At 52.6% G+C, this 60,948-nt stretch overlaps 10 non-coding genes across 10 annotated transcripts; 1 reads left to right on the top strand and 9 right to left on the bottom strand.

Annotated features, from left to right (window-relative positions):
* Nucleotides 1-3,458: 3,458 nt before the first annotated feature.
* TRNAG-CCC (transfer RNA glycine (anticodon CCC)) lies at nt 3,459-3,529 on the top strand. Its single transcript has one exon. It is a non-coding gene; the product is annotated as a tRNA-Gly (tRNA).
* A 5,658-nt stretch (nt 3,530-9,187) lies between these two features.
* TRNAK-CUU (transfer RNA lysine (anticodon CUU)) lies at nt 9,188-9,260 on the bottom strand. The gene has a single exon. It is a non-coding gene; the product is annotated as a tRNA-Lys (tRNA).
* Nucleotides 9,261-22,089: 12,829 nt separating this feature from the next.
* TRNAN-GUU (transfer RNA asparagine (anticodon GUU)) lies at nt 22,090-22,163 on the bottom strand. Its single transcript has one exon. It is a non-coding gene; the product is annotated as a tRNA-Asn (tRNA).
* Nucleotides 22,164-25,811: 3,648 nt separating this feature from the next.
* On the bottom strand, nt 25,812-25,975 carry LOC131479672 (U1 spliceosomal RNA). The gene has a single exon (XR_009245030.1). It is a non-coding gene; the product is annotated as a U1 spliceosomal RNA (small nuclear RNA).
* Nucleotides 25,976-31,019: 5,044 nt separating this feature from the next.
* Nucleotides 31,020-31,183, bottom strand: LOC131479671 (U1 spliceosomal RNA). Its single transcript, XR_009245029.1, has one exon. It is a non-coding gene; the product is annotated as a U1 spliceosomal RNA (small nuclear RNA).
* A 5,070-nt stretch (nt 31,184-36,253) lies between these two features.
* On the bottom strand, nt 36,254-36,417 carry LOC131479670 (U1 spliceosomal RNA). The gene has a single exon (XR_009245028.1). It is a non-coding gene; the product is annotated as a U1 spliceosomal RNA (small nuclear RNA).
* Nucleotides 36,418-41,467: 5,050 nt separating this feature from the next.
* LOC131479669 (U1 spliceosomal RNA) lies at nt 41,468-41,631 on the bottom strand. Its single transcript, XR_009245027.1, has one exon. It is a non-coding gene; the product is annotated as a U1 spliceosomal RNA (small nuclear RNA).
* Nucleotides 41,632-46,675: 5,044 nt separating this feature from the next.
* Nucleotides 46,676-46,839, bottom strand: LOC131479668 (U1 spliceosomal RNA). Its single transcript, XR_009245026.1, has one exon. It is a non-coding gene; the product is annotated as a U1 spliceosomal RNA (small nuclear RNA).
* Nucleotides 46,840-51,883: 5,044 nt separating this feature from the next.
* On the bottom strand, nt 51,884-52,047 carry LOC131479689 (U1 spliceosomal RNA). The gene has a single exon (XR_009245047.1). It is a non-coding gene; the product is annotated as a U1 spliceosomal RNA (small nuclear RNA).
* A 5,032-nt stretch (nt 52,048-57,079) lies between these two features.
* Nucleotides 57,080-57,243, bottom strand: LOC131479688 (U1 spliceosomal RNA). The gene has a single exon (XR_009245046.1). It is a non-coding gene; the product is annotated as a U1 spliceosomal RNA (small nuclear RNA).
* Between the last annotated feature and the right edge of the window lie 3,705 nt (nt 57,244-60,948).

Genomic DNA, 60,948 nt, shown 5'->3' with positions numbered 1-60,948 from the left:
GTTCCCTCTACTCTGACAGTGCTGTGTTTACTGTAATTCTTTCCAATTTTGTCCATGCTGATGGACTTGTCTGTTTAGGGGCCAATGACTTTTCAGGATGTGGAGACACAGCCACTGGCACTGACTACAATTTCTCCAGCTGGTGAAATGGATCCATTAAGTGGATGGGTAGAACTTGACAGCTCTGGTTATACAAGGCTAACGTGTCCAGTCAGTAGGAGGTAGTCACAGAAGATGGAAGGAACCTGCATCCTTCAACAGCTCTTAAGAAGAAGGATCAGAAATCCATGAGGGAGGGATGAAATGGGACAGGCAGGCAGCAAGCTTAGAGTCACAAATTAGAAGTCAGCTCCCCACCCAAACTGCTGCTGTGTAGCTCCTGGTCAATCAGATACCCCTTTCCCCATGGCATGGGGAGGGGGATTCTCGTGGGTACTATCCTGTTACCACCTCTGCCGGAGTCCAGCTCCAGCCGAGAGTTCGGAGCTCGGGAAGGGTGCGTGAGATAGGCGTAGAAAGAAGAAGAGAGAAAGAAAAGAGAGACGGACCACTAGGATTCCTTGATGATTGTGGACATTGCAAGAAAGCTGTCCGCTTTATTTATACAGAAGCAGTACAAAGTTTTCTTTTAGGGGCATTTTGACATAGTTTCAGGGGGGCACAATTTACAGCTTCTTGAGAAATGATTGAGGAAGGATCCCACATTCCTTGCTTATCTTGGTTTGCCAGTCTTCATCCGCTCTCCTCAGGTCTGGGCTCTAACCTTGGCGCCACCTGTGACAACCAGGCCCCTACCTTGAATTATGTATGGGTTAGTAAATCCGGGGTCTTGGTGTATGGGGATTACGGGCCATTGGCACTAAAGGCCCTTAGGTCAGCAAGCTCACACAGTTTGTTATCTGAACAAGTAAAGCAAGAGTTATAACGGCGGAAAGAATTGTAATTAGCAATGAGCCAAGTTTACTCCATTTAAGTTTCAATTCTGCAATTGACAAGTGAGTGTTTCCAAAGACAATTCTACAAATTGTTTCACCTCAAGACAGGGCATTATCCATTCCAACGTTGCAGCCAAAAATTTATCAGTAGGCAACACATCGTATTCAGTAATACACTCTTACTACAATTCTTATTCTACAACTTATCCATTACTTAATGGGAGAAATACATCAAAAGAGAAAAAACAAAGATCTAAGACAAAAGGTTCCAAACATTAAGTTCCTCTACAACTGCAGGTTCTACAATCTCATAAGTGATTAAACAATAATCAAAAGTATATCTTTGTGATGTTAGTGAAATCAGCTTATATTTCCTCTAGTTAGAAATTATGAAAGCAGCTGAAGCAACTACAGTTTCTATGTTCTAAAGAGTTGCAAGGACAGGCTAACCCTTAAGGTCACAGTAACTATATTTTTTGCTTTAGCAGGATAGCCTTTAGGGTCCCAGTAACACGATAGCTTTTAGGGTCCCAGTAGCTATATTTTTTGTCATGGCAGTTTTAACCCATACTCCCATCATTTCCATTAGTTTGTAAAATTCTTATCAAGCCATTTCCCAGAAAGCATGCTAAATGTCCAGGCCAGATTTTATGGCAATGGGTAGGTACACAATAAGGTGTCTGGAAACAGCATGGGCTTGATTGTACTCCTGTGTGCAGTTAAAGGCCCACTCACCAGGACATTATCAGTAACATTAACTCTCAAGCTGATATTATTTGCCAAAGCCATCTCACAGGGGCAAACAATGCCTCAATAGATTACAGGATTCTTAGTGGGGTGCTTGAGTGTCCATGCAAAAGGGTGGTGAGACTGCATCAAGGTGGTCAGAGAGAAATCCGCCGGGCCCTGCCAAACAGCTGGAAGCTCCCCCGGGCCCTGCCAAGCAGGGGAGCTGTTCTCTTCACACCTTCGTGCCATCTACACCTACTGCACGGACCCTGGCACACCTCCATTCCCAGGCACAGGAAAAGGCAGTCTGGAGGGCACCCTCTCTCTTCCTGGGTTTCCCTCTTTCCCCACTCTGTCCCTACTTGTGACCCACATGTGTGATTTCCTCTGCTTTCAAATAAACTTTACTCAGAAACGAGATCTCTGGGCTGCACAGTGAGGCAGAGGGCTGGACGTGGGCGGGGCGTGAGTGACGTCACAGAGGGGGCGTGTTCATGTAGATAAGGCAGCACAGAAGCTGCTGTTCCCGCATCTGCTGCAGAAACATGACAGGATTTCCCGTGCTGGGGGAGAAACTGCAGAGAATTGCTCGTGAATCATGTGCTGTATGTGTGTGAAGGCAAAGAGGGACAGGCATGGTTGGAACAAAGCGAGTATCTGTGAAAGTGTAGGGTGCGTGTGACTGTGTTAGGGTGGAAAGCAGCAAATTCTTATTTGCCTGGCAGGGGAGATCCCATGATCACGATAGGGCATCAGAGTGAGGCTCATTTATGGCTCTTGGGATGTGCTTTCCCCGCCTGTGGGAAACTCTACTGCAAAATTTGTGGTAGAGTAGTGGTGAACTGTGCAGCAGACCCTGATGAAACCCCTTGAATTTACCCTCGTCTAGCTTGGCTGTTGAGTTGGCAGATGGATAATCTCTGTCTCTCGCTCTCCTCGAAGTATGCCTTTCAAACCAATCAATGAAGTTTTAAAGAAAAGAAAGGAAAAAGAAAAACGAGAAAGAAAGAATGGCTCACCTCTGTGGATTTGGGAGGGTGTGGGATAATGGATTGATCTCAGAGTGGCATTCTTGCATATTCTCCATTGTGTGGATTTTTAAGGCAGGAGAATTGAAAGTCAAGTCATTTCAATCCTTGGATTTTTTTTTGGGAAGTCCAAAGAAGCACCTGAGGAGAAAGCCTTGGGGCTCTGGAGCCCTGCGGGGATTCGCCTGGCTTAGAGGTTAGCCTGTACCCATGCCATTGGGATCAAAATCATAAACGGATGAAAATGTCAATACCTGAGTGTTTGTCAAAGGTGAAGGGCAAACACACTTTATGCAGGACAGAGGGAAAAGGAGTAATCGTCATGCAGACCTTCTGTGGTCACCTGGGCATGTGGCCAGTCATCCAGACACTGTGTTTGTCTCAAGGTAGGGAGGAAAGTGTTTGGGAGGCTGCCAGCAAGTGGAGGGCAGAAAGATTGCATTATCAGTGAGCCAACGAGCTCTCCAGATTTGTACAGGTCTAGAAGAGTTTCTGCTGGGTTTCTCTAGAGGGTCACTATGCAGTGGCACGGGGCCTGTGTCAGAATTATGTTCTTTGAACTCCAACAGCATTGTGATTTGAATGCCAAATAGTTTGGCGGCCTGATTAACAGCTGCCTGTGTAAGCTTTTGCAACTTTTTGCCTGAGTTGTATTTTGCCTGTGCTGTGTCTGAAAGAGGCTGAAGGAGTCTGTTTCACCACGGTCTTTCCACAGGTCTCCCTTCGGCTTTTCTGCAGTAGGTGTCCACAAAGACATTGTGTTGTTGCATTGGTGGTTCAGTGGTAGAATTCTCGCCTCCCACGCGGGAGACCCGGGTTCGATTCCCGGCCAATGCATATGCTCTGTGTTGTGAGCTTCGTTTTCCTTTACTCTATTATATTTTTAAGTTCTCTTCGCCCCTTCCTTTTGTCCGAAACTCAGTTAGTGTTTACCACAAGCCTGATACTGCCGGCCCTTGGTATTAATTTCTTCATAGTTAGTTGCTTTCTATCTTGTTACACTGCCATCACTGGGATTTCTTTTACTCTCGATCAGATCACAGAACATTTGGACACATCATCATCAGTAGTGATTCCAAGTAGATTGAGGATTCGCAGCAATATGCATTGTTTCCAAAGTTTTTCCTTTGCTTTTCCGATTGTATACGGAGGGAGCGGAGCGAGAGCGGCGCCCGAGGCCACAGAGGCACCTGCCCAGCGGGAAGCGCCCGCACCCGCGGCCACCAGCGCTCAGCTCCCTTGGGGCCAGGCGCCTCCAGCGGTGAGGGACGCGCCCTCGGCCATCCCCGGGGCCTGGCCTCCCAGGCAGGGGACAGGCAAGGCGGCGAGGTCGGCCCGCTGCCCTCGGAAGCTGGGGTTACCCTGAGCGGTGGCTCCGCCTAGCACTACTGCACCCTCGTACACTTTAATTAGGGACCTGAAGATGTGACTTCTGTGGCGGTACCTCTATGCCCTTAACTGAGAGGTCTGTGATCGGAGCCAAGTCGTCTCCACATAGCTCGTTTTGGAGCTGTGGTGGTCGCGGTTCTCTAGCCAGCCCGTCATTTCACGCCAACGGAGAAGGACGCTTTCTTCGGGTTCCTGCAGGCCCGGTAAGGCGGGACCCTCTGGGATCCTCCGTGAACACCCAGGAGGGCTGGGAGAATCCGTCCCTCTGCAGAAAGGAATCTTTCATCTGTGGTAACCTTGGAGGGTTTTTTGTTTTTGTTTTTTCCTACTTCTTCTTGTGCCTGTGTTTTCTTCCCTCGACCCTTATTCATACACTGGAAGTTAAATCGGCTCTGGGATTTCTAGAATGACCTGCCATGCTGGAATCAAGGTTCTCGGCGTGGTTCTCTGGCTGCTCACGTTAGTGTTCCTAGGCAGTCTTCCTGGCGCACGATCATTCTCGTCAGTTTACCTGAGGTATATTGATGGTCTTTCCGTTCTGTCTCCCTGACTGTCGGTTGTTTAGTACAACCATTTCTCTCCTCAAGTGAGTGAAAGTTCCAGCCCTATGACATAGCAGCATCTACATGGCCTGTCCGGGTCTGCATTCCAGTGATGCTATCCCTCCCACCCTGGCCTTTACGCTATGGTGGTGGGGCCCATTTGTCTCTCTCACCTGCAGCATTACCCCACAACCCCTTGTCATTGCTCTAGTTTAAGGGATCAAGTGGTTTTTCAGCAGATTTCGATAGCAGGAGGATCCCAAACCCCACCCAGCTCCAGTTCTTCAGTCCTACGTATGGATCTTAACTTCCCCTTGATTCCTCTGTCCTTCACCTGCAGAAGTCCCTGGATGCTCTGCTGTGGGCAGCCTCTGACGAATCTGGTTGTGTGTGTCTTCAGCAGTCCTAGTGTGCTTACATTTCTGAGAGATTTGGTGGTGGGAGAGTGGTATACGATGACCAAATTAATGTGGATTTCCTTTCCTGTGTCCCGTAAGGATGTTTCTTTGCTGTCTTTTCACTCATGTGCCTCTTGGCAGAGTGTTGGGAAAAGAGCAAGACATCTGATGGGATCCTCATCTTTGTCCTGGCGTTTGTGCCATGACTCCTTCCTGTGGCCACTTTGCAGGTGTTTGCTTTGACTGCGATGGGTCTAGGCATCATCTCCTTCATGTTTCTGTGCTTTGGATGCATTCGCTGCTTGGATTTCTGCATTTACTCCTTGCTTTATGAGTAGCAATTTTTCAGCCATTGTTTCTTCTACAGGTTTCCCCACTCCACATCTCTGCCAATACACACATTTCCAGAGACTTGAATTTCTTAGCTATTGGGCATCCTGAGTGACCCACTCCCTAGTCATTAATGAGGTGCTAATTTTCTTACATTTTCCCTGTCAATATTCTACATTCTCCAGGTCTTTGTTGTCATTAATCATTGTTTCTGAGAATGTTCATCTGCTGATAGTCTTGTTCTGTGATGTTGAATACGCTTGGTCTTTTCTGCTGTTGTATATGTCATCGCAAGGTTTTCATTGGGATCACTGTTACATGCTCCAGATCTCTGTTTAGTTCTTGGGACATATGGGATACAGTCATACAAATTGTGTCACAGTCCTTTCTGCTGATTTGAACATTGTGCCACTTCCCACTCAGTTTCCAGTGTGTCTTTCTCACTGAATAGTCCATGTAGGGTGGTCTTTTTGCACGTGGCAAGCCTGGTGTTGATTGGAGGTTGCGCATTGTGACTTTTATAGCTTGTGAATAAGCTATTTCATTATCCCTACAAACAATGATTCTTTCTCTCCCCTAGCAAATCAGTGCATTACCTTGGATTTCCTCTGATCCATGTAGGTGTTACTTTGTTCCATTTCTGTTTGTTCCAAATCTGTTTTCATTTGCACTACAGAGGCGAGACATTCCTTCTTTTTATTTTCTTTACATGTTTATTTGTTCATTTGAAAGGCAGAGTTAAAGAGTGGGAGAGGGAGAGATTCAACAACCAAGGGTAGATGAGGCCAAAATCAGGAGACTGGAGCTTCAGTCTGGCTGGCTTCCAGGTTTCTAGAGCCAGAGGCTCTCAGGGTCTCCGACCTGGGCTTGTCCTTTGGCGTGGGCTTACCACCACTTCATCTTGGGGAACCAGAGCCCAGAAAACTAACGAGTCACCCCACCCTTGGCTTAACAACTTTGTGCCAGCTCAAACAACACCTCCAGAAAAACCTTTACAACAAGTACCACTCTGCCACAGTAGAGTTTTCCACATGCAAGGAAATCACAGAGGCCAGCACATCCCAAGTGCATTAGATCAGCCTCACCCTGATCCCCTTCATGATCAAGGGATACCCTGACAGGTAATAAGAATATGTTGCTTTCCACCCAAGCACACTCACACACACCCTACACTTTCACACATGCTTGCGTTGCTCCAAGCACACTACAGCACTTACAGGTAAATGAGGGGCCGAGACTGGTGGCTTAGAAGAGGGAAACTGGAGGATTTGGGAGGGGGGTGCTAAACCAGTATAGCTGCTTATGTGGGAGACCAGAACTGGGCTTATTTGGTATCAACCAGTGCTTATCAGAGCATGGGAAAGCCCTGGGTGGAGGGGCCTGTTTGGCAGGGCTTAATACAGTATCCAACGGTGAATGTTAAGGCAGGGTGTGGAGCCTGTTAGGCTGGGCCATGATACTACACAGCATGTGAGAGAACTGGGTCCTGCCGGAGCAGACTCTGTAGGGGATGGTGGGCTCACCGTGTGGGAGTGCTGTGCACCTGGTTTGCTGCAGGGCTGCAGGTGTTGACAGGCTGAGCTAGGCATGACCACAGAACTCACCAACACTCATAGGGTGATGGGGCAAAATTCAATTCCCCTGCTCCCTGGGCTCAGAGCAGTGATAAGTCAGAGTGCTGGGATGCCTACCCATCACTCCTCACACTCACTCTGCATCCAGTCAGCAGGAATTGGTGTTTCCTTGTCACTGGGTCATGGATGGTCTGTCCTGTGGGCCTTCCCTTTCTGGGAACGGAATGGAAGCAGGCATCCCTGCAGATGATTGCAAGGGGACCCTAGAGAGAGAGTGCAGGGGCAGCGAGAGAGTGCATGGTTCCTCAGAGCTCGGGGCCCCTCCCGTGCCTATAGGATAGAGAGTACCCGCCTCCCTGCTATCCAGCCAGGAACCTGACATGCTTAAGGCAGAAAGGCACGGGTGGACTTCTCCTGTCAGAGTGAGTGGACATGACCAAGATGGAGGACTAGGGCTGGAGACATCATGATGTAATTGATTCTTTTGTTTTATTTCACACATCAAGGTATCATTTAAATGAAGTAAACAAATTATAATGGAGCCCTGATTTGCACTGTAACTAGCTGTTAGAAGACACTGCACATTCTCCTGAAGACACACCATCACGTCCCAGATGTAAGGTTACTCTCCAGTTTCCCACCGTTCTAGTGGCAAGTCCACTGCACGTGCAGGAGCTCTGAAATATGATCAGCATGTTAAGCTCAGTGTGAGGGCCAGTGGCTGAAATCCTGGCCTTGGGTTCTCCATGGGGGAATTCCACGTGGGCACCAGTTTGTGTCATGGCTGCTCTATTCTCATACAGCTTCCTGCTTGAGGCCTGGGAAAGCAGTGGAGGATGGCCCAAAGCCTTGGGACCCTGCACTTGTGTCGGAGATCCAGAAGAAGTTTCTGTCTCCTTGCTTCTGATCAGCTTTTTAAACCATTTTGGGAGTCAACCAGTGGATGGAAGATTTTACTCTGTGTTTTTCCTTGTCTCTATAAGTTTACCTTTCCAATAAAAATAAATAAATCTTGAGAAAAAAACCTCAGCATAAATCACAAGTGGACATGATTTCCCGGCAGTCTTTCTCACAAACTGGGCAGGATCGAAATACTATCAAAATACTGTCCAACTGAATCTTATTGTTATAGTAGTACATTAGTATCATTGCTTTCATGTCATGAGGAGAATTATACTCCATGATTCTGCTTCTTTTTAGAAGGAGTAAGGAATTTGGACCAACACTATAACCTGATTTAACCAACCCACTCATCAAAGAAACAAAGTACTGCTGAGGTCAAAAAAGATGCAATAATTCCCTTCAGATGGCAGTAAGAATTTAATTTCACTCCAACAGAACTGAAGACCTAGATTTATTCTGGGCCATGATAGTGCCTTTACAGAATCTCTGGTTTACTTCTATCAAAGAGATCACAAGACATCCCCTTTCAGCAAGATCCTGACCTAAACTTATTTGCTTAACTTACACAACAAGAAGATAACGTTACGTGGAGAAGCTTCCATGTGTGGCTCTGAACTAAGTTCCATGGGGCATCCTTCAAAAGCTGCAGTTAAGGACCCACCCAGCTTCTCTGCACTGTGCCCGACTGAGGTCTTCTGGCGCATGGGCCTGACATGCAGGTTTTATCCCTTGCAATTTCTTTTGATTGCATCCTTGGAATCTGCAGAGCTCATTTCACTTTTCAGAGGTTCTGGTTCTGATGCCCACCAAAAGGAATATCAGTTCTTCTTTTCTGGATTCCTTGGTTTCAAATCTGGCATAAGTTCTGAGAAGCAAGTGCGGCAGAAGTCCCCGCAGGTTTCATTGACTAAAATCGGGTTCAGGAACTTGCAGCAATAACAGGTGAAACGGAAATTGTGCTTGGAGAAGAAACTCAAGACAAGATGGAGCTCCTGTGTCCACACAACTCGAATGTACTCTTCTGTGGCTTGGCGGGGTGGGGGTTGTGGGGTTACAGAAACCCTCGTGTTTAGCCCTCAGCCTCGTGGGCAAGTTCCCACAACTTCAAAATGGGCCTTAGAAAGCAGGAGAGAGATGGGTGTTTACAGCCAGCCAATCGCTCTCACATCTTCCACAAGGGGAGAGGCTCACTGAGGAGTCGGACGGGATGCCCACGGGCAGGAAAGTCAGCAGTGAGGAGTACCACGGTTGGCAAGAATACCACAATGGTTTCACAGGAGGGATGGTCCCACTTCCTAGGGTGGTGGTTGTGATTCTAGAGCTGAGACAGTTCTGCCTGTGGTGGCAAAAGTTAGCATGCGCCCAACGTGGGGCTCGAACCCACGACCCTGAGATTAAGAGTCTCATGCCCTACCGACTGAGCTAGCCAGGCCACAACAGTAAGATACCCTTACCACTTCCATGTCATGACCTGCGCAAAGCAATACCTTCTTAGTGCAATTTATCATCAGGTACCATGAAGACATTGCCTAAAATGGGGCAGGAAAACACAGCTTTTCAATGGCAGCTTTCAGCCCTACCTACCCCGCGTTGGTGCAGGGACAGCCAGGCTTGCCAGCAGCAGGCATCACCTGTTACAAAACCTCCGCCTTTCCACAAATTCCCACTAAACTGGGTCGGTCACTCTGGACCCCCACTGCGAGGAGAAGGTGAAAGTGTGCCAGAGGACATGGATGGGAGTGCCGGCTTGCAGAGCAGAGGATGGCTCATGGAAAGAGAGGACTCACCATTCCTCGGAGGCCTAACTGGATTTTTCAATAGTAGTTCGTATTGCTTTTAAGTGTACAGCCATGTTCACTTTTCAGGGCTCAAGGTGTCCCCAGTTGTACGCTCACCAGGATTCTGAGCCCAGACCCATGCAGCATTCCCAGTCCACTGTCAGTCCACAGCCAACGCTGCTCCCCTATACACAGGTGAGGACCTTGGTGTCCTTTCCCCAGGGTGCAATGAAGGACCCCAATGCCCTTCAGTGTGGGCTGTCTGGGTTAGCCTTGATGTTCACATAGTAAACATGGCTCCATTGAGTGTGTATTCATGAGAAAGAGAGAAATCTGATCCCTGGGCAAGTTTTTCCCATTGGGTACATTAGAATTGCTAAAACCATTTATTGTGCAAACTGGATGAATTTAAGTTTTTCCCAAGTGAGCGTATGAATGAATTGGGAGATGTATGAAAAAAAAAACAATAATAATAAGATGAGTCTTGATGGGGAGAGGCTGGAAAAGAAAAGTTTAAAATGGAACAACAGTTTAGAGTGTATCTGACTGTGGTCAGTTTGCAGCATGCTGCTGAGAACATTCCTGAGATTCTAGTGCAGTTATCCCCTCTGGGAGGATCTGTTATACAAACAGAGCAGAGACCCAAGAGCTGAAAGCACTTCCCAGGCAAAGCAGGACGAGATCACCAACGTGATCTTGGAATACCCGAGAGACACCTGCTGCCCTTGTTGTTGACATCCAGACAACAAAGCCAGGAGCTTGGAAAGCTTAGTGCTTCAGAAATGAATGGTGGGGTAGATCTGGAACTGTGGCTCACCAGGCCAACATTCCCCACTCAGCCGGAACCCCAGGGCTCTGTGCTGAGCTCCTGAGCCAAGTCACCTTGGTGCTTCTAATCTGACCCATAACTCAGAGCGAGTTCTCTCCACGTGGCACCTCTCGAGTTCTGTGTGTGCCCAGAGGTCTCCCTCAGTGCCCCCAACCTCTCATGGGCTCAGCTGGATGCCAGTGCTCAGCCTTGAGGAGCTGACACTGCCAGAACCTCGAGGCAGGGCCTGCAGGAGCCTTTTCTCTGTGATCCCAAGTCATTGAAAAACCAAACAAACACAGCAAGCTACATTCCTCGTGTTATGACCCAGATTAGAATCCAGTTTCTGGAACTGAGACTCCAGGTTGCCCAGCGAATGGCAGTAGCTGAAACACCTTAGGTCAGGTTTTTTAATCTGTTTTTCAGGTTCTCCTGATCATTCCAAAGTGTGTACCCAGGTTCCCTCTCTGCAGCTGAGGTGCTTGGCTCAATGTCCTTGTCTTATTCCCTTCCCATCGCTTCTACAAATCCAGAAAACAAGTGTGTTTTGTTTTATTTCTGACAGTGACCTTCAAAAAGATGAAAAAGGAACTACCACAGTACCAGTTCCGATCACAGCCAACCCATGTAGCTCTCCCCTGTGACTGACAGAACGAGTGTTAGGACAAGGTTGTGCAGGTTCTTCTCACAGCTTAGCACAGAAATCAAAAGTCAGGATTCAATTGCCGACTGAGAAGTTTAATTGCAAAGTGAACAGATGAGTGTGAAAAGAAGAATGAAGGAGAAAGCACCTCCAGGAGGCATCTAGAAGATGGGGTGCCTCTTGAAAACAGAGAGGGAGACACATTGGGGTTCTAGGAAAAGTCCTGGGTTTTTAAGACCTTCCCTATTCTTCTTCAGGCAGGCACCTGCAGGGAAGGCATTCCCCATTGGTGCTCTCAACCAATCAGGAAATGGCTGGGTCTTTCCTGTGCCACCCGCTTGAAAGTCACATCCCCACTCCCACTGGTCACTAGCCCCGGAGACCCCAGGAGCTCAGCCTGTGCCAGAAGAAGGAGGAGAACAGGATTCCTCCCTGAGCTCAGTGTCTTAGAACGCCACCTGCAGCTGAGGGCTTGACTGCTGCCTTGCAGGCTGAACTAAGCCAAGCCCTAGCAGAGCTTGTTTCCAGTTCAGCATCATCTCCCTCGGCTTCTCAGACTGTTGATGTCTACCCTGGACCCTCTCTGGCAATTGCAGAAGTGAGGACCTCTGCAGAAATGAGTTGTGCTTCTTTCTTATTTTGGCAAGAATACAATTGTAATACTGTATAAGAACCCATATTTCTCTTTCCATCCTGCTAGCAGCTAGCATAAGATGGAATACTCGTAGTTGCACAAAGTGGAATGATACTCCGAAGCAATGGGAAAAGAATGGTATTCTTAACGTAGCAGAGACTTCTGTCCTCTTTCGACGTAAGGGTTTGGTGTATGTTCCTTGAAGAGGAAAGTGTGGTGAACTGGAGAGGTGGCAGCTCAGTTAGACGGACTGAGGGCTACAACTGTTTGCAGTCTTCATTCCTGTCTGAGTCTTTAAACTCTGAAGGATTTTCATTCACAGAGATAAGGACAGCTGATTCCCAACCAACATTGGATCTCGGGTCGTGGTGGTGAAAGCCCTGGCTCCTGACTGCCAGTCCTCGAGTGAAGCAATTGTTTGTTTCCACAGCACGTGGGTGCTTGCTTTGGAAAAGCACATCTGAGAAGCAGTCATCGCCAACACTGATATTCACTTCTTTAAAAAAGATGTCTTTGAAAACCAGAATTACATGAACAGAGGGAGAGATGGATCTTGCAAAGGTTGGTTCCCTCCACAAATGGCCAGAGTGGTCAGTTTGGGGCCCGGTCGAACCAGAAGCTTTTTCCAGGTCTCCTACATGGATGCAGTCATCCCTCCTGCTAGCGAAGTCTCCCCTTCAGGGAAGTTCTACAAGGCCATCCCCTCCAGATGTTCTCAGAGCAGTGGAAAACCTGAATGCTGGTACACCAGCGCCTCACTCTGGACCACTAATGGGAATTGGTGTATTCTGTACTGCAGCACTGATGTTCTGGCCACAATCCTTCCCTTCCTATGGAGAAAATAAAAGCAATAAAGGTGCACCTGAGCAAGGTGAGGAGACCCTGAAGATAGCGTGTTCAGGGGGGCTTTCATTGTATAGCAGTTAAGACATTCTCCTAGGGCCCGGCGGCGTGGCCTAGCGGCTAAAGTCCTCGCCTTGAAAGCCCCGGGATCCCATGTGGGCGCCAGTTCTGGTCCCGGCGGCTCCACTTCCCATCCAGCTCCCTGCTTGTGGCCTGGGAAGGTGGTCGAGGACGGCCCAAACCTTTGGGACCCTGCACCCGCGTGGGAGACCCAGAGGAGGTTCCTGGTTCCCGGCGGCGTCGGATCGGCGCACACCGGTCCGTTGCGGTTCACTTGGGGAGTGAAAACATCGGATGGAGGATCTTCCTTTCTGTCTCTCCTCCTCTCTGTATATCCGGCTTTCCAATAATAATAATAAAAATCTTAAGAAACAAAAAAAGACATTCTCCTAATGCCTCAAAGGTCCCCAAAACATGGAGCCCAGTGAGGTAGCCTAGTGGCTGAAGTCCTTGTCTTGAATGGACCAGGTTTCCATATGGGCGTCAGTTCCTATGCTGGTGGTCCTACTTCCTATCCAGTTCCCTGCTTGTGGCCTGGGAAAGCAGTCAAGGATGGCCCAAAGCCTTGGGACTCTGCACCTGCATGGGAGACCCAGACGAGGCTCCTGGCTCCTGGCTCCTGACTTTGGATCAGCTGAGCTCCAGCTGTTGTGGCCCCTTGAGGAGTGAATGTCTCTCCTCTTTCTGTATATCTGACTCTCCAATGAAAATTTTAAAAGGCCCCGCAAACAAAATGAGGTGAAAGTACAGTCCTTTTCCTGATGGAAGAAATGCATGGGCATGGTGTGTGAGAGCAGGAAAACAAGACAAAGCTTAGACTGCGACTAGGAGAACCTTCAGTTTCCTCATACGGGTCTGTTCCACAGACCTCAACCCTCCAACTGCTTTCTGTCTCTCATGCCTCAAGTCCCTTGAACATATAGACTGCCTAGAGAAAATGAATCTTGGCATTGTGGCAGCAAGGTCAGGCTGCTACCTGCCACCAATTCACCATGTGTCTAAGGCAGAGGCCGGAACAGGTGAGGGGCTGAGCCAAGCTGAGTCAAAACAACCATTGGCATGCGCGTGATCTATGGCTGGGAGCAGGCGCGGTCGGGGAGCTAAGGGGACACCCTAACTGGGTTGAGGTTCCCACCAAGGGGCGTGTGGGCTGGAATGGGGGCTGTGTTCTGATCAGGAAACGATTGTAGTCTCCCTTGGCACAAGTGTGGACTGGGACTGGACGCTCCAAGCTGGGACAGACCCCAACACTGTCTGGTGTCCTGGAGGACCAGGGTAGCAGTGGGATGGATTAGGCTAGGTCTCAACCCCCTACTGAGCCATGTGTGTACCATATGTGGGTATGGACGAGCCGTGGCTAGACTGAAACATCCAACAAGAACCAGTGTGTGGGCCTGGCAGCGGGGCCTAGTGGCTAAAGTCCTCATCTTGAAAGCCCCAGGATCCCATGTAGGCACTGGTTCTAAACCCGGCAGCTCCACTTCCCATCCAGCTCCCTGCTTGTGGCCTGGGAAGGCGATCGAGGATGGCCCAATGCATTGGGACACTGCACCCATGTGGGAGACCCGGAGGGGGTTCCAGTTTCCCGGCTTCGGATCGGCGCGCATCGGCCCATTGCGGCTCGCTTGGGGAGTGAATCATCGGACGGAGGGTTTTCCTCTCTGTCTCTCCTCCTCTGTGTATATCTGGCTGTAATGAAATGAATAAATCTTAAAAAAAAAAAAAAAAAAGAACCAGTTTGTGTTGAAGGCCAGTCAAGAAAAGCCACTGTCCCTGCTAGGACAGGAGGTGAACTGAGTAGGGCTGACACATGGACCCACTGGTATGTGCAAAATCTGGTATTGGGAGAGGTTCTGATGGAGGAGCCTGGGCAACTCCTCTGGCAGGACACAGTCCCTGCAGGTAAGCACAAGAAACATGATAGGAAACAGCCCAGAGCAGGCCAGGGAAAGTTTCCCACTGGCATACATTTGGCATGGGTCGGGGGCAGACCAGACTGAATCAGTTCATGTCATCCACTGGCAAATCTGAGTACCAGAACAGAGTGTGGGTCGAGCCAAGTACAGTCGTGACAAAAACCAGTGCACAATACGGAATGCCAAGGTGAGGTTGCGTGTACCAGATGTGACTGCAGCACCCAACCAGCACGTGTGAGAACCAGGAAGGGAGGGGGCAGAGCCGGCAGGGGGAATAAGGGGGGGTTCCCTTGCTGGACAGCTACTCCCACTGGAGAGCGTGAGCTGGGATGGGGGCAGACCAGACTAAGCAGGGCTACAACACCTGTGTGCCTCATGTGGACTAGATCAGGGAAAAGCCAGGCTGGGCTGAGTATTCCTACTGGTGCAAACAAAATTAGAGTGGGTGAGGGTTGTTTGGGCTTAGCCGCAGCATCAGCTGGCAGAAGCTGGCACTGGGGGCTAATTTTGTCAAGTCAAACCACAGAACCACCTGGAGAGTGCATAATCTGGGAGTGAGAGAGACCTGGGAGGGAAATAGTGGGTTCCTCCCTCTTGGGTTACCACTCTCACGGAGGTCACGAAAACTAGGATAGGGGCTGGGTGGCTAGCCAGAGAGGCGCTCAACAACATTCGTGAGGCCTGGATAGTTGAGCTGGGTAGATGAAACTAAGCTTCAATACCCATTGACATGTATGAGAGCAGAAGGGGATGTGGGACAGACTGGACTAGTCTGCTACACATACTGGCAAAGCAGGGTAGGGGGCGGGCATGGTGGGGTTATTGTGGGTCGCTCTGATTAGGCTGCAGTTCCCACTGGTTTATGCGAGGGTCAAGTATGTGCTGGGCAGAACCAGGCTGGACTGCAACACCCATTGGTTCCAGTGTAAGTCGGGGCTGAGAATAGAATCAACCCAGCAATTGCAACCACCAGCTGATCAGGGCGATGGACTGTGCCTGGCCCTGTGCTTGCTAGTACATACAAGAAGCTGGTCTGATAACACCTCAAAGTTTCCTTAGGGATCTCCCCAATCGAAATGCCGGACTCAGAACCCTAACCAAGAAAAGACAGAAGACAGAACAAGTCAATCAACCACCTCAGCTACATGTTGGAGCGAAATACTGGGCAAACAGATACTCAGGACTACGTTAATCAGTGGATTCTTCAATGACTTCATAGTACTTGGAGTGGCGAGATTGGCAGCGATTCATAACTGGTGAACTATCAAAACCACTTGAGCAAGAACCTTGGAGCATGCCCCACATCTGGGACCTGGGGTGGGTGGGAAACTGGGTGGGCCTTCTCCCTCAATATCCCCTTTACCACAGACACATGAAGGAAACAATATGGAAATAATCGTCTTACCCACTTTCCTATAGCGCTTGAACCTTTTTACCCTAATTAAGTATGTAAAGATTGTCAAAAATATAATAAAAAAACCTCTGAGTTTCAACTAAAGAAATCCTTCTGAAAAATGATTCTGAGTCTGGAGCCAGATGCAAAGCATATGTCCTCACTATGCCTGTCCACACCAATTAAGCATGTTTGTTAACACACTCCTCTCCTAATTAATCCTCAAAAAATCATCTGACCCCAACCAGCCCAGAAACTGAAGCTGATCTCCCAGGTTGGAAGGTAAAATGCTGCCACTGAACTGCCATGAGTGCAACGCTGCCCAGTGCTTCCAGCAGACTGTATTTTCTTATAGAATTTCTGTACTGATGAGACAATAGTCCAAGACCGCATCCCCACACCCACTGATCCATAACCCCAAGGTATCATCACGCACAAGGCGAGGGAGGAGGAGAACAGGAGTCCTCCGTGAGCACACAACCCAAGGTGCCCCTCAGAAGAACCATGTGGACACACCTATGGAGGCGCGGTTACTCTCCCTGCCTTTTTCGCTGCGGACTGTCATGTTTCTGACGCCTGACTTGCAGATGTCTTTGTTCCTTTACCCCTGCAGGAGAGCTCACCCCAAGACTGTGGGCTACTGCAGCAGCCCCATTTGCCTTGTGGCGCTTTGCAACCGCCAGCAGGCGTTGGTCAGGGCGTCTAACCAGATCAGCAGACTGCAGCTGACCCACACGTGAACTGTCCCATTACGGAGCTGGCAGGACCTCAGGGTGCTCACCCTCTCAGGAAGTCGTGGTGCGCGGGGGCTTTTCAGCAATGTGAGTGGAGGAGTAAGCACGGCTTTCTGGATGAAGTCTGTGATACAGGACAACAAAATCATGCTGATAACTTCAGAGTTTTGGAAGAAAAATGGTGTCTGCCGTTTGCATTCTTTAGATTCTTGAATTAAGTACCTGAACTGAGCTTTCCATTGTACTCGATAACAATGATTCAGAAATTTTTCCTTTGGTCAGGAAAAGTGAATATGAACATTTCCATTACATTAGATGTAGATAGGTCAAAATATGGGAAGTCAAGTTAGCTGATAGGAAGTTCCCTGGCCGGGAATTGAACCCAGGTCGCGGGGGTGAAAGGGACAAATCCTAGCCACTAGACCACCAGGCAAACACAAAGCGGATACCACATGTAATTCACCAATCACAATTACTTCACCAACTTCAAAGAAGGCTGCACTCTTGTGTGTGAACACAACCAGAGTCATTGCTTATGTCCCTGCAACTCACAAAGACACACAATGGGCAACACACCACAACAAGACTTGGCCACGACCAACCGAGCAGCTTGGCAGAGTCCCCGGCGCTCAGACCGCGCTGCAGCCCGCGCAGGGCCGGAGTGCGAGCGCAGCCCTCGGGAGGGAATGTGTGTGCCAGAGTCCTTCAGGCTGGGCCAGGTCTGGGCAGGCCGGAGCCGTGGAGTGGGCGCGAGGAGCTGCCGAAGGGCCTGCAGCTAAATCCCAAGCCGGCGCTGCGTGTTTCTAAGTAGAAAGTGGGGGAAATGATTCATGAAGGAAAATGAACCTTTCCTACACTCACTGTGGTGACTCTCACTGGAACCAACTCGGACTGGTTACAACTAACCGCTGTAACTTCAAGGCTCAACGATTACCCAATCGGACCCCCTCTCTCTTTTGGAACGCCTGGACAGGCACTCGGCTCAGTCCCTTCTCGCTAGTGCTCATGAACATCCGTGGATCATTCAGTCTTTGTGTCTCCAACGCACGCCCTACTTCGCCAGGACACCCTGAAAAGCCCGCGATCAGACCAACACCGCTCTTCATTTGCCACTGGGTCAGGACACCGTATCTTGGGAGTTGAATTCCCGGGAGGTGTCCCTGTCTTTGCCTCGCCTTGCCTAGCCTAGCCTCCTTTCCTCTCTGTGCCCCACCGGCTCTGCCTGGCACCCGAGCACCCCTGGCGCGCTCAGCTCCCTCGGGGCCAGGCGCTTCTAGAGCAGAGGAAAGCGCGCTCCGCCGCCTCCAGCTTTGGGCTTCCAAAGCAGACTGCAGCAGGTCTGGTCCTCTGCCCTCGAAAGCTGGGTTTTCCTGAGCGTGGTTGTTTGCGGTCTGGTGCCCGCGCTGAGAGAATTCCTCCCCAGCAAATAAACAGTTTCTCCACGCTTTGGAGCCAGCTATGCGGCTGGTGCAAGGCTGTGGCTCGCCTAGCGCTAGTGCCCTCTTGACACTTTAACTAGCCTGTCCTCTTACTTGCTTCCTTGCAAAGCCTGCAAGTCTTCAGTTCCGTGTCTAAGGGGTAGGTGGTCCGAGCCCAGTCTCCATCCTTTACTGCATTTTAGAGCTGTCATGGTGTTTAAAATCCCACGCGAAATTCCATTCCTAAAGGGAACAGCACTCCCTTCAAGTTGTGATTGCCCAGAAAGGCATGAGCCTGGTTATCCTCCCTGAGTATCTATGATGGGGTTGGAAGCCCTGCCTTTCCTCAAAAAAGCTACTCAGAGTGGCCTTTTAACCACGTGACTTGTGCATAGATTCAAAACCACATAGGTTCTGTGATGTTTTTATGAAGTATAATTTCTGTATATGTCTTTCAGAAAATGTAGGTCACAGAAGAAATTTGTCACTTATAGTTAGGTTCTGTTGTTTTTATGATGCCCCCTAACCCTGCAGGCATCATTCTGTGTTCAGAGACATCCCAACATGTAAACGTTCACACATGACTTGCCACCTCCTCCGTGGCTTTTCCATTCTGGGATTTCCTTGACTTCCCAAGTGTTGTGGTTGCCTAGATTGTGTTCCCTGATCCTTTTGTCGAGAAGCAACAAATGGCCTAGGAATAGGTTTTGCACTAAGCCACAGATTTGCAAATCCTTAGTGGTGGCTCCATGCTTCCACCAGTCTGCCTGTTTGTGTTCAGTCTCCTGACAACCTCAGATCATTTTTGAAGACAGATAATTCCTTACAGTTACAGCTGTCAACCTTGAGAGAATTAACCCTAAAAACGTGAGAAGTCTTTACTAGAAACAGAGCCATTTCCTGCAATAATGGCTATATAGCGAACAGATGAAGAGGACGGTATGTGTGACGCTGCATAGCTGTGTAACAGTGAGCTAGTGTTGGCATCTACAAAGATGTGGAATTCCCAACACCCAGAGGGGATCCAACAATCATCTGAGTTTTTACCACTGCACGACAGTTCCAGAATACCAACGCTCCAGAAGATTTAAATGTGCGATTTCACAAAATCAAATCAGGCCGTGGCGAAGAAAGCAGAACCTGAACCCTAGTCAGTAGCCCACCAGGAAGACAAGAAGCTGCTGGTTCTTTGCCCCCACACATGCACGATTCCAGTGCAAAAGGACATCTGGGGAAAACCCGCACACTTGACCACAACCGGGCCTGGCTCCCCTTCCTGGCAGGTCTGGAACGCCGCCCCCTGCACACTCCCCAACTGTCGAACCCGCACCGGGCCTATCCACGAGCCCCGCCCCTCAGGTCGCATGCCCGCCAGAGAACACAGCTGTGCACCGTGCAGCCAATCGCCTCGTCCAGGCAACTAGCAAGAACCTGCAGCCTTAGGAGAAGACCGCCGAGCCCCGGAGAGAGGTTGCCCGGCGCCGGGGCAGGGCGGGAGGCTGCGGGCACGACCGAGACCAGGAGGCAGCCCGGAGAGGAGGAGCTGAGAGCTGAGGCGCCGGCAGCTCCCGCAGCACAGCTCCCGGGCACGGCGCCCACGGCCCGCGGGAGTCGCTCTGCAGCGCGGCCTTTAGCTCCTCGGGAAGGCGGCAGCGTCTCCCGCCCGCAGCCTGTGGCGGCTGCAAGGACTTGGCGTGGGGCGGGACTCGGGTGCCCTCTTCCCCATTCAGCATCCTGTCCAGGAGAATCAGTACCCCCCCCCCGTGGGGCACGGATGGTCTGTTCCACGTTCCTTCCCTCCCAGAGGACAGAGTAGAAGGAGGTGGCATCATGAGGACAGTGAGGAGACCCTTGGGAGAATGCCTTCTAAGACAGTTTCTGTAGTGGCTATACTTAGAACCAAGTGTAAAACGTGGAAAAGTAGCAGTGATAACGGGCATAGTACATTAGTGAGCAATGGTTCTAAATTTTCACAACTATTCATGCTTGATATGGTTTACAGTGGTTATTCACACTTAGCAGAATAATTTAAAAAGTTCATATACAAGGGCTGCTGTTATGGCAAAATGGGTCAAGCTGTCATCTGCAACAAACACAGGGCACCAAATACAGGCATCAGTTAGAGTCCCAGCCGCTCCACTTCTGATCCAGTTCCCTGCCAATGTGCCTGGGACAGGAGTGAAGGTCTTGGGAAAGCTGACTAGGTCACCACAGATAAGAGCTGCGGTTATTGGAGGACTTCAAGACAGCCTAGACTTCAGCACGTGAACAGGGTGCAACAGAATCTGTGTGTGCAGTGCTCACAAAAGGGAGAGGAACCCTGTTGAGCTCATCCAGGAAGTTTTTTATTTTCTTAGGATAACAAATTTCTGTACTGACCTTGGCAAGTGTCTGAGGTCACATCGCATTCCCACTGCTAAAGCGCCCCTGAGAGCCCAGGAGCTCAGCCTGCACCAGAGGGAGGAGAACAGGAGGTGGGAGGCTTGAGCACACAAGCTCCCTGAGCTCAGAGTCTTAGAGCGCCACCTACAGCTGCAGCTGAGGCCTTGACTGCTGCCTTGCAGGCAGAATGCCCTAGAACAGTTTGTTCCCAGAACTCTCAGCTCAGAACTGTCTCCCTCCTTCTCAGACTGCTGATGTCTACCCGGATGGTCTCTGGCACTCTCAGAGGCAGCACACAGCTTTCAGTCCAGGACACACACAGAAATGTGAGGATTACTCTCCCAGACCCAACAAGGGATGAACAGAAATGATTATGGCACCAGAACTGGGTTCTGCCACAGGCAGCTTGCAAACACCGCCTTGCCTTGCTAAAGAAGAGCAGGGCAGACTGTGTCTGCAATCTTGAGCTCACACAGACTGCTGGAGATGCAGACCAAGGTCAAAGTCTGTGGGTGATGGTCCAGAGGTGGGCTGAGCGTGAGACCAAGGCCGAGGCTTGGAGGTGCGGCTCCGCAGCTGGGATACGGTCCTAGGCCACAGAACCAGCTGTGCACTTTCAGGACAGCTTTGATACCTACTGACTTCTGTCTTTGGGTCGTGTTGTGGTTTTCTGATCATCAAGCACTGGCTGGTTAACGTGGATATGGAAGGTCTGGGTATTAAAGTGTGTGCCACATCAATTGCTGAAATTTTACTCCCTGAGCAGCTCAATGTAAAGTTGATGCAGCTTGTCTGCAAGGCCTTCCTTCCTTCCTTCCTTCCTTCCTTTACAGAAGGAGGCTTCTCTCTGGACATCTGCCTTTAGGAACTGTATGTTGTATAGGTCTCATGTCTTATTTTCCTAGTTGTGTGTGGCCTCCCTCTCCAGCCCTTTTCACCATGCGCCCTGTGTGGTAGGTTCCTCCATGGGTGTGTTTCAGGACTCCTGAGCTACAGGGACAGAAGCAGATGTGGGGTGGAAGGAAGGATTCAGGTCACGGTGGTGGCTTTTGTAGGGACAACAGACAAGAGCCTCTGTGACCTGAAGCTGGGTCCAGCCCCGACCCTCACAACCTCAAGGAGGAAAGACGCTCTCTTCCCAGATCCCTGACTCACAATTATCTGTCTGCATGTATTAGAAGTGCTGGCTGTGCAAAAGTGTGCAAAGAGAACCTTGTAGTTCCCTAGGCAACCCAGCTTTTCACTCCAAATATATGGGAGGGGACCAGGAATGCTGCTCCTGAAAAGTAAAGAATTGTATAAATTCTACCCAAATACACTTCCTTATCAACCCCAAACCACCTGCACTCCCTCCATGTCTCTCCCTATTGTGTTCATGATTGAACGGAGGAGTGAGGTGGTGGCAGAGTGGGCATGGGGAAGCATTTTCCTGAAGTCCAGATTCTCACTGGGGAACTGGATCATGCCACATCTCCACAGAAAAGTGCTTTCCGTTCCTAAATGAGGTTCCTGCATGTTTGCTTTACTGGCCTCTTGTTTCCTTTCTTTCTTCTTCTGTCTTTACTAAGCTGCTGAGGAAAGAACACATACAGAGTGTCCAGTTAACACTAGAGTTGGCAGAGCAGCTCCACAATAAAAAGAACACCACCAACCGTCCCTGGGTGGGCTCGAACCACCAACCTTTCGGTTAACAGCCGAACGCGCTAACCGATTGCGCCACAGAGACGTGGCTGACTCCACTCCAATGTCCCGAGAGCATGCGCACTCCTCGCCCGCTGGCGCCAGGCGCCGGGCCAGGGCAGGGATGGGCCGGTGGGTCCGGACCGAGATCAGGACCCCGCCGAGAAGAAAGACGAGGTGGGCGTGGCCTTGGCGCCCGCCGCAGCGCAGCTGGAATCCCAGAAGGAGAAAGGCTCATGATGGCGCAGGAGGAGAGACAGCAAGACGGTAGGAGGGAAGCGCCCGCTGCTGTGCCGCTCGCACGCTCACAGGAGAGCAGGGCGGCGTGCGGGGGAAATGTGGGAAGAAGGGTGCCCCCGGGAAGGGTCCGCGCCTGCGGCTCCGCACGGGGCGGATCGCGGCGTGCCAGGCGCGGGCGAGGTGCCGGCTGGGCTGAGGGCTTGAGTCTGGGTGTTTGTGTTTTACCCTCTTCTTGAGATCTTTGGAGACCTTTGGGTGCGGGGTTGGAAGCGGCGGAACGGAAGGCAGCCAGGCCTGGGTTGCTGGGGCGGACGTGAGCCCCACCTGTCCGTCCTCGCCAGCGTCCCCCTGGGCGGCGGGTTCGGTCCCCCGGTTTGACCCAAAGAGAAGTCAGCCGAGCATTCTTCACATCTCAGATTTGTTGACCTACAGGATACTTCGATACTCGTGTTTTTGTAGGATATATGAAGAATTTCCTTCATGCTGGTTGGAATTTGGCATGCTTAATTTAGGGTCTTGGCCAACAAAAGTACACTCTGCAGCTGAAAGATGTAATGAGTACGAAGCCCAGAAACATACGTCTCAGATTGGACCACAGGAATTGCACACTTCTCAAGAGATTTTGAAGTTATCCCTAAATTACACATTCTAGTGATGGTGGATGAAGTTGTTCATTGTTTGGCACCACAGAAAGGACAGCTGCCTGTGACCACAGCATCACACACACTTACCTGTTTGAGCCCTGACTGCTTCTCCTCCAGTGCACCTGCTAACGTATCTGGAAAAGCGGCGGAATTGTCCGAGTGTCTGGACGTCTACCACCCTTCAACCTGACCCACGTGTGGTGGTCGCGACCATCTGAAGAGTGAAACCGTGGTTACATCTCGCTCTTTCTCTCTTTCTCTACCACTCTGACTCTCAAATAAATAAGATTAAATCTCTCTCACACACACAAGAAAGGATAGTGTAGGATAATGGAACTTGAGAAAACATGTTGTATGATTGATCTTTCAAGTATTCTTTTGATAATAAATTACTTTTCCAATTATGTATCTACTTCGCATTAATCAGTTAAGATAACCATAATTTAATACACTTAGGAAGCTCATGAAACTACATGAGCAGTGTCTAGATGAATTAATTAGTTTTGAATCATTCATGCAGAACTTTTTATGAAAAAGCAAATGATTAATTACTGAGAAGTAAGTAATAAGAAACATCAGAACTCTGTGAGGTATGATAGTTACCTAAAAATAACAAACAGAAAATTATTAAATTCATTAAACACTTGCTAATTAAAAATCAATTGGCAACTTAGAATTCGAGAGGCTGTGTTGACTAAAGAAGGCAAGTTATAAAATAATCACATTGATTAGATTCATTCTGAGATTTTATTGATACAAGCTGAATTGTGAGCATGTATCTTAAGTTATGTTTCTGCAGATTATTAGCATTTTTGAAAAAGTATCAATCAGAAAATATTGACCCAAAAAGATTAGATTATACATTAGCATAGCTAATAGCCATTTAAAGCATGTCAAGCAGAAGTTTTCATTTTCTTTTCTTTCATTTCATCTCTTCAGAACGCTTTGTTTCTGGTTAAACTCTCCACTGACTCCTAGATCATACGGTAGCATCATTTTCTTCAAGAAAGCTCTTGATTTTCATTTCTTCAGGGACACATTGGTCATTCAGTGGCATGCTCTTTCACTTCGCGGTCGTTTTTCATTTCTGTCCTTCCTGTCGTTGGTATTGTATGGCGGCCTTTCATTTAAGGGGATGTGCTGTGGTGACTGTCATGGAGACTGTCACATCCAGATGTGAGAACACGATGCAGTCTGTATGAGCGTCTCTACTTCCGGAGCAAAGATGGGATCCCCGTGAAAGTGCTAACTGTGTCTCGGCAATAGAATGGACATGTGAGAGTTTAGGAAGAACTATACCCAGTGGGGGTGTGGGTGTGGGTGTGGGGAGGGCAGCTGTGGGGCGGGGGGTTATGGAAATCACAGGGGCTATGGAACTATATCGTAAGCTGATAACAAGGAATAAGAAAAGGAAAAGAGTTCAAAGGCAAAGGACCGCAGCAACAAGAGGACTCCGCAGCTTGTACCCTACCAAGCAGCCTCAGCTGCTGCAAGCTGTAGCGGTCGTGGCTAGCGCTCCAGGGTTCTGCTTGCTTTCTTGGAGATTGGAGAGTTGCAAGAAGACAGGTGTTTCCCAGTTAGAACAGATAGACAGAGAACACCAAGGAAAGCGTAGAACCAGACAGGAAATGGTCAGCGTATGGACACACACATACCTTACTAGGTAGGATACAACGATTAGCTACTCCTCACTAAGGTATGTATTGAAGATTTCTCTGCACACCCCTCCTAAAACTGTTCTGCACTTCATCTGTTGATATATGCCTTGTTAGAGTTATAAGCCAGTTCCGACTATCCTAAAAGCTGCCAGATTCAGCAGAATGATGCTTCAACGCTGTAAACTGCTAAATACTAAAATGAAGATAGACACGAGGCAGCTGAATAGTACCCTATCATAGCCATTTTAAGGTGTATAGAAGCCGGTTGTATATGAACTAAAACTGAAATGTCGATGAAGTAGTCAGAGGATGTGGTTAAGAACTTGCATTTTCTAACATATTGGTTACTCAATGCCATGTCAAAGAATTCCACAATGTTGTAACTTGTTGTTGATGTTGCGTTGTGGCTTTTGATTGGTCGGGATGCTATTGTGCCAGCTCTGCCTTCAGACCAGAGATGGTCTCCGCAAGAAACCATCGAACTAATCTGGACGACAAGATGCTGGACTCTAGGCTTGGTATATGCTTGCAATGAAAGGCTCTTGACTGAGTTTGAAGTGTCATACTGCACCAAATTGGAGGAATCCCCACCATGGGGGGAGGGTACGGGAAGGGGTGTGGGCAATGCCAGAGCCGATGAAACTGCGTCACATAACGCAATGCAATTACTCTTCAAAAAAAAAACAAATCCAAGAAAAGCAGCAGCAGCAGCAGCAGCAGCAGCCAGGTGTGTGTTTGTGCATTGGAGACTTGCTTGCAGGAAAGGAAAAGAAAGGAAGGGTTTCAGTGTGGGGTGCAGGAGTGGTTTTGTCGGTTGTGAGAGACTGTAGCCAAGTGTCCTGTGGCTCCCTGTGGCTGGGGTGGTTGGGAGTGGCAGTGACGGGGCGGTGTGGAATGGAGTGGAGTGGAGTGGGGTGTGAGCGTGGCATGTAGGGCTTTGTGTGTGTCTGTGCGTGCGCGCTGGGCTGCAAGTCCGTGGCCCTGTGGAGGCCAGCGAGACGTGGGATGCAGGGCAGGTGAGCAGGGCAAGTAGCAGTCCTCGGGGCAGAGGACTGAAGCAAGAATGAGTGGTGGAGTGTGCAGTGGGTGATGCAGTAGCACAGTGGGTGTGGGAAGCACTGCCACAGGTCTGCCCTTGGGACACAACGATGTCAGGGGAGAGCGCGAACGCAGTCCCCCACTACCACAAATTATGCAGTCGAGTTTCCCACATTTGGGGAAATCGCAGGGGTCAGCACCTCCCAAGTGCAATGGAGGAGCCTCACCCTGGGAAAACCACCTGCTTGATCATGGTATCTCCCCTGCCAGGTAAGTATGAGCCGCCGCCGCAACGCCACTACACAGACACACACCACCGACACTTCACACACACGCTCACTGACGCACGCGCGCTCCAGCCCCTCTGCGCCCTCACACGTACAAAAGCGTGCCCATTCATTCGCAACACACCGTCTCACACTTGCTCACACACTACGGGAACTCGGCTCGTTTTCCTGCAGCAGCCGCTGGCCCAGCAGCCCCCGCGCTTCCACATCTGCATACTTATACACGCCCTCTCCGGGACCTCTCTGGCCCAGACCCGCCCCGCCCCGCCCCGCCCCGCCCCGCCCCCACATCCCACCCCACCCCCGCCCACCCCCGCTCAGCCAGAGTGGAGGGACGTGCCTGTCTGTCCCATGGCCCCACTTGGTCCCCGCCTAGCCCCTATCCAGCCCGTCCGCCTCCCTCGGGCTTTGCCCCGGGCCCCAGCCCTCGTCCCTCCCAGCTGTCCTGGGCCTTGGCCCATCTCATGCCGCGACCCTGGTGGGGGGAATTGGGGAACTCTTTGAGGGCGCTGCATCTCCTGCTGGTGAGCAGGCAGGGCTGGTGTCAGGGCTGGGTGTTGGTTGGGCTGGGCAGGGCTGTGTCGCTCACCAGCAGGTGTGTGGGTTGAGCCGAGGCAGAGGGGCAGCGGGACGGGGACAGGCGGCTGGCTCCGCGCCAAACCCAGGCACAACCACAAGCACAGGAGTCAGGCTGACTTGTGGACCATGACAGGCCAGGTTATCACATCGACAGGGTTGCATGAGAGCCAGGGATGGAGGCAGGCAGAGCAGGGCTAGGCTGCGGCACCCCCCGCTGGCAAGAGTTGGGACTGCGGGTGGGCCTGGCCAGGTCAGGCTGCAGCATCCAAAGGCAAGGGCTAAGACAAGACGGGGGATAGGCCACGCCACAGTGGGCCAAGTAGGGGCACCCACTGCTGCACATGAGAGCCAGGTCTGGGGGTAGACGAGGCAGAGCTGAGCGGTAGTACCCGATCCGAGAGAGCCGGAATAGGTGTGGGCTGGTCTTCAAGGTTGCGGTGCCCAACAGCGAAGGTCAGGACTGGAGGTGGGCCAAGTCAGGCCGAGCCCAATGCCGAGGTGAGACGGGGCACCAGGCTGGGAGTGATCGAGCATAGGAGGAGTTGTGGCAGGGGTGGGAGGAAGGCTGCTGAGCCACTGCTCCCACTCACTCCACTGAGGAGCGTAAGAGCTGGGATTGGGGGGTGGGATTGGGATTGGGGCTGGTGAAGGCCTGGCAGGGCTGCAACGACCACAGCACGAAGTGCTGGAAAGCGCAAGACCTGGTGCTTGGCCTAGTGGGGAAACTTGGCTGCAGCTTCCACTGGCGCAAGGACGCAGGTCAGGGTGGATGAGGAAGCGCCATCGGCAGCCAGAGTGGTCGACCCAAGTAGACCCGCGGCTGACTTGGCCCTACCAACTCCTGGATTGCTGTGTGACAGAAGAGTGCGGCTTCGGGGATTCAAGGGTCAGGATGTGTTCAAACAGACGGAGAAACATCAGCCCGTGTGAAGCAGAGATGGGCACATTCCCAGGAAATAGGAGAGGACAGAAAGGCAGCACACAGCGGGGCACCTGGAGACTGACAGACACAGGAAAGCAGAGGAGACAACGGTGTTGGTGTGGCACTGACCGATACCCCAGTGGCCTTCAGCAGGCGGCAGTCTGAATTGCACCGGCAGCCAGAGCTCCAGCAGCAGCAAGGTGGCAAGGGACATTCACCGGCAGCTCAGGAGGCGAACCCAGGCAAAGAACTGCCCGTGCTGCTGGTCTGTTGGACTTGACCAGGAGCAGAGGCAGAGCGGCAGGTCCCAGATGGCGGTGTGGGAGCAGGGTAGATTTCACAGCCCCGTCTGCCCCCTAGAGCCGACTTGGGCACCATTTTCTGCAGGAGGACAAAGGCTATATGGGACAGTACTGCACATGCACTGAGCTGAGAACGAACTCATTTCCGGCTCAGGGACCTGCAGCAACGTGACAACCCTCAGCTGTCACCCGAGATAGGTCCGAGTTAGCCCTCAGACCTGGCGGCCGGCAGATCAAGAGCTCTGCTAGAGGCACGTCAGGTGCCATTTTGTACGGTGTGGAAAAACGAAGACTGCAGGGACAGCAGTGAGCTGCGCATACGCTGGGCTGGGAGCAAACTCACCGAGCTCAGTGCATCGCACTGGTCCCGCAGGGAAAATAATATCGCCTTTGGCATCTTACGACTCAAAAGGTGGAGAGTGGTGAGCCAGGAGCCAGGAGCCAGGAGCTGGGGCTGCCATGGTGGAAGCCTAACATAACAACTGCCGACCTGGAACTCGCTGGAGGGGGTGGCACAAGCGACTGCAAACCAAGAGCCGTTTGCCAACCACAATAAGTAAACGCACACTGTAGACCTGTGGGTGACACAGCTTAGAAACCTGCCCCAAGGAGAAGAATCTGATGACCAGCAGCGCAATGACCAAGAGCAAAAGAGGAGACAAAGGCACGACGGATGGTACTCCAGAGTCCCTGGAAAAGAGCAGAGGCCTCGGCCAACCTCAGAGGTAACTGGGGAATACGTGGAGAAATGGAGGATACAGAATCCAAAACACTTGGTACACAGCTGCCTATCAACGACGAGAAGCACGTCAAGCAGAAGGTCAGGAAATTGAAGGAACGTGTCACGCAGGGGATGATCCAAATGAGAGCTGAAATATCAGAACTGCAGAATACAGCACAGTCAATTAAAACTATAGTGGAGAGTCTCGAACACAGCACAAGGCTGTCGGCCCAGGATGACGTAGCCAGCAAAGCTTTGCTTTGTCTTTGAAAATGAAATAAAACTCTCCCGCGGTCAAGAAAAGCTGAAAGCATATGCCTCTTCCAAACCTGCCCTACACAGGATACTTTAGCTGTTCTCTTGGCAGAGAAGAGGAATAGCACCCACCAAAACCAAAGGCAAATGGGAAGAACATCCCAGGAGACTAAAGGCTAAATCAGTGAACAACCCATTGCTGAAAGGACACGAACCAATTACCACCTGAATGGAAATGACTTACGTTCACCAAACATCATAGATTAGCAGACTGGATGGAAACACAAAACAAAACGAAACCAAACCCATCTCTTTATCGCCTGCAGAAGACATAGCTCACCAACAAAGATAAGCGGAAACTGCATCTTCTCACGGGTTTTCGTTTTCTTTTCTTTCACTTCATCTCTTCAGAACGCTTTGTTTCTGGTTAAACTCTCCACTGACTCCTAGATCATACGGTAGCATCATTTTCTTCAAGAAAGCTCTTGATTTTCATTTCTTCAGGGACACATTGGTCATTCAGTGGCATGCTCTTTCACTTCGCGGTCGTTTTTCATTTCTGTCCTTCCTGTCGTTGGTATTGTATGGCGGCCTTTCATTTAAGGGGATGTGCTGTGGTGACTGTCATGGAGACTGTCACATCCAGATGTGAGAACACGATGCAGTCTGTATGAGCGTCTCTACTTCCGGAGCAAAGATGGGATCCCCGTGAAAGTGCTAACTGTGTCTCGGCAATAGAATGGACATGTGAGAGTTTAGGAAGAACTATACCCAGTGGGGGTGTGGGTGTGGGTGTGGGGAGGGCAGCTGTGGGGCGGGGGGTTATGGAAATCACAGGGGCTATGGAACTATATCGTAAGCTGATAACAAGGAATAAGAAAAGGAAAAGAGTTCAAAGGCAAAGGACCGCAGCAACAAGAGGACTCCGCAGCTTGTACCCTACCAAGCAGCCTCAGCTGCTGCAAGCTGTAGCGGTTCTGCTTGCTTTCTTGGAGATTGGAGAGTTGCAAGAAGACAGGTGTTTCCCAGTTAGAACAGATAGACAGAGAACACCAAGGAAAGCGTAGAACCAGACAGGAAACGGTCAGCGTATGGACACACACATACCTTACTAGGTAGGATACAACGATTAGCTACTCCTCACTAAGGTATGTATTGAAGATTTCTCTGCACACCCCTCCTAAAACTGTTCTGCACTTCATCTGTTGATATATGCCTTGTTAGAGTTATCAGCCAGTTCCGACTATCCTAAAAGCTGCCAGATTCAGCAAAATGATGCTTCAACGCTGTAAACTGCTAAATACTAAAATGAAAATAGACACGAGGCAGCTGAATAGTACCCTATCATAGCCATTTTAAGGTGTATAGAAGCCGGTTGTATATGAACTAAAATTGAAATGTCGATGAAGTAGTCAGAGGATGTGGTTAAGAACTTGCATTTTCTAACATATTGGTTACTCAATGCCATGTCAAAGAATTCCACAATGTTGTAACTTGTTGTTGATGTTGCGTTGTGGCTTTTGATTGGTCGGGATGCTATTGTGCCAGCTCTGCCTTCAGACCAGAGATGGTCTCCGCAAGAAACCATCGAACTAATCTGGACGACAAGATGCTGGACTCTAGGCTTGGTATATGCTTGCAATGAAAGGCTCTTGACTGAGTTTGAAGTGTCATACTGCACCAAATTGGAGGAATCCCCACCATGGGGGGAGGGTACGGGAAGGGGTGTGGGCAATGCCAGAGCCGATGAAACTGCGTCACATAACGCAATGCAATTACTCTTCAAAAAAAAAACAAATCCAAGAAAAGCAGCAGCAGCAGCAGCAGCCAGGTGTGTGTTTGTGCATTGGAGACTTGCTTGCAGGAAAGGAAAAGAAAGGAAGGGTTTCAGTGTGGGGTGCAGGAGTGGTTTTGTCGGTTGTGAGAGACTGTAGCCAAGTGTCCTGTGGCTCCCTGTGGCTGGGGTGGTTGGGAGTGGCAGTGACGGGGCGGTGTGGAATGGAGTGGAGTGGAGTGGGGTGTGAGCGTGGCATGTAGGGCTTTGTGTGTGTCTGTGCGTGCGCGCTGGGCTGCAAGTCCGTGGCCCTGTGGAGGCCAGCGAGACGTGGGATGCAGGGCAGGTGAGCAGGGCAAGTAGCAGTCCTCGGGGCAGAGGACTGAAGCAAGAATGAGTGGTGGAGTGTGCAGTGGGTGATGCAGTAGCACAGTGGGTGTGGGAAGCACTGCCACAGGTCTGCCCTTGGGACACAACGATGTCAGGGGAGAGCGCGAACGCAGTCCCCCACTACCACAAATTATGCAGTCGAGTTTCCCACATTTGGGGAAATCGCAGGGGTCAGCACCTCCCAAGTGCAATGGAGGAGCCTCACCCTGGGAAAACCACCTGCTTGATCATGGTATCTCCCCTGCCAGGTAAGTATGAGCCGCCGCCGCAACGCCACTACACAGACACACACCACCGACACTTCACACACACGCTCACTGACGCACGCGCGCTCCAGCCCCTCTGCGCCCTCACACGTACAAAAGCGTGCCCATTCATTCGCAACACACCGTCTCACACTTGCTCACACACTACGGGAACTCGGCTCGTTTTCCTGCAGCAGCCGCTGGCCCAGCAGCCCCCGCGCTTCCACATCTGCATACTTATACACGCCCTCTCCGGGACCTCTCTGGCCCAGACCCGCCCCGCCCCGCCCCGCCCCGCCCCGCCCCCACATCCCACCCCACCCCCGCCCACCCCCGCTCAGCCAGAGTGGAGGGACGTGCCTGTCTGTCCCATGGCCCCACTTGGTCCCCGCCTAGCCCCTATCCAGCCCGTCCGCCTCCCTCGGGCTTTGCCCCGGGCCCCAGCCCTCGTCCCTCCCAGCTGTCCTGGGCCTTGGCCCATCTCATGCCGCGACCCTGGTGGGGGGAATTGGGGAACTCTTTGAGGGCGCTGCATCTCCTGCTGGTGAGCAGGCAGGGCTGGTGTCAGGGCTGGGTGTTGGTTGGGCTGGGCAGGGCTGTGTCGCTCACCAGCAGGTGTGTGGGTTGAGCCGAGGCAGAGGGGCAGCGGGACGGGGACAGGCGGCTGGCTCCGCGCCAAACCCAGGCACAACCACAAGCACAGGAGTCAGGCTGACTTGTGGACCATGACAGGCCAGGTTATCACATCGACAGGGTTGCATGAGAGCCAGGGATGGAGGCAGGCAGAGCAGGGCTAGGCTGCGGCACCCCCCGCTGGCAAGAGTTGGGACTGCGGGTGGGCCTGGCCAGGTCAGGCTGCAGCATCCAAAGGCAAGGGCTAAGACAAGACGGGGGATAGGCCACGCCACAGTGGGCCAAGTAGGGGCACCCACTGCTGCACATGAGAGCCAGGTCTGGGGGTAGACGAGGCAGAGCTGAGCGGTAGTACCCGATCCGAGAGAGCCGGAATAGGTGTGGGCTGGTCTTCAAGGTTGCGGTGCCCAACAGCGAAGGTCAGGACTGGAGGTGGGCCAAGTCAGGCCGAGCCCAATGCCGAGGTGAGACGGGGCACCAGGCTGGGAGTGATCGAGCATAGGAGGAGTTGTGGCAGGGGTGGGAGGAAGGCTGCTGAGCCACTGCTCCCACTCACTCCACTGAGGAGCGTAAGAGCTGGGATTGGGGGGTGGGATTGGGATTGGGGCTGGTGAAGGCCTGGCAGGGCTGCAACGACCACAGCACGAAGTGCTGGAAAGCGCAAGACCTGGTGCTTGGCCTAGTGGGGAAACTTGGCTGCAGCTTCCACTGGCGCAAGGACGCAGGTCAGGGTGGATGAGGAAGCGCCATCGGCAGCCAGAGTGGTCGACCCAAGTAGACCCGCGGCTGACTTGGCCCTACCAACTCCTGGATTGCTGTGTGACAGAAGAGTGCGGCTTCGGGGATTCAAGGGTCAGGATGTGTTCAAACAGACGGAGAAACATCAGCCCGTGTGAAGCAGAGATGGGCACATTCCCAGGAAATAGGAGAGGACAGAAAGGCAGCACACAGCGGGGCACCTGGAGACTGACAGACACAGGAAAGCAGAGGAGACAACGGTGTTGGTGTGGCACTGACCGATACCCCAGTGGCCTTCAGCAGGCGGCAGTCTGAATTGCACCGGCAGCCAGAGCTCCAGCAGCAGCAAGGTGGCAAGGGACATTCACCGGCAGCTCAGGAGGCGAACCCAGGCAAAGAACTGCCCGTGCTGCTGGTCTGTTGGACTTGACCAGGAGCAGAGGCAGAGCGGCAGGTCCCAGATGGCGGTGTGGGAGCAGGGTAGATTTCACAGCCCCGTCTGCCCCCTAGAGCCGACTTGGGCACCATTTTCTGCAGGAGGACAAAGGCTATATGGGACAGTACTGCACATGCACTGAGCTGAGAACGAACTCATTTCCGGCTCAGGGACCTGCAGCAACGTGACAACCCTCAGCTGTCACCCGAGATAGGTCCGAGTTAGCCCTCAGACCTGGCGGCCGGCAGATCAAGAGCTCTGCTAGAGGCACGTCAGGTGCCATTTTGTACGGTGTGGAAAAACGAAGACTGCAGGGACAGCAGTGAGCTGCGCATACGCTGGGCTGGGAGCAAACTCACCGAGCTCAGTGCATCGCACTGGTCCCGCAGGGAAAATAATATCGCCTTTGGCATCTTACGACTCAAAAGGTGGAGAGTGGTGAGCCAGGAGCCAGGAGCCAGGAGCTGGGGCTGCCATGGTGGAAGCCTAACATAACAACTGCCGACCTGGAACTCGCTGGAGGGGGTGGCACAAGCGACTGCAAACCAAGAGCCGTTTGCCAACCACAATAAGTAAACGCACACTGTAGACCTGTGGGTGACACAGCTTAGAAACCTGCCCCAAGGAGAAGAATCTGATGACCAGCAGCGCAATGACCAAGAGCAAAAGAGGAGACAAAGGCACGACGGATGGTACTCCAGAGTCCCTGGAAAAGAGCAGAGGCCTCGGCCAACCTCAGAGGTAACTGGGGAATACGTGGAGAAATGGAGGATACAGAATCCAAAACACTTGGTACACAGCTGCCTATCAACGACGAGAAGCACGTCAAGCAGAAGGTCAGGAAATTGAAGGAACGTGTCACGCAGGGGATGATCCAAATGAGAGCTGAAATATCAGAACTGCAGAATACAGCACAGTCAATTAAAACTATAGTGGAGAGTCTCGAACACAGCACAAGGCTGTCGGCCCAGGATGACGTAGCCAGCAAAGCTTTGCTTTGTCTTTGAAAATGAAATAAAACTCTCCCGCGGTCAAGAAAAGCTGAAAGCATATGCCTCTTCCAAACCTGCCCTACACAGGATACTTTAGCTGTTCTCTTGGCAGAGAAGAGGAATAGCACCCACCAAAACCAAAGGCAAATGGGAAGAACATCCCAGGAGACTAAAGGCTAAATCAGTGAACAACCCATTGCTGAAAGGACACGAACCAATTACCACCTGAATGGAAATGACTTACGTTCACCAAACATCATAGATTAGCAGACTGGATGGAAACACAAAACAAAACGAAACCAAACCCATCTCTTTATCGCCTGCAGAAGACATAGCTCACCAACAAAGATAAGCGGAAACTGCATCTTCTCACGGGTTTTCGTTTTCTTTTCTTTCACTTCATCTCTTCAGAACGCTTTGTTTCTGGTTAAACTCTCCACTGACTCCTAGATCATACGGTAGCATCATTTTCTTCAAGAAAGCTCTTGATTTTCATTTCTTCAGGGACACATTGGTCATTCAGTGGCATGCTCTTTCACTTCGCGGTCGTTTTTCATTTCTGTCCTTCCTGTCGTTGGTATTGTATGGCGGCCTTTCATTTAAGGGGATGTGCTGTGGTGACTGTCATGGAGACTGTCACATCCAGATGTGAGAACACGATGCAGTCTGTATGAGCGTCTCTACTTCCGGAGCAAAGATGGGATCCCCGTGAAAGTGCTAACTGTGTCTCGGCAATAGAATGGACATGTGAGAGTTTAGGAAGAACTATACCCAGTGGGGGTGTGGGTGTGGGTGTGGGGAGGGCAGCTGTGGGGCGGGGGGTTATGGAAATCACAGGGGCTATGGAACTATATCGTAAGCTGATAACAAGGAATAAGAAAAGGAAAAGAGTTCAAAGGCAAAGGACCGCAGCAACAAGAGGACTCCGCAGCTTGTACCCTACCAAGCAGCCTCAGCTGCTGCAAGCTGTAGCGGTCGTGGCTAGCGCTCCAGGGTTCTGCTTGCTTTCTTGGAGATTGGAGAGTTGCAAGAAGACAGGTGTTTCCCAGTTAGAACAGATAGACAGAGAACACCAAGGAAAGCGTAGAACCAGACAGGAAATGGTCAGCGTATGGACACACACATACCTTACTAGGTAGGATACAACGATTAGCTACTCCTCACTAAGGTATGTATTGAAGATTTCTCTGCACACCCCTCCTAAAACTGTTCTGCACTTCATCTGTTGATATATGCCTTGTTAGAGTTATAAGCCAGTTCCGACTATCCTAAAAGCTGCCAGATTCAGCAGAATGATGCTTCAACGCTGTAAACTGCTAAATACTAAAATGAAGATAGACACGAGGCAGCTGAATAGTACCCTATCATAGCCATTTTAAGGTGTATAGAAGCCGGTTGTATATGAACTAAAACTGAAATGTCGATGAAGTAGTCAGAGGATGTGGTTAAGAACTTGCATTTTCTAACATATTGGTTACTCAATGCCATGTCAAAGAATTCCACAATGTTGTAACTTGTTGTTGATGTTGCGTTGTGGCTTTTGATTGGTCGGGATGCTATTGTGCCAGCTCTGCCTTCAGACCAGAGATGGTCTCCGCAAGAAACCATCGAACTAATCTGGACGACAAGATGCTGGACTCTAGGCTTGGTATATGCTTGCAATGAAAGGCTCTTGACTGAGTTTGAAGTGTCATACTGCACCAAATTGGAGGAATCCCCACCATGGGGGGAGGGTACGGGAAGGGGTGTGGGCAATGCCAGAGCCGATGAAACTGCGTCACATAACGCAATGCAATTACTCTTCAAAAAAAAAACAAATCCAAGAAAAGCAGCAGCAGCAGCAGCAGCAGCAGCCAGGTGTGTGTTTGTGCATTGGAGACTTGCTTGCAGGAAAGGAAAAGAAAGGAAGGGTTTCAGTGTGGGGTGCAGGAGTGGTTTTGTCGGTTGTGAGAGACTGTAGCCAAGTGTCCTGTGGCTCCCTGTGGCTGGGGTGGTTGGGAGTGGCAGTGACGGGGCGGTGTGGAATGGAGTGGAGTGGAGTGGGGTGTGAGCGTGGCATGTAGGGCTTTGTGTGTGTCTGTGCGTGCGCGCTGGGCTGCAAGTCCGTGGCCCTGTGGAGGCCAGCGAGACGTGGGATGCAGGGCAGGTGAGCAGGGCAAGTAGCAGTCCTCGGGGCAGAGGACTGAAGCAAGAATGAGTGGTGGAGTGTGCAGTGGGTGATGCAGTAGCACAGTGGGTGTGGGAAGCACTGCCACAGGTCTGCCCTTGGGACACAACGATGTCAGGGGAGAGCGCGAACGCAGTCCCCCACTACCACAAATTATGCAGTCGAGTTTCCCACATTTGGGGAAATCGCAGGGGTCAGCACCTCCCAAGTGCAATGGAGGAGCCTCACCCTGGGAAAACCACCTGCTTGATCATGGTATCTCCCCTGCCAGGTAAGTATGAGCCGCCGCCGCAACGCCACTACACAGACACACACCACCGACACTTCACACACACGCTCACTGACGCACGCGCGCTCCAGCCCCTCTGCGCCCTCACACGTACAAAAGCGTGCCCATTCATTCGCAACACACCGTCTCACACTTGCTCACACACTACGGGAACTCGGCTCGTTTTCCTGCAGCAGCCGCTGGCCCAGCAGCCCCCGCGCTTCCACATCTGCATACTTATACACGCCCTCTCCGGGACCTCTCTGGCCCAGACCCGCCCCGCCCCGCCCCGCCCCGCCCCGCCCCCACATCCCACCCCACCCCCGCCCACCCCCGCTCAGCCAGAGTGGAGGGACGTGCCTGTCTGTCCCATGGCCCCACTTGGTCCCCGCCTAGCCCCTATCCAGCCCGTCCGCCTCCCTCGGGCTTTGCCCCGGGCCCCAGCCCTCGTCCCTCCCAGCTGTCCTGGGCCTTGGCCCATCTCATGCCGCGACCCTGGTGGGGGGAATTGGGGAACTCTTTGAGGGCGCTGCATCTCCTGCTGGTGAGCAGGCAGGGCTGGTGTCAGGGCTGGGTGTTGGTTGGGCTGGGCAGGGCTGTGTCGCTCACCAGCAGGTGTGTGGGTTGAGCCGAGGCAGAGGGGCAGCGGGACGGGGACAGGCGGCTGGCTCCGCGCCAAACCCAGGCACAACCACAAGCACAGGAGTCAGGCTGACTTGTGGACCATGACAGGCCAGGTTATCACATCGACAGGGTTGCATGAGAGCCAGGGATGGAGGCAGGCAGAGCAGGGCTAGGCTGCGGCACCCCCCGCTGGCAAGAGTTGGGACTGCGGGTGGGCCTGGCCAGGTCAGGCTGCAGCATCCAAAGGCAAGGGCTAAGACAAGACGGGGGATAGGCCACGCCACAGTGGGCCAAGTAGGGGCACCCACTGCTGCACATGAGAGCCAGGTCTGGGGGTAGACGAGGCAGAGCTGAGCGGTAGTACCCGATCCGAGAGAGCCGGAATAGGTGTGGGCTGGTCTTCAAGGTTGCGGTGCCCAACAGCGAAGGTCAGGACTGGAGGTGGGCCAAGTCAGGCCGAGCCCAATGCCGAGGTGAGACGGGGCACCAGGCTGGGAGTGATCGAGCATAGGAGGAGTTGTGGCAGGGGTGGGAGGAAGGCTGCTGAGCCACTGCTCCCACTCACTCCACTGAGGAGCGTAAGAGCTGGGATTGGGGGGTGGGATTGGGATTGGGGCTGGTGAAGGCCTGGCAGGGCTGCAACGACCACAGCACGAAGTGCTGGAAAGCGCAAGACCTGGTGCTTGGCCTAGTGGGGAAACTTGGCTGCAGCTTCCACTGGCGCAAGGACGCAGGTCAGGGTGGATGAGGAAGCGCCATCGGCAGCCAGAGTGGTCGACCCAAGTAGACCCGCGGCTGACTTGGCCCTACCAACTCCTGGATTGCTGTGTGACAGAAGAGTGCGGCTTCGGGGATTCAAGGGTCAGGATGTGTTCAAACAGACGGAGAAACATCAGCCCGTGTGAAGCAGAGATGGGCACATTCCCAGGAAATAGGAGAGGACAGAAAGGCAGCACACAGCGGGGCACCTGGAGACTGACAGACACAGGAAAGCAGAGGAGACAACGGTGTTGGTGTGGCACTGACCGATACCCCAGTGGCCTTCAGCAGGCGGCAGTCTGAATTGCACCGGCAGCCAGAGCTCCAGCAGCAGCAAGGTGGCAAGGGACATTCACCGGCAGCTCAGGAGGCGAACCCAGGCAAAGAACTGCCCGTGCTGCTGGTCTGTTGGACTTGACCAGGAGCAGAGGCAGAGCGGCAGGTCCCAGATGGCGGTGTGGGAGCAGGGTAGATTTCACAGCCCCGTCTGCCCCCTAGAGCCGACTTGGGCACCATTTTCTGCAGGAGGACAAAGGCTATATGGGACAGTACTGCACATGCACTGAGCTGAGAACGAACTCATTTCCGGCTCAGGGACCTGCAGCAACGTGACAACCCTCAGCTGTCACCCGAGATAGGTCCGAGTTAGCCCTCAGACCTGGCGGCCGGCAGATCAAGAGCTCTGCTAGAGGCACGTCAGGTGCCATTTTGTACGGTGTGGAAAAACGAAGACTGCAGGGACAGCAGTGAGCTGCGCATACGCTGGGCTGGGAGCAAACTCACCGAGCTCAGTGCATCGCACTGGTCCCGCAGGGAAAATAATATCGCCTTTGGCATCTTACGACTCAAAAGGTGGAGAGTGGTGAGCCAGGAGCCAGGAGCCAGGAGCTGGGGCTGCCATGGTGGAAGCCTAACATAACAACTGCCGACCTGGAACTCGCTGGAGGGGGTGGCACAAGCGACTGCAAACCAAGAGCCGTTTGCCAACCACAATAAGTAAACGCACACTGTAGACCTGTGGGTGACACAGCTTAGAAACCTGCCCCAAGGAGAAGAATCTGATGACCAGCAGCGCAATGACCAAGAGCAAAAGAGGAGACAAAGGCACGACGGATGGTACTCCAGAGTCCCTGGAAAAGAGCAGAGGCCTCGGCCAACCTCAGAGGTAACTGGGGAATACGTGGAGAAATGGAGGATACAGAATCCAAAACACTTGGTACACAGCTGCCTATCAACGACGAGAAGCACGTCAAGCAGAAGGTCAGGAAATTGAAGGAACGTGTCACGCAGGGGATGATCCAAATGAGAGCTGAAATATCAGAACTGCAGAATACAGCACAGTCAATTAAAACTATAGTGGAGAGTCTCGAACACAGCACAAGGCTGTCGGCCCAGGATGACGTAGCCAGCAAAGCTTTGCTTTGTCTTTGAAAATGAAATAAAACTCTCCCGCGGTCAAGAAAAGCTGAAAGCATATGCCTCTTCCAAACCTGCCCTACACAGGATACTTTAGCTGTTCTCTTGGCAGAGAAGAGGAATAGCACCCACCAAAACCAAAGGCAAATGGGAAGAACATCCCAGGAGACTAAAGGCTAAATCAGTGAACAACCCATTGCTGAAAGGACACGAACCAATTACCACCTGAATGGAAATGACTTACGTTCACCAAACATCATAGATTAGCAGACTGGATGGAAACACAAAACAAAACGAAACCAAACCCATCTCTTTATCGCCTGCAGAAGACATAGCTCACCAACAAAGATAAGCGGAAACTGCATCTTCTCACGGGTTTTCGTTTTCTTTTCTTTCACTTCATCTCTTCAGAACGCTTTGTTTCTGGTTAAACTCTCCACTGACTCCTAGATCATACGGTAGCATCATTTTCTTCAAGAAAGCTCTTGATTTTCATTTCTTCAGGGACACATTGGTCATTCAGTGGCATGCTCTTTCACTTCGCGGTCGTTTTTCATTTCTGTCCTTCCTGTCGTTGGTATTGTATGGCGGCCTTTCATTTAAGGGGATGTGCTGTGGTGACTGTCATGGAGACTGTCACATCCAGATGTGAGAACACGATGCAGTCTGTATGAGCGTCTCTACTTCCGGAGCAAAGATGGGATCCCCGTGAAAGTGCTAACTGTGTCTCGGCAATAGAATGGACATGTGAGAGTTTAGGAAGAACTATACCCAGTGGGGGTGTGGGTGTGGGTGTGGGGAGGGCAGCTGTGGGGCGGGGGGTTATGGAAATCACAGGGGCTATGGAACTATATCGTAAGCTGATAACAAGGAATAAGAAAAGGAAAAGAGTTCAAAGGCAAAGGACCGCAGCAACAAGAGGACTCCGCAGCTTGTACCCTACCAAGCAGCCTCAGCTGCTGCAAGCTGTAGCGGTTCTGCTTGCTTTCTTGGAGATTGGAGAGTTGCAAGAAGACAGGTGTTTCCCAGTTAGAACAGATAGACAGAGAACACCAAGGAAAGCGTAGAACCAGACAGGAAACGGTCAGCGTATGGACACACACATACCTTACTAGGTAGGATACAACGATTAGCTACTCCTCACTAAGGTATGTATTGAAGATTTCTCTGCACACCCCTCCTAAAACTGTTCTGCACTTCATCTGTTGATATATGCCTTGTTAGAGTTATCAGCCAGTTCCGACTATCCTAAAAGCTGCCAGATTCAGCAAAATGATGCTTCAACGCTGTAAACTGCTAAATACTAAAATGAAAATAGACACGAGGCAGCTGAATAGTACCCTATCATAGCCATTTTAAGGTGTATAGAAGCCGGTTGTATATGAACTAAAATTGAAATGTCGATGAAGTAGTCAGAGGATGTGGTTAAGAACTTGCATTTTCTAACATATTGGTTACTCAATGCCATGTCAAAGAATTCCACAATGTTGTAACTTGTTGTTGATGTTGCGTTGTGGCTTTTGATTGGTCGGGATGCTATTGTGCCAGCTCTGCCTTCAGACCAGAGATGGTCTCCGCAAGAAACCATCGAACTAATCTGGACGACAAGATGCTGGACTCTAGGCTTGGTATATGCTTGCAATGAAAGGCTCTTGACTGAGTTTGAAGTGTCATACTGCACCAAATTGGAGGAATCCCCACCATGGGGGGAGGGTACGGGAAGGGGTGTGGGCAATGCCAGAGCCGATGAAACTGCGTCACATAACGCAATGCAATTACTCTTCAAAAAAAAAACAAATCCAAGAAAAGCAGCAGCAGCAGCAGCAGCAGCAGCCAGGTGTGTGTTTGTGCATTGGAGACTTGCTTGCAGGAAAGGAAAAGAAAGGAAGGGTTTCAGTGTGGGGTGCAGGAGTGGTTTTGTCGGTTGTGAGAGACTGTAGCCAAGTGTCCTGTGGCTCCCTGTGGCTGGGGTGGTTGGGAGTGGCAGTGACGGGGCGGTGTGGAATGGAGTGGAGTGGAGTGGGGTGTGAGCGTGGCATGTAGGGCTTTGTGTGTGTCTGTGCGTGCGCGCTGGGCTGCAAGTCCGTGGCCCTGTGGAGGCCAGCGAGACGTGGGATGCAGGGCAGGTGAGCAGGGCAAGTAGCAGTCCTCGGGGCAGAGGACTGAAGCAAGAATGAGTGGTGGAGTGTGCAGTGGGTGATGCAGTAGCACAGTGGGTGTGGGAAGCACTGCCACAGGTCTGCCCTTGGGACACAACGATGTCAGGGGAGAGCGCGAACGCAGTCCCCCACTACCACAAATTATGCAGTCGAGTTTCCCACATTTGGGGAAATCGCAGGGGTCAGCACCTCCCAAGTGCAATGGAGGAGCCTCACCCTGGGAAAACCACCTGCTTGATCATGGTATCTCCCCTGCCAGGTAAGTATGAGCCGCCGCCGCAACGCCACTACACAGACACACACCACCGACACTTCACACACACGCTCACTGACGCACGCGCGCTCCAGCCCCTCTGCGCCCTCACACGTACAAAAGCGTGCCCATTCATTCGCAACACACCGTCTCACACTTGCTCACACACTACGGGAACTCGGCTCGTTTTCCTGCAGCAGCCGCTGGCCCAGCAGCCCCCGCGCTTCCACATCTGCATACTTATACACGCCCTCTCCGGGACCTCTCTGGCCCAGACCCGCCCCGCCCCGCCCCGCCCCGCCCCGCCCCCACATCCCACCCCACCCCCGCCCACCCCCGCTCAGCCAGAGTGGAGGGACGTGCCTGTCTGTCCCATGGCCCCACTTGGTCCCCGCCTAGCCCCTATCCAGCCCGTCCGCCTCCCTCGGGCTTTGCCCCGGGCCCCAGCCCTCGTCCCTCCCAGCTGTCCTGGGCCTTGGCCCATCTCATGCCGCGACCCTGGTGGGGGGAATTGGGGAACTCTTTGAGGGCGCTGCATCTCCTGCTGGTGAGCAGGCAGGGCTGGTGTCAGGGCTGGGTGTTGGTTGGGCTGGGCAGGGCTGTGTCGCTCACCAGCAGGTGTGTGGGTTGAGCCGAGGCAGAGGGGCAGCGGGACGGGGACAGGCGGCTGGCTCCGCGCCAAACCCAGGCACAACCACAAGCACAGGAGTCAGGCTGACTTGTGGACCATGACAGGCCAGGTTATCACATCGACAGGGTTGCATGAGAGCCAGGGATGGAGGCAGGCAGAGCAGGGCTAGGCTGCGGCACCCCCCGCTGGCAAGAGTTGGGACTGCGGGTGGGCCTGGCCAGGTCAGGCTGCAGCATCCAAAGGCAAGGGCTAAGACAAGACGGGGGATAGGCCACGCCACAGTGGGCCAAGTAGGGGCACCCACTGCTGCACATGAGAGCCAGGTCTGGGGGTAGACGAGGCAGAGCTGAGCGGTAGTACCCGATCCGAGAGAGCCGGAATAGGTGTGGGCTGGTCTTCAAGGTTGCGGTGCCCAACAGCGAAGGTCAGGACTGGAGGTGGGCCAAGTCAGGCCGAGCCCAATGCCGAGGTGAGACGGGGCACCAGGCTGGGAGTGATCGAGCATAGGAGGAGTTGTGGCAGGGGTGGGAGGAAGGCTGCTGAGCCACTGCTCCCACTCACTCCACTGAGGAGCGTAAGAGCTGGGATTGGGGGGTGGGATTGGGATTGGGGCTGGTGAAGGCCTGGCAGGGCTGCAACGACCACAGCACGAAGTGCTGGAAAGCGCAAGACCTGGTGCTTGGCCTAGTGGGGAAACTTGGCTGCAGCTTCCACTGGCGCAAGGACGCAGGTCAGGGTGGATGAGGAAGCGCCATCGGCAGCCAGAGTGGTCGACCCAAGTAGACCCGCGGCTGACTTGGCCCTACCAACTCCTGGATTGCTGTGTGACAGAAGAGTGCGGCTTCGGGGATTCAAGGGTCAGGATGTGTTCAAACAGACGGAGAAACATCAGCCCGTGTGAAGCAGAGATGGGCACATTCCCAGGAAATAGGAGAGGACAGAAAGGCAGCACACAGCGGGGCACCTGGAGACTGACAGACACAGGAAAGCAGAGGAGACAACGGTGTTGGTGTGGCACTGACCGATACCCCAGTGGCCTTCAGCAGGCGGCAGTCTGAATTGCACCGGCAGCCAGAGCTCCAGCAGCAGCAAGGTGGCAAGGGACATTCACCGGCAGCTCAGGAGGCGAACCCAGGCAAAGAACTGCCCGTGCTGCTGGTCTGTTGGACTTGACCAGGAGCAGAGGCAGAGCGGCAGGTCCCAGATGGCGGTGTGGGAGCAGGGTAGATTTCACAGCCCCGTCTGCCCCCTAGAGCCGACTTGGGCACCATTTTCTGCAGGAGGACAAAGGCTATATGGGACAGTACTGCACATGCACTGAGCTGAGAACGAACTCATTTCCGGCTCAGGGACCTGCAGCAACGTGACAACCCTCAGCTGTCACCCGAGATAGGTCCGAGTTAGCCCTCAGACCTGGCGGCCGGCAGATCAAGAGCTCTGCTAGAGGCACGTCAGGTGCCATTTTGTACGGTGTGGAAAAACGAAGACTGCAGGGACAGCAGTGAGCTGCGCATACGCTGGGCTGGGAGCAAACTCACCGAGCTCAGTGCATCGCACTGGTCCCGCAGGGAAAATAATATCGCCTTTGGCATCTTACGACTCAAAAGGTGGAGAGTGGTGAGCCAGGAGCCAGGAGCCAGGAGCTGGGGCTGCCATGGTGGAAGCCTAACATAACAACTGCCGACCTGGAACTCGCTGGAGGGGGTGGCACAAGCGACTGCAAACCAAGAGCCGTTTGCCAACCACAATAAGTAAACGCACACTGTAGACCTGTGGGTGACACAGCTTAGAAACCTGCCCCAAGGAGAAGAATCTGATGACCAGCAGCGCAATGACCAAGAGCAAAAGAGGAGACAAAGGCACGACGGATGGTACTCCAGAGTCCCTGGAAAAGAGCAGAGGCCTCGGCCAACCTCAGAGGTAACTGGGGAATACGTGGAGAAATGGAGGATACAGAATCCAAAACACTTGGTACACAGCTGCCTATCAACGACGAGAAGCACGTCAAGCAGAAGGTCAGGAAATTGAAGGAACGTGTCACGCAGGGGATGATCCAAATGAGAGCTGAAATATCAGAACTGCAGAATACAGCACAGTCAATTAAAACTATAGTGGAGAGTCTCGAACACAGCACAAGGCTGTCGGCCCAGGATGACGTAGCCAGCAAAGCTTTGCTTTGTCTTTGAAAATGAAATAAAACTCTCCCGCGGTCAAGAAAAGCTGAAAGCATATGCCTCTTCCAAACCTGCCCTACACAGGATACTTTAGCTGTTCTCTTGGCAGAGAAGAGGAATAGCACCCACCAAAACCAAAGGCAAATGGGAAGAACATCCCAGGAGACTAAAGGCTAAATCAGTGAACAACCCATTGCTGAAAGGACACGAACCAATTACCACCTGAATGGAAATGACTTACGTTCACCAAACATCATAGATTAGCAGACTGGATGGAAACACAAAACAAAACGAAACCAAACCCATCTCTTTATCGCCTGCAGAAGACATAGCTCACCAACAAAGATAAGCGGAAACTGCATCTTCTCACGGGTTTTCGTTTTCTTTTCTTTCACTTCATCTCTTCAGAACGCTTTGTTTCTGGTTAAACTCTCCACTGACTCCTAGATCATACGGTAGCATCATTTTCTTCAAGAAAGCTCTTGATTTTCATTTCTTCAGGGACACATTGGTCATTCAGTGGCATGCTCTTTCACTTCGCGGTCGTTTTTCATTTCTGTCCTTCCTGTCGTTGGTATTGTATGGCGGCCTTTCATTTAAGGGGATGTGCTGTGGTGACTGTCATGGAGACTGTCACATCCAGATGTGAGAACACGATGCAGTCTGTATGAGCGTCTCTACTTCCGGAGCAAAGATGGGATCCCCGTGAAAGTGCTAACTGTGTCTCGGCAATAGAATGGACATGTGAGAGTTTAGGAAGAACTATACCCAGTGGGGGTGTGGGGGTGGGTGTGGGGAGGGCAGCTGTGGGGCGGGGGGTTATGGAAATCACAGGGGCTATGGAACTATATCGTAAGCTGATAACAAGGAATAAGAAAAGGAAAAGAGTTCAAAGGCAAAGGACCGCAGCAACAAGAGGACTCCGCAGCTTGTACCCTACCAAGCAGCCTCAGCTGCTGCAAGCTGTAGCGGTTCTGCTTGCTTTCTTGGAGATTGGAGAGTTGCAAGAAGACAGGTGTTTCCCAGTTAGAACAGATAGACAGAGAACACCAAGGAAAGCGTAGAACCAGACAGGAAACGGTCAGCGTATGGACACACACATACCTTACTAGGTAGGATACAACGATTAGCTACTCCTCACTAAGGTATGTATTGAAGATTTCTCTGCACACCCCTCCTAAAACTGTTCTGCACTTCATCTGTTGATATATGCCTTGTTAGAGTTATCAGCCAGTTCCGACTATCCTAAAAGCTGCCAGATTCAGCAAAATGATGCTTCAACGCTGTAAACTGCTAAATACTAAAATGAAAATAGACACGAGGCAGCTGAATAGTACCCTATCATAGCCATTTTAAGGTGTATAGAAGCCGGTTGTATATGAACTAAAATTGAAATGTCGATGAAGTAGTCAGAGGATGTGGTTAAGAACTTGCATTTTCTAACATATTGGTTACTCAATGCCATGTCAAAGAATTCCACAATGTTGTAACTTGTTGTTGATGTTGCGTTGTGGCTTTTGATTGGTCGGGATGCTATTGTGCCAGCTCTGCCTTCAGACCAGAGATGGTCTCCGCAAGAAACCATCGAACTAATCTGGACGACAAGATGCTGGACTCTAGGCTTGGTATATGCTTGCAATGAAAGGCTCTTGACTGAGTTTGAAGTGTCATACTGCACCAAATTGGAGGAATCCCCACCATGGGGGGAGGGTACGGGAAGGGGTGTGGGCAATGCCAGAGCCGATGAAACTGCGTCACATAACGCAATGCAATTACTCTTCAAAAAAAAAACAAATCCAAGAAAAGCAGCAGCAGCAGCAGCAGCCAGGTGTGTGTTTGTGCATTGGAGACTTGCTTGCAGGAAAGGAAAAGAAAGGAAGGGTTTCAGTGTGGGGTGCAGGAGTGGTTTTGTCGGTTGTGAGAGACTGTAGCCAAGTGTCCTGTGGCTCCCTGTGGCTGGGGTGGTTGGGAGTGGCAGTGACGGGGCGGTGTGGAATGGAGTGGAGTGGAGTGGGGTGTGAGCGTGGCATGTAGGGCTTTGTGTGTGTCTGTGCGTGCGCGCTGGGCTGCAAGTCCGTGGCCCTGTGGAGGCCAGCGAGACGTGGGATGCAGGGCAGGTGAGCAGGGCAAGTAGCAGTCCTCGGGGCAGAGGACTGAAGCAAGAATGAGTGGTGGAGTGTGCAGTGGGTGATGCAGTAGCACAGTGGGTGTGGGAAGCACTGCCACAGGTCTGCCCTTGGGACACAACGATGTCAGGGGAGAGCGCGAACGCAGTCCCCCACTACCACAAATTATGCAGTCGAGTTTCCCACATTTGGGGAAATCGCAGGGGTCAGCACCTCCCAAGTGCAATGGAGGAGCCTCACCCTGGGAAAACCACCTGCTTGATCATGGTATCTCCCCTGCCAGGTAAGTATGAGCCGCCGCCGCAACGCCACTACACAGACACACACCACCGACACTTCACACACACGCTCACTGACGCACGCGCGCTCCAGCCCCTCTGCGCCCTCACACGTACAAAAGCGTGCCCATTCATTCGCAACACACCGTCTCACACTTGCTCACACACTACGGGAACTCGGCTCGTTTTCCTGCAGCAGCCGCTGGCCCAGCAGCCCCCGCGCTTCCACATCTGCATACTTATACACGCCCTCTCCGGGACCTCTCTGGCCCAGACCCGCCCCGCCCCGCCCCGCCCCGCCCCGCCCCCACATCCCACCCCACCCCCGCCCACCCCCGCTCAGCCAGAGTGGAGGGACGTGCCTGTCTGTCCCATGGCCCCACTTGGTCCCCGCCTAGCCCCTATCCAGCCCGTCCGCCTCCCTCGGGCTTTGCCCCGGGCCCCAGCCCTCGTCCCTCCCAGCTGTCCTGGGCCTTGGCCCATCTCATGCCGCGACCCTGGTGGGGGGAATTGGGGAACTCTTTGAGGGCGCTGCATCTCCTGCTGGTGAGCAGGCAGGGCTGGTGTCAGGGCTGGGTGTTGGTTGGGCTGGGCAGGGCTGTGTCGCTCACCAGCAGGTGTGTGGGTTGAGCCGAGGCAGAGGGGCAGCGGGACGGGGACAGGCGGCTGGCTCCGCGCCAAACCCAGGCACAACCACAAGCACAGGAGTCAGGCTGACTTGTGGACCATGACAGGCCAGGTTATCACATCGACAGGGTTGCATGAGAGCCAGGGATGGAGGCAGGCAGAGCAGGGCTAGGCTGCGGCACCCCCCGCTGGCAAGAGTTGGGACTGCGGGTGGGCCTGGCCAGGTCAGGCTGCAGCATCCAAAGGCAAGGGCTAAGACAAGACGGGGGATAGGCCACGCCACAGTGGGCCAAGTAGGGGCACCCACTGCTGCACATGAGAGCCAGGTCTGGGGGTAGACGAGGCAGAGCTGAGCGGTAGTACCCGATCCGAGAGAGCCGGAATAGGTGTGGGCTGGTCTTCAAGGTTGCGGTGCCCAACAGCGAAGGTCAGGACTGGAGGTGGGCCAAGTCAGGCCGAGCCCAATGCCGAGGTGAGACGGGGCACCAGGCTGGGAGTGATCGAGCATAGGAGGAGTTGTGGCAGGGGTGGGAGGAAGGCTGCTGAGCCACTGCTCCCACTCACTCCACTGAGGAGCGTAAGAGCTGGGATTGGGGGGTGGGATTGGGATTGGGGCTGGTGAAGGCCTGGCAGGGCTGCAACGACCACAGCACGAAGTGCTGGAAAGCGCAAGACCTGGTGCTTGGCCTAGTGGGGAAACTTGGCTGCAGCTTCCACTGGCGCAAGGACGCAGGTCAGGGTGGATGAGGAAGCGCCATCGGCAGCCAGAGTGGTCGACCCAAGTAGACCCGCGGCTGACTTGGCCCTACCAACTCCTGGATTGCTGTGTGACAGAAGAGTGCGGCTTCGGGGATTCAAGGGTCAGGATGTGTTCAAACAGACGGAGAAACATCAGCCCGTGTGAAGCAGAGATGGGCACATTCCCAGGAAATAGGAGAGGACAGAAAGGCAGCACACAGCGGGGCACCTGGAGACTGACAGACACAGGAAAGCAGAGGAGACAACGGTGTTGGTGTGGCACTGACCGATACCCCAGTGGCCTTCAGCAGGCGGCAGTCTGAATTGCACCGGCAGCCAGAGCTCCAGCAGCAGCAAGGTGGCAAGGGACATTCACCGGCAGCTCAGGAGGCGAACCCAGGCAAAGAACTGCCCGTGCTGCTGGTCTGTTGGACTTGACCAGGAGCAGAGGCAGAGCGGCAGGTCCCAGATGGCGGTGTGGGAGCAGGGTAGATTTCACAGCCCCGTCTGCCCCCTAGAGCCGACTTGGGCACCATTTTCTGCAGGAGGACAAAGGCTATATGGGACAGTACTGCACATGCACTGAGCTGAGAACGAACTCATTTCCGGCTCAGGGACCTGCAGCAACGTGACAACCCTCAGCTGTCACCCGAGATAGGTCCGAGTTAGCCCTCAGACCTGGCGGCCGGCAGATCAAGAGCTCTGCTAGAGGCACGTCAGGTGCCATTTTGTACGGTGTGGAAAAACGAAGACTGCAGGGACAGCAGTGAGCTGCGCATACGCTGGGCTGGGAGCAAACTCACCGAGCTCAGTGCATCGCACTGGTCCCGCAGGGAAAATAATATCGCCTTTGGCATCTTACGACTCAAAAGGTGGAGAGTGGTGAGCCAGGAGCCAGGAGCCAGGAGCTGGGGCTGCCATGGTGGAAGCCTAACATAACAACTGCCGACCTGGAACTCGCTGGAGGGGGTGGCACAAGCGACTGCAAACCAAGAGCCGTTTGCCAACCACAATAAGTAAACGCACACTGTAGACCTGTGGGTGACACAGCTTAGAAACCTGCCCCAAGGAGAAGAATCTGATGACCAGCAGCGCAATGACCAAGAGCAAAAGAGGAGACAAAGGCACGACGGATGGTACTCCAGAGTCCCTGGAAAAGAGCAGAGGCCTCGGCCAACCTCAGAGGTAACTGGGGAATACGTGGAGAAATGGAGGATACAGAATCCAAAACACTTGGTACACAGCTGCCTATCAACGACGAGAAGCACGTCAAGCAGAAGGTCAGGAAATTGAAGGAACGTGTCACGCAGGGGATGATCCAAATGAGAGCTGAAATATCAGAACTGCAGAATACAGCACAGTCAATTAAAACTATAGTGGAGAGTCTCGAACACAGCACAAGGCTGTCGGCCCAGGATGACGTAGCCAGCAAAGCTTTGCTTTGTCTTTGAAAATGAAATAAAACTCTCCCGCGGTCAAGAAAAGCTGAAAGCATATGCCTCTTCCAAACCTGCCCTACACAGGATACTTTAGCTGTTCTCTTGGCAGAGAAGAGGAATAGCACCCACCAAAACCAAAGGCAAATGGGAAGAACATCCCAGGAGACTAAAGGCTAAATCAGTGAACAACCCATTGCTGAAAGGACACGAACCAATTACCACCTGAATGGAAATGACTTACGTTCACCAAACATCATAGATTAGCAGACTGGATGGAAACACAAAACAAAACGAAACCAAACCCATCTCTTTATCGCCTGCAGAAGACATAGCTCACCAACAAAGATAAGCGGAAACTGCATCTTCTCACGGGTTTTCGTTTTCTTTTCTTTCACTTCATCTCTTCAGAACGCTTTGTTTCTGGTTAAACTCTCCACTGACTCCTAGATCATACGGTAGCATCATTTTCTTCAAGAAAGCTCTTGATTTTCATTTCTTCAGGGACACATTGGTCATTCAGTGGCATGCTCTTTCACTTCGCGGTCGTTTTTCATTTCTGTCCTTCCTGTCGTTGGTATTGTATGGCGGCCTTTCATTTAAGGGGATGTGCTGTGGTGACTGTCATGGAGACTGTCACATCCAGATGTGAGAACACGATGCAGTCTGTATGAGCGTCTCTACTTCCGGAGCAAAGATGGGATCCCCGTGAAAGTGCTAACTGTGTCTCGGCAATAGAATGGACATGTGAGAGTTTAGGAAGAACTATACCCAGTGGGGGTGTGGGGGTGGGTGTGGGGAGGGCAGCTGTGGGGCGGGGGGTTATGGAAATCACAGGGGCTATGGAACTATATCGTAAGCTGATAACAAGGAATAAGAAAAGGAAAAGAGTTCAAAGGCAAAGGACCGCAGCAACAAGAGGACTCCGCAGCTTGTACCCTACCAAGCAGCCTCAGCTGCTGCAAGCTGTAGCGGTTCTGCTTGCTTTCTTGGAGATTGGAGAGTTGCAAGAAGACAGGTGTTTCCCAGTTAGAACAGATAGACAGAGAACACCAAGGAAAGCGTAGAACCAGACAGGAAACGGTCAGCGTATGGACACACACATACCTTACTAGGTAGGATACAACGATTAGCTACTCCTCACTAAGGTATGTATTGAAGATTTCTCTGCACACCCCTCCTAAAACTGTTCTGCACTTCATCTGTTGATATATGCCTTGTTAGAGTTATCAGCCAGTTCCGACTATCCTAAAAGCTGCCAGATTCAGCAAAATGATGCTTCAACGCTGTAAACTGCTAAATACTAAAATGAAAATAGACACGAGGCAGCTGAATAGTACCCTATCATAGCCATTTTAAGGTGTATAGAAGCCGGTTGTATATGAACTAAAATTGAAATGTCGATGAAGTAGTCAGAGGATGTGGTTAAGAACTTGCATTTTCTAACATATTGGTTACTCAATGCCATGTCAAAGAATTCCACAATGTTGTAACTTGTTGTTGATGTTGCGTTGTGGCTTTTGATTGGTCGGGATGCTATTGTGCCAGCTCTGCCTTCAGACCAGAGATGGTCTCCGCAAGAAACCATCGAACTAATCTGGACGACAAGATGCTGGACTCTAGGCTTGGTATATGCTTGCAATGAAAGGCTCTTGACTGAGTTTGAAGTGTCATACTGCACCAAATTGGAGGAATCCCCACCATGGGGGGAGGGTACGGGAAGGGGTGTGGGCAATGCCAGAGCCGATGAAACTGCGTCACATAACGCAATGCAATTACTCTTCAAAAAAAAAACAAATCCAAGAAAAGCAGCAGCAGCAGCAGCAGCCAGGTGTGTGTTTGTGCATTGGAGACTTGCTTGCAGGAAAGGAAAAGAAAGGAAGGGTTTCAGTGTGGGGTGCAGGAGTGGTTTTGTCGGTTGTGAGAGACTGTAGCCAAGTGTCCTGTGGCTCCCTGTGGCTGGGGTGGTTGGGAGTGGCAGTGACGGGGCGGTGTGGAATGGAGTGGAGTGGAGTGGGGTGTGAGCGTGGCATGTAGGGCTTTGTGTGTGTCTGTGCGTGCGCGCTGGGCTGCAAGTCCGTGGCCCTGTGGAGGCCAGCGAGACGTGGGATGCAGGGCAGGTGAGCAGGGCAAGTAGCAGTCCTCGGGGCAGAGGACTGAAGCAAGAATGAGTGGTGGAGTGTGCAGTGGGTGATGCAGTAGCACAGTGGGTGTGGGAAGCACTGCCACAGGTCTGCCCTTGGGACACAACGATGTCAGGGGAGAGCGCGAACGCAGTCCCCCACTACCACAAATTATGCAGTCGAGTTTCCCACATTTGGGGAAATCGCAGGGGTCAGCACCTCCCAAGTGCAATGGAAGAGCCTCACCCTGGGAAAACCACCTGCTTGATCATGGTATCTCCCCTGCCAGGTAAGTATGAGCCGCCGCCGCAACGCCACTACACAGACACACACCACCGACACTTCACACACACGCTCACTGACGCACGCGCGCTCCAGCCCCTCTGCGCCCTCACACGTACAAAAGCGCGCCCATTCATTCGCAACACACCGTCTCACACTTGCTCACACACTACGGGAACTCGGCTCGTTTTCCTGCAGCAGCCGCTGGCCCAGCAGCCCCCGCGCTTCCACATCTGCATACTTATACACGCCCTCTCCGGGACCTCTCTGGCCCAGACCCGCCCCGCCCCGCCCCGCCCCCACATCCCACCCCACCCCCGCCCACCCCCGCTCAGCCAGAGTGGAGGGACGTGCCTGTCTGTCCCATGGCCCCACTTGGTCCCCGCCTAGCCCCTATCCAGCCCGTCTGCCTCCCTCGGGCTTTGCCCCGGGCCCCAGCCCTCGTCCCTCCCAGCTGTCCTGGGCCTTGGCCCATCTCATGCCGCGACCCTGGTGGGGGGATTGGGGAACTCTTTGAGGGCGCTGCATCTCCTGCTGGTGAGCAGGCAGGGCTGGTGTCAGGGCTGGGTGTTGGTTGGGCTGGGCAGGGCTGTGTCGCTCACCAGCAGGTGTGTGGGTTGAGCCGAGGCAGAGGGGCAGCGGGACGGGGACAGGCGGCTGGCTCCGCGCCAAACCCAGGCACAACCACAAGCACAGGAGTCAGGCTGACTTGTGGACCATGACAGGCCAGGTTATCACATCGACAGGGTTGCATGAGAGCCAGGGATGGAGGCAGGCAGAGCAGGGCTAGGCTGCGGCACCCCCCGCTGGCAAGAGTTGGGACTGCGGGTGGGCCTGGCCAGGTCAGGCTGCAGCATCCAAAGGCAAGGGCTAAGACAAGACGGGGGATAGGCCACGCCACAGTGGGCCAAGTAGGGGCACCCACTGCTGCACATGAGAGCCAGGTCTGGGGGTAGACGAGGCAGAGCTGAGCGGTAGTACCCGATCCGAGAGAGCCGGAATAGGTGTGGGCTGGTCTTCAAGGTTGCGGTGCCCAACAGCGAAGGTCAGGACTGGAGGTGGGCCAAGTCAGGCCGAGCCCAATGCCGAGGTGAGACGGGGCACCAGGCTGGGAGTGATCGAGCATAGGAGGAGTTGTGGCAGGGGTGGGAGGAAGGCTGCTGAGCCACTGCTCCCACTCACTCCACTGAGGAGCGTAAGAGCTGGGATTGGGGGGTGGGATTGGGATTGGGGCTGGTGAAGGCCTGGCAGGGCTGCAACGACCACAGCACGAAGTGCTGGAAAGCGCAAGACCTGGTGCTTGGCCTAGTGGGGAAACTTGGCTGCAGCTTCCACTGGCGCAAGGACGCAGGTCAGGGTGGATGAGGAAGCGCCATCGGCAGCCAGAGTGGTCGACCCAAGTAGACCCGCGGCTGACTTGGCCCTACCAACTCCTGGATTGCTGTGTGACAGAAGAGTGCGGCTTCGGGGATTCAAGGGTCAGGATGTGTTCAAACAGACGGAGAAACATCAGCCCGTGTGAAGCAGAGATGGGCACATTCCCAGGAAATAGGAGAGGACAGAAAGGCAGCACACAGCGGGGCACCTGGAGACTGACAGACACAGGAAAGCAGAGGAGACAACGGTGTTGGTGTGGCACTGACCGATACCCCAGTGGCCTTCAGCAGGCGGCAGTCTGAATTGCACCGGCAGCCAGAGCTCCAGCAGCAGCAAGGTGGCAAGGGACATTCACCGGCAGCTCAGGAGGCGAACCCAGGCAAAGAACTGCCCGTGCTGCTGGTCTGTTGGACTTGACCAGGAGCAGAGGCAGAGCGGCAGGTCCCAGATGGCGGTGTGGGAGCAGGGTAGATTTCACAGCCCCGTCTGCCCCCTAGAGCCGACTTGGGCACCATTTTCTGCAGGAGGACAAAGGCTATATGGGACAGTACTGCACATGCACTGAGCTGAGAACGAACTCATTTCCGGCTCAGGGACCTGCAGCAACGTGACAACCCTCAGCTGTCACCCGAGATAGGTCCGAGTTAGCCCTCAGACCTGGCGGCCGGCAGATCAAGAGCTCTGCTAGAGGCACGTCAGATGCCATTTTGTACGGTGTGGAAAAACGAAGACTGCAGGGACAGCAGTGAGCTGCGCATACGCTGGGCTGGGAGCAAACTCACCGAGCTCAGTGCATCGCACTGGTCCCGCAGGGAAAATAATATCGCCTTTGGCATCTTACGACTCAAAAGGTGGAGAGTGGTGAGCCAGGAGCCAGGAGCCAGGAGCTGGGGCTGCCATGGTGGAAGCCTAACATAACAACTGCCGACCTGGAACTCGCTGGAGGGGGTGGCACAAGCGACTGCAAACCAAGAGCCGTTTGCCAACCACAATAAGTAAACGCACACTGTAGACCTGTGGGTGACACAGCTTAGAAACCTGCCCCAAGGAGAAGAATCTGATGACCAGCAGCGCAATGACCAAGAGCAAAAGAGGAGACAAAGGCACGACGGATGGTACTCCAGAGTCCCTGGAAAAGAGCAGAGGCCTCGGCCAACCTCAGAGGTAACTGGGGAATACGTGGAGAAATGGAGGATACAGAATCCAAAACACTTGGTACACAGCTGCCTATCAACGACGAGAAGCACGTCAAGCAGAAGGTCAGGAAATTGAAGGAACGTGTCACGCAGGGGATGATCCAAATGAGAGCTGAAATATCAGAACTGCAGAATACAGCACAGTCAATTAAAACTATAGTGGAGAGTCTCGAACACAGCACAAGGCTGTCGGCCCAGGATGACGTAGCCAGCAAAGCTTTGCTTTGTCTTTGAAAATGAAATAAAACTCTCCCGCGGTCAAGAAAAGCTGAAAGCATATGCCTCTTCCAAACCTGCCCTACACAGGATACTTTAGCTGTTCTCTTGGCAGAGAAGAGGAATAGCACCCACCAAAACCAAAGGCAAATGGGAAGAACATCCCAGGAGACTAAAGGCTAAATCAGTGAACAACCCATTGCTGAAAGGACACGAACCAATTACCACCTGAATGGAAATGACTTACGTTCACCAAACATCATAGATTAGCAGACTGGATGGAAACACAAAACAAAACGAAACCAAACCCATCTCTTTATCGCCTGCAGAAGACATAGCTCACCAACAAAGATAAGCGGAAACTGCATCTTCTCACGGGTTTTCGTTTTCTTTTCTTTCACTTCATCTCTTCAGAACGCTTTGTTTCTGGTTAAACTCTCCACTGACTCCTAGATCATACGGTAGCATCATTTTCTTCAAGAAAGCTCTTGATTTTCATTTCTTCAGGGACACATTGGTCATTCAGTGGCATGCTCTTTCACTTCGCGGTCGTTTTTCATTTCTGTCCTTCCTGTCGTTGGTATTGTATGGCGGCCTTTCATTTAAGGGGATGTGCTGTGGTGACTGTCATGGAGACTGTCACATCCAGATGTGAGAACACGATGCAGTCTGTATGAGCGTCTCTACTTCCGGAGCAAAGATGGGATCCCCGTGAAAGTGCTAACTGTGTCTCGGCAATAGAATGGACATGTGAGAGTTTAGGAAGAACTATACCCAGTGGGGGTGTGGGTGTGGGTGTGGGGAGGGCAGCTGTGGGGCGGGGGGTTATGGAAATCACAGGGGCTATGGAACTATATCGTAAGCTGATAACAAGGAATAAGAAAAGGAAAAGAGTTCAAAGGCAAAGGACCGCAGCAACAAGAGGACTCCGCAGCTTGTACCCTACCAAGCAGCCTCAGCTGCTGCAAGCTGTAGCGGTTCTGCTTGCTTTCTTGGAGATTGGAGAGTTGCAAGAAGACAGGTGTTTCCCAGTTAGAACAGATAGACAGAGAACACCAAGGAAAGCGTAGAACCAGACAGGAAACGGTCAGCGTATGGACACACACATACCTTACTAGGTAGGATACAACGATTAGCTACTCCTCACTAAGGTATGTATTGAAGATTTCTCTGCACACCCCTCCTAAAACTGTTCTGCACTTCATCTGTTGATATATGCCTTGTTAGAGTTATCAGCCAGTTCCGACTATCCTAAAAGCTGCCAGATTCAGCAAAATGATGCTTCAACGCTGTAAACTGCTAAATACTAAAATGAAAATAGACACGAGGCAGCTGAATAGTACCCTATCATAGCCATTTTAAGGTGTATAGAAGCCGGTTGTATATGAACTAAAATTGAAATGTCGATGAAGTAGTCAGAGGATGTGGTTAAGAACTTGCATTTTCTAACATATTGGTTACTCAATGCCATGTCAAAGAATTCCACAATGTTGTAACTTGTTGTTGATGTTGCGTTGTGGCTTTTGATTGGTCGGGATGCTATTGTGTCAGCTCTGCCTTCAGACCAGAGATGGTCTCCGCAAGAAACCATCGAACTAATCTGGACGACAAGATGCTGGACTCTAGGCTTGGTATATGCTTGCAATGAAAGGCTCTTGACTGAGTTTGAAGTGTCATACTGCACCAAATTGGAGGAATCCCCACCATGGGGGGAGGGTACGGGAAGGGGTGTGGGCAATGCCAGAGCCGATGAAACTGCGTCACATAACGCAATGCAATTACTCTTCAAAAAAAAACAAATCCAAGAAAAGCAGCAGCAGCAGCAGCAGCCAGGTGTGTGTTTGTGCATTGGAGACTTGCTTGCAGGAAAGGAAAAGAAAGGAAGGGTTTCAGTGTGGGGTGCAGGAGTGGTTTTGTCGGTTGTGAGAGACTGTAGCCAAGTGTCCTGTGGCTCCCTGTGGCTGGGGTGGTTGGGAGTGGCAGTGACGGGGCGGTGTGGAATGGAGTGGAGTGGAGTGGGGTGTGAGCGTGGCATGTAGGGCTTTGTGTGTGTCTGTGCGTGCGCGCTGGGCTGCAAGTCCGTGGCCCTGTGGAGGCCAGCGAGACGTGGGATGCAGGGCAGGTGAGCAGGGCAAGTAGCAGTCCTCGGGGCAGAGGACTGAAGCAAGAATGAGTGGTGGAGTGTGCAGTGGGTGATGCAGTAGCACAGTGGGTGTGGGAAGCACTGCCACAGGTCTGCCCTTGGGACACAACGATGTCAGGGGAGAGCGCGAACGCAGTCCCCCACTACCACAAATTATGCAGTCGAGTTTCCCACATTTGGGGAAATCGCAGGGGTCAGCACCTCCCAAGTGCAATGGAAGAGCCTCACCCTGGGAAAACCACCTGCTTGATCATGGTATCTCCCCTGCCAGGTAAGTATGAGCCGCCGCCGCAACGCCACTACACAGACACACACCACCGACACTTCACACACACGCTCACTGACGCACGCGCGCTCCAGCCCCTCTGCGCCCTCACACGTACAAAAGCGCGCCCATTCATTCGCAACACACCGTCTCACACTTGCTCACACACTACGGGAACTCGGCTCGTTTTCCTGCAGCAGCCGCTGGCCCAGCAGCCCCCGCGCTTCCACATCTGCATACTTATACACGCCCTCTCCGGGACCTCTCTGGCCCAGACCCGCCCCGCCCCGCCCCGCCCCCACATCCCACCCCACCCCCGCCCACCCCCGCTCAGCCAGAGTGGAGGGACGTGCCTGTCTGTCCCATGGCCCCACTTGGTCCCCGCCTAGCCCCTATCCAGCCCGTCTGCCTCCCTCGGGCTTTGCCCCGGGCCCCAGCCCTCGTCCCTCCCAGCTGTCCTGGGCCTTGGCCCATCTCATGCCGCGACCCTGGTGGGGGGATTGGGGAACTCTTTGAGGGCGCTGCATCTCCTGCTGGTGAGCAGGCAGGGCTGGTGTCAGGGCTGGGTGTTGGTTGGGCTGGGCAGGGCTGTGTCGCTCACCAGCAGGTGTGTGGGTTGAGCCGAGGCAGAGGGGCAGCGGGACGGGGACAGGCGGCTGGCTCCGCGCCAAACCCAGGCACAACCACAAGCACAGGAGTCAGGCTGACTTGTGGACCATGACAGGCCAGGTTATCACATCGACAGGGTTGCATGAGAGCCAGGGATGGAGGCAGGCAGAGCAGGGCTAGGCTGCGGCACCCCCCGCTGGCAAGAGTTGGGACTGCGGGTGGGCCTGGCCAGGTCAGGCTGCAGCATCCAAAGGCAAGGGCTAAGACAAGACGGGGGATAGGCCACGCCACAGTGGGCCAAGTAGGGGCACCCACTGCTGCACATGAGAGCCAGGTCTGGGGGTAGACGAGGCAGAGCTGAGCGGTAGTACCCGATCCGAGAGAGCCGGAATAGGTGTGGGCTGGTCTTCAAGGTTGCGGTGCCCAACAGCGAAGGTCAGGACTGGAGGTGGGCCAAGTCAGGCCGAGCCCAATGCCGAGGTGAGACGGGGCACCAGGCTGGGAGTGATCGAGCATAGGAGGAGTTGTGGCAGGGGTGGGAGGAAGGCTGCTGAGCCACTGCTCCCACTCACTCCACTGAGGAGCGTAAGAGCTGGGATTGGGGGGTGGGATTGGGATTGGGGCTGGTGAAGGCCTGGCAGGGCTGCAACGACCACAGCACGAAGTGCTGGAAAGCGCAAGACCTGGTGCTTGGCCTAGTGGGGAAACTTGGCTGCAGCTTCCACTGGCGCAAGGACGCAGGTCAGGGTGGATGAGGAAGCGCCATCGGCAGCCAGAGTGGTCGACCCAAGTAGACCCGCGGCTGACTTGGCCCTACCAACTCCTGGATTGCTGTGTGACAGAAGAGTGCGGCTTCGGGGATTCAAGGGTCAGGATGTGTTCAAACAGACGGAGAAACATCAGCCCGTGTGAAGCAGAGATGGGCACATTCCCAGGAAATAGGAGAGGACAGAAAGGCAGCACACAGCGGGGCACCTGGAGACTGACAGACACAGGAAAGCAGAGGAGACAACGGTGTTGGTGTGGCACTGACCGATACCCCAGTGGCCTTCAGCAGGCGGCAGTCTGAATTGCACCGGCAGCCAGAGCTCCAGCAGCAGCAAGGTGGCAAGGGACATTCACCGGCAGCTCAGGAGGCGAACCCAGGCAAAGAACTGCCCGTGCTGCTGGTCTGTTGGACTTGACCAGGAGCAGAGGCAGAGCGGCAGGTCCCAGATGGCGGTGTGGGAGCAGGGTAGATTTCACAGCCCCGTCTGCCCCCTAGAGCCGACTTGGGCACCATTTTCTGCAGGAGGACAAAGGCTATATGGGACAGTACTGCACATGCACTGAGCTGAGAACGAACTCATTTCCGGCTCAGGGACCTGCAGCAACGTGACAACCCTCAGCTGTCACCCGAGATAGGTCCGAGTTAGCCCTCAGACCTGGCGGCCGGCAGATCAAGAGCTCTGCTAGAGGCACGTCAGGTGCCATTTTGTACGGTGTGGAAAAACGAAGACTGCAGGGACAGCAGTGAGCTGCGCATACGCTGGGCTGGGAGCAAACTCACCGAGCTCAGTGCATCGCACTGGTCCCGCAGGGAAAATAATATCGCCTTTGGCATCTTACGACTCAAAAGGTGGAGAGTGGTGAGCCAGGAGCCAGGAGCCAGGAGCTGGGGCTGCCATGGTGGAAGCCTAACATAACAACTGCCGACCTGGAACTCGCTGGAGGGGGTGGCACAAGCGACTGCAAACCAAGAGCCGTTTGCCAACCACAATAAGTAAACGCACACTGTAGACCTGTGGGTGACACAGCTTAGAAACCTGCCCCAAGGAGAAGAATCTGATGACCAGCAGCGCAATGACCAAGAGCAAAAGAGGAGACAAAGGCACGACGGATGGTACTCCAGAGTCCCTGGAAAAGAGCAGAGGCCTCGGCCAACCTCAGAGGTAACTGGGGAATACGTGGAGAAATGGAGGATACAGAATCCAAAACACTTGGTACACAGCTGCCTATCAACGACGAGAAGCACGTCAAGCAGAAGGTCAGGAAATTGAAGGAACGTGTCACGCAGGGGATGATCCAAATGAGAGCTGAAATATCAGAACTGCAGAATACAGCACAGTCAATTAAAACTATAGTGGAGAGTCTCGAACACAGCACAAGGCTGTCGGCCCAGGATGACGTAGCCAGCAAAGCTTTGCTTTGTCTTTGAAAATGAAATAAAACTCTCCCGCGGTCAAGAAAAGCTGAAAGCATATGCCTCTTCCAAACCTGCCCTACACAGGATACTTTAGCTGTTCTCTTGGCAGAGAAGAGGAATAGCACCCACCAAAACCAAAGGCAAATGGGAAGAACATCCCAGGAGACTAAAGGCTAAATCAGTGAACAACCCATTGCTGAAAGGACACGAACCAATTACCACCTGAATGGAAATGACTTACGTTCACCAAACATCATAGATTAGCAGACTGGATGGAAACACAAAACAAAACGAAACCAAACCCATCTCTTTATCGCCTGCAGAAGACATAGCTCACCAACAAAGATAAGCGGAAACTGCATCTTCTCACGGGTTTTCGTTTTCTTTTCTTTCACTTCATCTCTTCAGAACGCTTTGTTTCTGGTTAAACTCTCCACTGACTCCTAGATCATACGGTAGCATCATTTTCTTCAAGAAAGCTCTTGATTTTCATTTCTTCAGGGACACATTGGTCATTCAGTGGCATGCTCTTTCACTTTGCGGTCGTTTTTCATTTCTGTCCTTCCTGTCGTTGGTATTGTATGGCGGCCTTTCATTTAAGGGGATGTGCTGTGGTGACTGTCATGGAGACTGTCACATCCAGATGTGAGAACACGATGCAGTCTGTATGAGCGTCTCTACTTCCGGAGCAAAGATGGGATCCCCGTGAAAGTGCTAACTGTGTCTCGGCAATAGAATGGACATGTGAGAGTTTAGGAAGAACTATACCCAGTGGGGGTGTGGGGGTGGGTGTGGGGAGGGCAGCTGTGGGGCGGGGGGTTATGGAAATCACAGGGGCTATGGAACTATATCGTAAGCTGATAACAAGGAATAAGAAAAGGAAAAGAGTTCAAAGGCAAAGGACCGCAGCAACAAGAGGACTCCG

This window comes from Ochotona princeps, chromosome 2, assembly GCF_030435755.1.
Source record: "Ochotona princeps isolate mOchPri1 chromosome 2, mOchPri1.hap1, whole genome shotgun sequence".
NCBI classification, from domain to species: Eukaryota; Metazoa; Chordata; class Mammalia; order Lagomorpha; family Ochotonidae; genus Ochotona; species Ochotona princeps.
This window is presented reverse-complemented; position numbering and strand designations above follow the sequence as displayed.